General features: G+C 45.0%; 1 long non-coding RNA gene across 2 annotated transcripts; it reads right to left on the reverse strand.

Annotated features, from left to right (window-relative positions):
• Positions 1–29,518: 29,518 nt before the first annotated feature.
• Positions 29,519–49,017, reverse strand: LOC102549462 (uncharacterized). Of its 2 annotated transcripts, XR_005497993.2 has the most exons (4): positions 48,811–49,017; positions 45,535–45,742; positions 41,382–41,662; positions 29,519–35,630 (listed from the first exon to the last, which is right to left on the reverse strand). It is a non-coding gene; the product is annotated as an uncharacterized LOC102549462 (long non-coding RNA). The 2 variants fall into 2 exon arrangements; XR_350010.5 differs by lacking the exon at positions 45,535–45,742.
• Between the last annotated feature and the right edge of the window lie 23,072 nt (positions 49,018–72,089).

Genomic DNA, 72,089 nt, shown 5'->3' on the forward strand with positions numbered 1-72,089 from the left:
AGGTAGTTTAAGCTTAGAACCTGACAGAGGATAGCCTCAGTACGATGGCTTCGTGAGCACACTAGTGACTGAGTGTAGTCTCTCTGGGGATTGGTTTTGCATTTCCCACACATCTTACCCAGAGCATCACTGTGGAGTTCCTTCCCTGCTCATCAATATGGCACCTTTAGGAACACACTGTCAAGCACTGAAGCTGAGGCTGTGTGGAAGTGTCTCTCTATGTTTGCTCTTAGACTGTCTTCTGAGCTCTGATAATCAAATCCCTAATCGCCTTGGACTTGGGGACACCTAAGAGGACTGGGCTCAACCACCCACATCCAGGATGAGAGGGAAAGATACTTGTTCATCCCGGAAATGTAGCGACACCTCTGACAATTTTCCTCAGGGCAGAAGAAACTGCTTCTGTTTGCTCCCTGCCCTGTCTATCCATAACTGCCTATGGTGGCCTGGAAAAACAATGGCCTTGTGGTGGCTTTGCATGACTGAGGGATCTGTGGATTTTAGGGAATGGATTGCCTTTCTGTAATTTTTATTTGAAGTTGGATTTTATCCCTGGCATTTGTGCAGATCTCAGCCTTTGTGAGTGCCTGTGCCCAGGATTGTTTTGTAGCAGGGCTGTTTTCAAGAAGAAAGGCAACTCCAGACCGAGACCCATGCGCCCTCCAGCCAGCTTCTTTTACAGCTTCCTTGTGGAAAAAAAAGTAAAAATACTTTTTGAAAAGTTCATGAAACTGAATGTAAAAGCCTGAGATGACAGTGCCATGGACGTCCACTGAAGGTGCAGGGCTGGGGTTCGCCCAGCTGATCGCTAAATGTTTCAATTCTGGGCACAGTGGATGGACCCGTTAACCCTTCACCCTGCAGCAGGGGCTTCGCAAAGGGGAAGGTTGCTGGCCTCCTTTCTAGTCATCAGCTATTTGTGGTACCAGGAAGCTGCCCATGATGAGCCCAGATTCTGACAAAGGCTCGGACGTGAGCTGCTCTGCTCAGCATTCATGTTGCAGATAAAGAAGTGACAGTTAGGAGTCGGGGATTTGACTGATAGTGCTGTGGATTGGATCCAGCGAGCGACCTTTGCGAGTTTCCAGTCACATGACTGTCACAAACTGTTGTTATCAAAATATACAAATAAAAAAGGTATGTTGTCTTTTACCCCGATAGGTCCAGCACGGTGGTGCCCCAAGATATCTGCTAGATATCTTGGCGGAAACATATCCCAACCCCATGGCGGCCCATTGTCTCTTGCTGCTGCACACTTTCCTACACTCAAACCGTCACATAAAAGAACACACACACAATAATCTTAGATCCAATTGATAAGATATAATTGCCCACTTAAACATACAAAGCCCGGTACCATCCATCCCTTAGGAACATTGATAACAACCTGTAAATACACAGAGCAGAATCTTAACGTCACCTGCCATATTGTCCTGCCACGGCTTCTCTCCTTCTCCTATCTCCTGTCTCTCCTTTCTGTCTAGTCTCCTCCTCTTCCTTCAAACTTCTCTCCCGCCCATCCTTCCTTCTCCTCCAATGACAGGCCTCTTTCTATCCTGTACCTGCCCCTCACCTGTACTTTACAAATTCAATGGGGAGGTTCTGGTGAAGTCACCTGAGTTCTGAGTACTGACTAGTCTGCTGTCCTTGGGGCAGTGGAATTAGCATCAAAATACAGAAAACTCCAGGGCAAACCACAACAACAAACTATTGACTCCTTGGTTCTCCGGTTCCTTGTCTATGGCATAATTAGAGCTCTGTGCAGGGCACTTCCTGGGGATGTCATGGAGAGAAGGAGAGTGCTGCGTCCAAAGTGCAGAGCTCGGCTAGTGTGCTGAGAGAAGCTCGGAGGCTTTTAAGTGAGGATGCGAGCATAGGCAGGCAGAAGTGGGATTATGAGAGCCCAGCACAGGCATTGCTGTCTCCAGCACAGTTGCCTCCAGCCTCGGCTCCTGGGTTCTTTATCTCCACATCTTCTTCTCGTTATAAATCCCACCCTTTTGTGAGGCCACACCCTGATTAGCTCTCTATCCAAGGTCTCTACTTCCTCTGTGATGCAGTCTTTACTGAATGGTTATTCCTCTCCCTCTGTCCTTTCCTCCCTCTCTTCCTTCCCCCATCCTCTCTCCCTTCTCTCCTTCCCTCCATCTCTCCCTCCCTCCCATGCTGGAAATCAATCTCAGGACCTCAGGTAAGATAGACCTCACATTTGGCCAGAACCCCTAACCCTGGGATTCTTTTTAAAAGCTCATCTCTGATAACCTCAGCCGAGCCTTATCCTCCAGGCTGGGGCTCCATCACATGTGAGGTGAGTGGGCTCCAGGCCCGTGGGACTGCTTGTGTGTAGCTGTGGCTCTATGCCTGAGTTGTGACTCCACTGATAATGATGTGAATTCCGAGCTAGGCTACCTCTGGCTGCTGGCCTGTTTCTCTATCACCATGTGCTCATTTCGCTGCCATGTCTGTGACGGCCTCGTCCTGACAACAGTCAAGTTGTTATGACAGGGCCTAGGTGGCCCTACTTGCAGTGATCTCTATGGTCTGGCCCTTTTAGGTGGAAGGGCTGGGTCACTTCCTGAGCCTCACATGTCTCTGTCACTCTGTGCCTAATGTGGAGACTGCTCTTGGGACTAAGATGTCTTTTACCAACTTTCAGGTTAGGGAGTAGATGCTGTCCATCCCCCCATCCTGAAATGTAGACAGAGCAGAAGCACTCGGCATAGCATCCGACAAGGTTTGTACCCGGGGTATAGATGCTTTTCTGAGACCCATTTTAGCAATGGCCTTTATCTACTATGTTACTAATAATGTCATGTCACTAGTGAAATGTTCAGCTGTCCCTGGGTCCAGATGCTACAGCTGTGCACCAAGGGACAGGATGGAAATTAAACTAGGCATGGAGTTAAGCCTGGTACAGGCCAAGCAGGAGCACTCAGGGAGATCGGACACAGATAATAATGAAGACAACTTTAAATACTGAGAGAAATGCATAAAACATGGGGACGGACCCCAAGACTCCTATGAAATGAACCCCAGGGTTCCCTCTGGAGGTGTCCAACCACTTGACATTGCAATACATTAGTGGCCATAGTCTTGACTAGTCTGGGATGTGTGTGGTCTGTAGGTCTCAGCTTAGATATGGCCGTGAGCTCCTAAGTGCTGTAGGAATCCAAGATATGGAGAATGGTAGTGAAGTCATGAGGTCAGAGACAGAATGATGTTGGGCAAGGGGCTGGGTGCATTGTGCATGAAGGGAGAACCAGAAAACCATGCTGTCTGAGACACTTTTGGAATTTCATTGTCTGTCAGTTCGGGCTTGGTCCCCACTCTGCTCCTCCCCATTGTAACCTGGATGCCCACTCTGAGGATAGTGGCTGGTGTCCAGCTTCCAGGAGGCAATTAATTACTGAATGGGGCTGGCAGATTCAACACTTTAAAGTTAGCTTTGTGGCTGAGGAAGAAAATTATAGAGAAGACTAAAATAACTTTGGATAGAAAGAGGAATTCAGAGTAAGCAGGAACTGAAGCACGAGGGCTGGAAAATTAATGGAGGGTGAGGGGCAGGGGATGGAGAAGGGCGGAGGGAGAGAAAGACAGAGAGACAGAGACAGACAGACATACAGAGACAAAGAGACAGACAGAGAGAGAGAGAGAGAGAGAGAGAGAGAGAGAGAGAGAGAGAGAGAGAGAGAGACTTTACTACAGTTTACTACAGCCCAGGATTGACATTACCAAGGAGACAGACTCCAGGTCCCCTCTGTCCTACTGATCTCTGGGAGCATGGCGGTCTCTTTATGTCCCACAGTCTTAGCTTTCTGTGAAATTGGGTCATTTGGGGTATGGTAGACATGACACAAAATCCAGACACCACCGGGTCCAGACAAGCCAGTGCTTAATGATTGTAGTTTGTCTACATGTAACTGTTAGTGTCAAGTCTAATCTATCATTTGTCTATCTTTCTATTTATCATCTAGCATCCATTATTTATCAATCATCTATCTTTAGTGATCATCCATTTATCAGCAGTTTATCTATTATCTATCAATCGACCTATAACCTGTTATCTTTTTGTTTATCCATCTTTCATTTATATCTACATATTTATCATCTATTTATCTCTCATTTATACCTACATTATCTATCATCTACCTATCATCTATCTATATTCTTGTCTTATCTTTCTATCACCAGTTTGCCAATTTACCACCTAACATCATCCATTCTCTCTCCTGAGAAATACTGGCTTTGATTATTTTGTTTCAACAGGAAATTAAATGCAGTTTTTTCCCTGTGATTTGAAAATGTCCATTGCTTTTATAAATCAGTCCACATAGCTCAGTGTTAGGGACATTCTGTATTGTTTTGTTTTGTTTGGTTCTTTTTTTCAGAGCTGGGGACCGAACCCAGGGCCTTGCGCTTCCTAGGCAAGCGCTCTACCACTGAGCTAAATCCCCAACCCCGTTAGGGACATTCTAATTGCATGATTGAATTTTGACTCGTGGTAAGGCCTGAATACACTGAAGAGGAAACATGAAACACCCAACAAGTCACCAATACAAACCAAGAAAACAGTGGGCACACTCAAAAGAAAACAAAAACATTTAAATGTGGAAGGTACAGCATGTTTATGCCCTGGTGATGCTATGATGGGGGATGCTGTTAGGATAGGAAAACGCAGGTTGGTTGTTTGAGGGAGGGACTACTAGGCTCATTCCTCTGTTGCTCACTCAGGAACTGGGTGGAGTCATCCCACGTGGGAGAAGCAGAGAATCCTCTCAGGGAAGTTGGCCGTGGAAGGTGGGATGTGTGAATCCACCCAAAGTTCCTGCTGTGCCTGCCTTTGCTCACTGGTCCACCTGCCTCTATCGGTCCTCATTGGAATGCTTACTGATGTCACTTGCAGGTGTCACCATTGTCACAGCTTCAGATTTGTGTGGGAATTGGGTTGTCAGTGGGAGAAGCACAGACTTGGTCAGCCTTCAGCCTTCCACTTGGTTCTGCTGTGACCCCCAGATGAACCTGGGGCAGGTTCATTTCGGTTTGTCATCTGTTGAATGGAGACACACGTGTGGACCCTTTGGAGTCGTGGTGACTACTCAGTTCATCCTGTCCCTCAGTTCCCGGTGGGCACTCTTCCCCCATCTCCTGTCTCCTGTCCACAGCATGGGGGTTTGAGCTAGAACATGTGGTAGCAACAGTGTTTCCAGTTCAGTTGAAGTGAGAAGAGAATCTTGCATAGCAACCACTGGCCTGGGAGCACTTATTCATTCTCGGACTAAGGTCCTACCTCTGCAGTATGAACGCTTTTCTCCTTATCACCACGGATGGCTTTAGAAGCTCCTCCAGACTCTAGACCCTCTTGTCCCCTCTTTTTGACATGTTGTGATTGGCTTTCTTTTGCTTTTCAGGACATGGGAGTGCCTTAATGTCTCAGCGCCTAGGGAATCCTTTTTTTTTTTTTTAATTCTTTTTCCAACATAATTTTTTTTATTGATTAGTTGGGAATTTCACATCATCTTCCCCTATCATTCTCACTTTCCAGTCCTCCCTGGTCTGTTCCCCACCCTTGTGACTTCCTTCACCAGAAGAAGAACAAGAAGGAGGAGGGGGAGGAGGAGGAAGAGAAGGAGGAGGAAGGGGGAGAGGGAAGGGGAAGGGGAAGAGGGGGAAGAGGGGGAAGGGGGGAAGAGGAGGAAGAGAAAGGAGGAAGATGAGAAGAAGAGGGAGAAGAAGAAGGAGAAGGAGAAGAAGGAGGAGAAGGAGAAGGAGAAGGAGACAGAGAGGTCATCCAATTTGTGTTACTCATATTTACTGAAGAAGCATGGTCAAACTCCCAGTGGCCAGGCCCTTAAAGAAAATTGAGTTCTTCTCCACCCACACCCATCAGAAGCCATCAATTTTGGAGAGCTATACTTTGGGCATCCTTATCACAATTTGAAAGAGTTCTCTTCCATGACCTCCTGTCTAGGCTGTTACAAAATGTTACTTTTTGGCGGTCCTATTGTTAACAATGTAACCATTAGAGACCTTTAGAGAGCCAGTGGCAATAGTTGAAACATAATATCTTTTAAGACTCTGAAGAAAAAAACCTCCAGAATTTCTCTAGAGAAACAACATCAATTTACATCACTACATGGTTCTTGTGAAATTAAACTTGACTCAGTGTTACCAGCTCAGAGGTTTCCTCAAGGTTCTCATTTTGCTGAGCCGGCATGTTCTTCAGGAGAGATGCAGTCCTCTTAGTAACTATCAGACCATTCCCCCGTTTGAAGGTCACCTATAATTACCAGTCCTCAACCAAACAAGATCTTCTCTCCCTTTGTGCTGAAATAGCAGTTGATCCCAGACGCTAGTATAACATCCTATATATTGCTCTTTCCCGTCCACAGAACCGAACACCCTCTTCCTTTGCTTTTCAAAGAGGAGTATTTATCATTTACAGTGTATGCAGTAGCTGTGTGGATACTGAGGTAGAAGAAAACCTGACACTTGCTGAACTTTTTTAGAACCTAAGAGAAACACCAATTTGGGCTAGCACAATGTTTTCCTGTTGAATTTAAACTTTCTGCTTTGATGAGGAATCAGCTTTGCAAAGTCAGTTCAGACTCTGGCTCCCTGTTCTCAGAGCTACAGGGAGGCAGATAGCCCGGTGTGGGTCTCTCTCTCTCTCTCTCTCTCTCTCTCTCTCTCTCTCTCTCTCTCTCTCTCACACACACACACACACACACACACACACACACACACACACACACATTTTTATAGCATGCATATGGGAATTACACTGAGGGCCTGTGGGGTTTTGGGTACGAACAGCTGCAAGAAAGCTGATATCCTTTGGGCTGAGACTCATGCAGGTCCTGGGCCAACAGCTGCCTGGTGCTCTGTCTCTAACAGCACAGTGACTCCAGCCATCCTGGTCTAGTGCTCTGGAAAATGCTGGGCAGACAGAACAAATACTTTGGGGGAACAACTGCCTTGAAAGAATAGATTGTTCCACACCCCAGCTGTGAGGGCCATTTGTGAGAAAAGACTCCACACTAAGGCGAGGGGCAGAACAGCTGTTGCCACGGCTTAGATTTCCAACCAGAGCAAATTGTTGGCTCCGTGGCAGAATTTGGTTGTATGTGGACATATCAGCTGTTGACTTCCATAAGGAATGGCTTAGGATGCCAATTCAATTCCAGAGTCTCTTTGTCTTTGTCTCTGTTTCTGCCTCTGCCTCTCTGACCCACCCCTCTCGTGTGTGTGTGTGTGTGTGTGTGTGTGTGTGTGTGTGTGTGCACGTGCACATGAGTGTGGAGGCTGGAGCATGGCATTGGTTGGTTTCTCAGCCACTTTTCTACCAGCTTACTATGATTCTGAGAAAGTGTTTCCCACTGACCCTGGAGCTCAGCAGTTGGTTAGACTGGCCAGCAAGCTCCAGAATCCTGCTTCCCTAGTACCAGGGTTATCTATGACCACCATTAAGATCTGTTCTTCTAGGTGGATGCCAGGGATAGAACACAGGCCCCCCCTACTCATATGGCAAACATTGACCCTGTCAGTGATGATTTAATCCCATCTGAGGTGCCAGGGTGCAACTATCACATTGTTTTTAGTTCCATAGCCCTCAAGGTCAATGCATCCAGTCTCCTGCATCTAGCCAATTACTACCCATGGCAGGGAATACAATACTGAGTGGTGATAGTCTCTAAGAATGAGTTTTGTTAAAGGAAAGAATAGTGATCTATATCAGAAAGAAGTTCTTGAGGGGTTGGAAACAGGGCTTTGTTAGTTGCCCAGGCTAGTGGCCAGTTTGTGGGCTCAAGTGGTCCTCTTGCTTCAGTCTCTTCAGTAGCTGGGTTGGCAGGCCTGCACCAGCACCATGACAGCTGTTTCTTAGAGATCATCATCAGATGTGAAGGTGACTTTGTAAAATCAGAATAAAGAAGGCATTGCTTCCTCTGCTTTGAGAAACTGTGTAAGGATATGAAGAATCAGATACATGAAAGTACACATACATGCAAAAACACATGTGCATGTACATATGCATACACACATATGCATGCACATACACATAGCCAGACATGTACATGAACATATATGCCCATATACATATGCACATATGCACAACATATACACTCATCCATGTTCATAAACACACATGTACATATACACTTGCCCACATATGCACAAATATACACACACCATAGATCCCATACTGACTACATGTATACATACAAAAACACATGTATTCACACATAAATACACACACACTTGTACATGTGCACATACATAAACACATGCATACACATGCACACAAGCATATATACATGTTCATGCACATATATAAACATACACACTAGTACATGTACATACAGACTTTAATACAGAACACAATTCTTTGAGGACTACAGCATGGTCTCTGACTTACCCATCCAAGGCAACATTCAGTGTGACTAAAGGAAGACCACATTTAAGAGACAGGGCTAAAAATGAAGAAAAGTTAAGTGTTAGAAATAAAAGGGTAAATAAATTTAAACAAATGTGGTCCAGAGGCCATGATTTTATGCTGTATTTTGGAGCAACATCGTTAAACAAGGTGAGGCTGTGTGTGCTTCAGTAGCAGTGTGTGAAGAAGTCATGAGCGTTGGTAAAAAGTTACAGTACTCAGGGGAGTGCAGGGAGGGAGGATACATGCAAACATGGCAGAGAGTCCGGGAGCAACCGGACAAGGGGGAAGAATTCACTCTCTTAAAGCAGCACAGCTTCATCAAGTAAAAAAATCCACATATTTCCTAGGGCATAGATGATTAAGACAAATTGATGGTGTTCCTTAAGTATATCTGTTATCATCTAGCTATTGTCTGTCTGTCTGTCTATCTATTTTCTATCTGTATCTCTATCTTTCTCTCATCTACATATGTATCATCTATATATGTATCATGTATGTATGTATTAACTATCTATAAAACTGTGTATCTGTATCTGTCACTTACCTATGTATGTATAATCTATGTATGTATGTATCTATCAGGTATGTATATATGAATGTATATAAGTATGTATGAGCTATCTATCTATCTATCTATCTATCTATCTATCTATCTATCTATCTATCCATCCATCCATCCATCCATCCATCCATCCATCCATCCATCTATCTATCTATCTATCTATCTATCTATCTATCTATCTATCTATCTCAGCCAAGAAAATCACACTAATTTTGAAAAGTACCAGTCATTGGGAAATTCTTTGGTTATAATGAGCCACAGTAGGAGGTAAAAACAATACATACCTCTTATAAACGAAGAATAAAATATCATGATGTTAACAAACTAGTTTTCTTTGAGATTCTAACGAACAGAAAGGAGAAGAAGCACAGGGCCTCGGGAATAGAGATGATAATGGATGGAACAGGGTTCTAGACATGGTAAGTTGTCACAGCTGCGGGCGTGCTCACTGAAGGCGTAGAGGGAAAAGAAAGTATGCTGAATGTGACTCAAGACACAGAAGAATGACGAAAGAAGGAGGGGCGAGGAAGGAGAGGCACCTGGGGATTTAGAAGTGAGAACCAAGAGGCACATCTGGGAACAACCAGTGGGCAGGACAGATGCATCAGGCGATGATAACTGCACATGTGAAGCCAGATTCTGCCACTACTTTTCACTCTGTGTAGGATTGGAGATGCTAGAACAGAGATTTACCAAAAATGGACCCCAAATAATGAGATCGGATTAGGGGTGAAGTGCAGAAAGCCATTGAGAGCTACCTTTTTTGGGAAAACCCCAGGCCCAATGACATCACAAGGCTACAGATGCTGAGGGAACAAACACACAGTTCCAATTTTATTGGCCTATCCAGAGGGCAGAGAAGGAAAGGGATGGTTTCTAAATTTCATGAATTCAACATTGTCCTGCCAACTTTGACCAGACAGTGCACAGGTGGAAACCACAGGTGCAACATTTTTATATAAATATTAACAAAAACCTCAGCAGCTTTATAACAACACTGAAATAAGTGCTGCATGGAATTAGTTTTAGAAATTCAAAGATAGTTTGACATTAGAAGGGACTAGTAGTGTGTGCCTTTAATTCCAGTGCCTGAGAGACAGAGACAAATAGATCTCTGAGTTAAAGGCCAGCTCTGTTTTCATAGTGAGTTCCAGGCTAAGCCTACATGGAAAGAGTATCTCAAAAACAAAAGCAAACATTAAAAAAAAAGCCCAACAAACCATGTAACCAGCCCATCAACCAACTTATCCACCTATTCATACACCCACCCACCCACCAACTAACCAACTCGCCCACTCATCATACAACAAACCAAGTAATCCACCCACCAACCCACCCACCAACCAAACAACCCACCCACCAACCAAACAACCAACTAACCCACTCACCTACCAACCAACCAACCAACCAACCAAACAACCCACCCACCCACCCACCAACCAATGAAAAGCAAAACAAAACAAAACCCTCAAACCTCTCCCCCTCAACAACAACAACAAATTAGGAAGACTGAGGTAGCTTGTAACTCCAATAAATCACGAGAAGAAAGGTATTTGTTTATATCCAGTGAAGGAGGAATCCAGGGTTAATACCAATTCCACTTAGTGCTACTATCCCCAAAGGCAGCAAGCAGCTGCCAGCTATGTTCCTATCCAGTAAAAGCATGCATAGGTCAGCCTATGGCCACTGTGACTTTGCAGTGCTGCAGAGGGGCTGCACAAAAGTATTGAGCAAGGAGAAGGGGAAGGGAGGGAGAGGGCAAAGGAGGGAGAGAAGAGGACGGAGTGAAGATGTATTCTTTCGGAACTGATACAGTTGGTCAGAAAGTCAACAGAAAAAGTAGAGATAAGTTGATGGGTACAAAATTAGCAGGCATACATAAAAACCAACAACAAAACCAGCCAACGACAGGGACAAGGCTTCACTTGTAAGAGGACCTCAGAAGGATGAATGCATTTCTCACAAGAGCTGCACGTGTGCAGCACCAAGAACCAAGTCCAACCCAAAGGCACAAACTAAGCTTTGTACAAATGAAAACTTTAATATTGTCATTTTGGTTGTTTAGTCAATTTACACATTTCGTGAGGCTTCACAAAGATTCCAAAGTAATGAAGAGAAGATGATTTTTAAAATTTCTATGTGTGCCAGGCATATGTGAAATCTTGGGTTTGGTCCTGAGAACTACCACATATATATTATATAAATTATATAATGAAATGTGTATGTTGAAATGTGTATCTATGTACTAATGTATACATATAACATGGGATCTCATGAAAATAACTTAAATTTTAATTCATAAAGAGCTCCTATTCATTGATAAATGATATTGTAATGCTCAGTGTTAATTGGCAACTTGACAGAACGTAGAATTGCCTAAGGAACAAGCCTTATGAGGGATTATCTAGGGTAGATTCAATGTGGTGGGAAGACCTGCCCACTGTGAGTGGCACCATTCCCTAGGCTGGGATTCTGGACTGAATAGAAAGGGAAAAGTGAGACAGGAACATGCATTCCTTACATTGCTTTCTGAGTGTGGATGTTGTGTGACCTTCTTTGTCAAGCTTGTGTGCCCTAACTTCTCTGTCACACTGGACTGTACTCCCTTGTTGTGAGACAGAATATGCCTTTCCTTCCTTGATTTACTTTTGACAGTCTTGTTTCTTTTTGTCACAGCAACAGAAAAGCAACTAGGTCTCCCACCTATCCACAGTTTGTTGGCAAAGGAGCCTGAGATATGATATGTCCAGGGAAGACAGCATTCAAACGGTTCTGAAGGAAAGACACTTGACCTTTCTCCGAAGAAGAAATATTCAGATTAAATCTGAGATGGCATAACCTTTTCTATTGAAGTCTGTTGATGACCAAAACCTTGTCTCATGAAATTGTTATAGTGACATGGAGAGTTAGATAGGCACTAACCGATTTGGGGGAGTTTTTATCTTAACGACTTTTATGAAGAATAAGTGGGCAAAATTCTGGGGGGGGGTGGGAAGAGAGTGAGAGGGGGAGAGAGAGAGAGAGAGAGAGAGAGAGAGAGAGAGAGAGAGAGAGAGAGAGAAGATGCACGCTATCCTGTGAACTCATAGCTGACTTCTAGCCACTGCACCAGCTTATCATTGTGCTTTTTATGACAGTGGAGGAGGCTCCAGGTCCATAGTGGGAAAGCAGAGAACTAGTTAAATAAAGTATAAAGCATCATGGAAGGGAATAAAAATAAGCATCTGTTAAGAAGAAGGAAATACTGATAGGAAGTGATCTGCAAGAAATACTGTGCGAGACAGGCAGCAAGGCAGAGTGTTTACCTTATTGCCATCTGTGTAAGAAAATATTTATTAGGATCAGGAGCAACCAGAAATGATTCATGAAAAACTGGAAGCAACAGGGGTTTAGGAGTACAAGGAGCAAAGAAGAGGAGGAAACGGATGAGAAGGAAGAGGAAGAGGAGGAGGAGGAGGAAGAGGAAGAGGAGGAGGAGAAGAAGAAGACTCCCTTTCTTCTCCTCCCTTTTTCTCCCCTCCTTTCTGTCCCTCCTTCCTTCCCTCCCTCTGTCCCTCTCTCAAGTTTTCATTAAGTTAATCAGCATAGCTGTTTTCAGACCCAACACAGTCCTCAGAGTGTTGAAAGCACAGCTGGACTCTCACCCATCCCTCCTTTAACAATTCCCAGAATGCAGAATCCACACTGTTCAGCTGTCGTTATACAGTGGGATGCCCCCATTGTAAGGAAGGAGAATATTTGAAGATGCAACCATACAAACACAGCACAGCCAGAAGGTAACTATTCAAGGTGTCCTTTGTTTCTCTTTCCTGGGAGATGTGAGATTGGCTTGCTTGAGAGCGATGTGATGTGCACTTGGCTTTTGGGGTGCAGAGCAGCTGTGTAAAGTGTGTTTCCGCTGGCTGAGGGTGTATGTCCAGGCTTCAGCTGGCTCGGAGCATGCATCCATACCTTTCTACAAAGGCCCACTGCTCTGGGGTTCTGAGGTTCTGGGTCTCTAAGCTGCCTCTTTAAGCCTGATTTGTAGGTGTTGGTCATTCTTACTGTGCACCATCCGTGGGATAATGTTTAGATTTGACGAGGGCCTTGGCTGAATTTGTGTTGTTGCTGTTTAAACACAAAAATAATTACTTCTCTGGATGTTCATTAGCATCGGGGAAGGTTAATAGACTTTTTTCGGTCTCTCATACAGCTATTTAATGAACCAAACTGTATTTGGTACAGCTGTATCGGCTAATGATATACATTCCGTTTGTTCATTATGCAAATGATTATTTATTATAACCCCCTTGCCTATTCTCACCTCTCTTTCAATGTCAGGTGCTTAGATAACAACGGACATTTCACCCAGCCGAGAATTCCCATTGCTTCGATGAATGAGAGGACAATACTATGCTCTCTAGAAAACACTACCTGGTATTTCTCAGGACTCACAAAGGCACAGCTTGCAGACAGCAAATGTCAAAGCTAGCCTGGGCTACAAAGAGACCTAATCCCAAGAAAACAAACAAAAAAAGAACTTAGAACAAATATAAGAAGATGAAAAAAGGATATTTAAAGTCAGATAAAATTTTAGGTAAACACACCTTTAGGAGACCCACTCCACAAAAAATGTGGGAGAAATCTGTCTTGGTAAGTGAATGATGTTGAGGTGAATCTGGGTTCACATGAAGAAATAAGGAACACAAGGGTTTTATTAAAATATTTAAGTGAGGATATCACAGAATTTGCAACATGAGAAATAAAAGCGTATATTTAAAACTGGCATAAAACCAAGACAAAGCACTAGACGTGTACTAATTGTGAGTTTTGGGTTTTTTTCCATTCTCTGTGAAGTAGTAGGTTACTTGAGAGTAGATGGTTAAAAAAATAGAAAGAAAGAAAAAGATAACTATTGTAACTCCTAAAACAATCCTTGGAATAAAATAATTTTAGCTTAAAGAGAAAACACCATAGAGATAAAGATAGAAAGAGATAGATGGATAGATAGATAGATGATGGATAGATAGATAGATAGGTAGGTAGATAAATGTGACAATAGGAAATGAGTGGGAGATGACAATAGAACCCAGTTCTCTTGGTCATAGCTTGAGAAATTAAATGTTAATAGGCCATCACCTCTACCAAAGGCGGAGATTGGCCCTTGCCTACTGTGCACCAGGCTTGCCTAGTGTGCACATGGCCCTGGGTTTGATCTCTGTGTTGCAGAGTCAGGAACTCCAACCCAGCCCAACTGAAACCAAACCCAAACAGCATTCCAAGCTAAGCAAAAGAGGTTCACAAAGGGGACAGCTTGTCAGAAGGACTTAAAATGATAAATGGTTATGCCTTCAAACTCAAGCCTCAAAATGCATCATTGGAAAAATAAAATAACTACAAGAAAATCTCTAAAGCCACAATCATAGCAAAACAAGTCTCAATAGTTATTTCTCAAAGTTAATTGGACAAGTAGACAAAAAATGTATGGCAGATATGGAGATCACTGTCAACCAGCATGTTGTGGTTGGCACAGAGCACGCCATGCATACCGAGATGTCATGACCCTCCATATATGGCTTACTAAGTGGCTAACACTGTCACCACAATGAGGTGTGTACACAACTATCGAAAGGTTTATAAGAGTGATCACAGGACAGGAACATGGTTCAGCAGGTACAAGTGCTTGCTGTGTAAACCTCATGACCAAGTTTGGGTCCCTAGAACTCATGTAAAAGTCAGACAAAGGGCTGCATGTCTGCAATCCCAGCACTTGTGTGGTGAATGCAAGGTAGAGAAAAGAGAATCCTCCAGAAGCTCACAGCTCAGCCAGCCTGGAATGCATGGCATACCCACTGATACCAAGAGAACCTGTATCAGAAGGCAGGGATGGGTGCCTGAAGTAGTCCCCTGATCACTGTAAGTTCATGACAGTGCATGTGCTTCCACATGTGTTAACAGCTCACACACATACCTACACACATATACACACATACATACATACATACATACATACACACATATACACACATACATACATACATGTATACATACATACACACATACACTCACACAAACACATACAAATACACACAAACATACACCTACAGACACACACATACACAAACACACTAATAGACACATACACACAAATGCACACATGCACACAATACACCCACAGAAACACATGCAGATACACACACACACACACGCAACATATACACATACACACACGGAAATAAATTTTTTAAAAGAATAATCATACACAGTCTTGGTGACAATATGGAGAATGACGCAATGCCATGCTTGCCGGTGGGAAAGCAAAAATGATAGTTTACGAAGCACGAGCAATTTCTTAAGAAGATAAACTACAGCCATTACATCCAGCCACCTTTTCAAAGGCATTTGTCACACAGAACATGTGTTCAGTGTCAGCGTTACTATTAAACATAAAACACCTTATGCATCCTTCCATGTATGAGCAGTCATGATCACATTAGAGAACACTCAACCACAGAGTAGTGAACTGTTGAGACCCGCAGCGGAGACAGTCCCTCAGCACACCATGAGTGAGGCACTGGGCAAAAATTCTCTAGGATTCTTTTACTGTAAAACTCTGGACTTGAGGGCACAACACCTCAGTGGTTGGCTAAGGCAGACAGATGCAGAAGGGGGCAAGGAAAGGGTTAACAAGGACCACCAAGAAACCCTTCAGTTTGACCAGTACATCACACCACAGTGTATGCAGAGGGTAAAAAAGAGTTTTGTACCAGCTAAAATAGAAACTCCAGAATATCACGGCAAAAGGACCGATTGCATAAACCAACTTTACTGCACATGTATGTGCCATGATGTTTGAACTCTCAGGGAAAGCTCTGAATTGAATCACACCAGGTAGTGACTGTTGGCACCTTGGGAAATACATACATACATACATACACACACACATACATACATACACATACATATATACCATAGGAGAGACGGAGGCTGGCAAACAAACTGAACCCCCTCTTACAAGAAGGAGCCTCCACAACCAACCATTGACTGCATCGTGAGCTCATCGCTTTGGGACTTTATACTGTTAATGGAGAAGTTAAATTCCATGAAATGTCTTGATTAAAAAACGGCATGTTTCATTTTGTTTATACACTTGTGTGTGTGTACATGTGTGTGTGGGTGCACATGGATGTGCATGTGTGTGGAGGTCAGGTAACGTCCTTGATTGCTCTGCGTTTATATTTTTGAGACAACATCTATCACTGAGCCTGGAGCTCCCTAATTGGCTAGGCTGGCTGGCAGTAAACTCTAGGATTCTCTTGTCTCTGCCTGTCTAGGGAGTCTGGGATTGCGGGCTCACACCCAGTGTTCAGCTTTTCACCCGCACTTGATCAGCTAGTCATCCTCCTGGCTCCCATACTCTCTGGGATGTCCATCTTCAACTTTTCAGACCTAATATTAATTTTAATAATTCTCCTTTCACCACAATAATAGGAATCCTTTTGCCCCTACCTCCCCGGCCCCCCAAATAGTATTCACAACTTCTACTTATCATTTGTTTTACAAAGTCTCATTAAAACCTTAATGGCTTGACCAACATTTCATGGATCTTCAAACACATAAATCTTCTACGACGTTTCTTTTTTTAGGAGACTTGGGTTTCGGCTTGTGTTTTGCCCCTACAAAAGCAGTCCGATTTCATACAAATTGAAAAGACCTTCACACCGCCTTTGTCTCCAGTGAAAAATGAGTCCCATTTGATGGCTGACCTTCCAAACAACTGCAGCTTCCACAGAAATATACTGGCTCTGTCGGCCCACAGCTGTTACCTTCTAAGAATCATTACTCGTGTGCTCAGGGGAAAACGCGTAGAGCTGGTGAGGCCAGTGCTACGGAACTCTTGAAAATACAATAAAACAGAATGGATGTATATAAACCGTGAGTGAGGGCTTTGATTAGAAGCAGAGATGAGTATTTTTGTCCCAAAGACAGGCTGAGTGGTGTCAGCATTTGAGAAAATTGGCTGTTAACATTCTCGATTACGGGAGAGACTTAAAACGGATGTTGCTTTTCATGGCCCTATCTCGGAATAGATACAAATGTAAAAATTTCAAAACTAGTGAATTTACAAAAAAAGAAAAGAAAAGAAAGGGAAGTGTGGACGAGACTAGGCAGGGATGCTGGAGCAGGTGAGCCAGCATCTTTTGTCCACTTGAGGTCTGTTTTAGTAACTTTTCTCATTATCAATCCAAAGTTAATCTCAAACTAGCCACTGTGTGGTCTATTGTGGAATGTCTTGGGACACTAGGAAAAGAGTACAATTTCCCAACCCTGTGCTCCTCCTGACTGAGACCTGACAGAAACACTTCTCTCCCCTCACCTCTCATTCTGGGTGTTTGCAAAGTGCTCCCCCGACTACCGGGAATAGGGGTTGTATTTATTTCTGTTAGAGGCAGGGCATTTCCAGTTTGCTAGAAGGGGTGGGAGGAAGCTTCATTGACAGCCCATTTCTTGCTATCTATCTATTTATTTATTTATTTATTTATTTATTTATTTATTCATCTTTATTAGCTTGAGTATTTCTTATTTACATTTCAATTGTTATTCCCCTTCTCGGTTTCCAGGCCAACATCCCCCTCCCTTCCCCCTCCCCTTCTCTATGGGTGTTCCCCTCCCCATCCTCCTCCCATACTGCCCTCCCGCCAACAGTCACGATCACTGAGGGGTTCAGTCTTGGCAGGACCAAGGGCTTCCCCTTCCACTGGTGCTCTTACTAGGCTATTCATTGCTACCTATGAGGTTGGAGCCCAGGGTCAGTCCATGTATAGTCTTTAGGTAGTGGCTTAGTCCCTGGACCATTTCTTGCTTTTAGACAGTTCAATTGTATTGCATCGGTCACCTCCGGAAGTTTGGGCCAATGCTTTCTGTTTCGTTGCATTGAGAAATTTCAGTAACACCCTGGTGGTCTGAAATAAATCACAGTCCCCTTGGGCCCCTCTTTAGAGGGTCTGTCTTTGGGTCCACTCTTCCTTTCTTTCTTCCCAGCTTCCCTTCTGCTCCGCGGTGGACCGTTCGGGTGCTGCGTATTTGTTTTATTATTCAACTTCAAAGAGGATGAGTATGACGCAGAAAATTCAGATATTAAATTGCAAGTACCCTGGCAAGCAGCAGCCCCTGTAGAAAAGCATAGGCAAAGATGTAATTAAAGTCAATTAACATGAAATTGGGGTTTCTGGTCATTAATTGTGCACGGTCTGATTTAAGCTGCTGGAGCATCTTGGGTTTTTGCAGAAGAGATTAGATCTGTGGACGAAGGACGAAGGACGAAGGATGCTTTTGTCTTTGCAAGTGACTTTGCCTGGAATTTCTGTGCAAGTTGCATTTCAAATCAGGCGGTAGATGGAGGTCATACAGCTTTTGATAGAGTCATGGCTTTCCCCCTTCAAGACCACAGGACCCAGCTCTTTGCAGCTGCTCCTGGAAATAGATATGTTATATATTTGTTTGTTTGTTTGTTTATTGGTAACAATGGTCGTTGGAAAGAATTATTAAGTAATAATTAGAATCGTTAAATAGTAATTGGATATCATTGAAACTCTTTTCTATTTTTCTAGAACTTCTTCTTCCCTTTGGGCTGGGTGGCAACTGGGAGTAGCACCTGCTGTGATTGGCTGGTCCAGAAGCAGCCTGGCTCTGATTGGCTAGTTACAAGTTCATAGGTTCAGAAGTTGTCCTTGGGAGACCAAGAGTCCATTGTAGCTACATTCACACTTCACTGCTCCCTTGACCGCGACCATAGAAGCCTGTAGCAGCATCTTAGGTTGGTTCTGCATCTCGGGGTTGTAGAAGGCTGCTTCTAGAAATGTCCTGAAAGGAACTGAGCCCTAGCCTAGCTCTTCCACCTCCTCATGAGATAGCCCGGTCGGGAGGATTATCCATGAGCACCTAGGCTGTCTAAGGACAAATATGTAGAAGGTGACCAGAGCTGGCTTTTAGACGAGGTTCCCATGAAAGTTTACCCGATGGCTTGCTCCAACCACTTACTAAGAAGGGACAGCATGAGTCAGTCAGCAGGATTGAGGTTGTACCACTGGGAAGGCCTGCTGTGGGTTCAAGCCCCCCCCAGCCTCCTCGAGTGAGAAAGAGGGGGGGGGGAGGGGAGAGAGAGAGAGAGAGTGCAAACGCAGTAGGAACGTGAGAGCCATTGGGGTGGGTAGTGAGTTTGAATAGAGAGACACATACATGTCACCACCACCACCACCACCACCACCACCATCACTTTTCTCATCATCATTGTCATTATTATTAATAACAGGCATTATTTTCTATAACGTATTTGCCCATGAAACATTAAGATATTCTCAGTGTTGGCGAGAAAATCTTTGGCAATTTTTTCTTTCTGTGTGGTACTAGGGATTGAACCCAAGGCAGTTTAGATGCCTACTCTACCACTGAGCTACATCTGCAGACCTCTTGTTACTTTTTATTTTGAGACATGATCTCACTAAGTTCATGAGATTGGCCTTGAACTTAAAAACTTCTTGTCTTAGCCTCTCCAGTAACGGGGATTAAAGGCCCTTGCCACCCAGTCTGGCTATAATACTTTTTGATGGATGTGCCCCATTACATTTTATACTATGAGGTATGAAATTACTAAGTGTAAAAGCCCTCGCCATACTTTTATTAGTAGACCCGCTTATGTGACCTCAAAATTAATATCTAACCAGTAAAGGCCAGGAGGAAAAAAAAGGACTGAAAAGATGGCTACTCTTGAGATGGGGGTGTGTGGGAGGTCTTCCTCTATTCTAATGCTTTTCTTCTGTGTTTTGCTAATGTCATCTATCAGCGTGGTTTACGTTTACAATCAGGAGACTCTCCACTGTCCCCGTCCGTAACACCAGGCCTCTTCATTTTAAAGCTCAATTGAAAAGAGTGGTCAATTTAGAGATTAAAATGGATTCCAGCCATCAGGGACCTGTTAAGTCTTTTAAATAAATTATCCTCAGGATCCAAGCCAGGAAGAGAAGCAGAGGGAGCCCTAAAAGCAGTCGCTAGCATTTAGACACGAAGTTCACTGTGGTTAGCCGAGCTCGGTGCAGTTTCTCCTTCGTGTGACAAAGCCATGCCTTCTGCTCAAGGGCAGGGGAGGGCTGTGGAGCACGAGAGTTTGAAGGGGGTCAGCAGCTCTTCTCAGCAGCACCGCAGAACCTCTAGGGGTCTGTTTAAGGTGGCTCTGCTTGCCGCTTTATGTCTCTCCCCGCCCCCACTAACTTCTTGCTACCTTCTTGTTTAGACAACTGACGTCAGTTGGTTTTCAGTTTCTCAGACTTGATTTCTAGGTATCAGAGGCCAGGATCTGCCTGTCAAGTGTAACTGCCATAACCACTGCTCATTAAAGACTCCTAAAAGGCTCGTTTCCCATGTTGCCTGCTAAGACTTTGAGACATCTTGTGAGGACAGAAGCCATAGAGAATAGAATCAATGCTGACCTTTAGAAAAGCAGCTCTGAGGACCAGTGAGTGTTGGTGCCTGGGTACCACAGAGGTCATGTTTCCCTGAGCACATATGGAGGTAGGAGATCAATCTCGAGTGCTGGCTTCACCTTCCCCTTGAGAAGACAGAGTCTGCCTTGTTTGTTGCTATGAGCATCAAGACGACTGCCCACCAGGTTCAGGGATTCTCCTGTCTCTGCCTGGCACCCCCTGGCACCCCCAACAGCATCCCTGGGCTTGCAGGTGTGCACAGATGTGCTCAGCTCTACCTCCTCCTGGGGATCCAAGCTCTGCTCCTTACAACACTTGTTTGGCAAGGGCTTTGTCCACTGAGCCATCTTCTCAGCCTCTCCTGATGCCTTTTTAAAAGACCCAATTTTGTGGGTGGGAGGTTCTTTCCCAGGTTCATGTAAGGGCCTTGAGCCCATTAGACTTTCATAGCCTTTCCCGGGTGGTGATAAGTGAATCAGAAAGTATGGATTCGGTAGGTCAGAAAGTACAGGGAATTCAATTTGTCTTGTCTAGATTGTGAGATATGTGTAGAGAGTGACGGGCACGCACGGGAAGTCGTCAGTGGGGCAGGCAGGGAGTGTGGAGTGTCGTTTGCCTAGGAGTGTTTCCAGACTTCACTTAAACCAATCAAATCCTTCCCCTCTCGGTCTGTCTGATCCACAATGCCAGTGCGTCTCTCTGACCAGGAGCTAGTACCAAAGGACAAGGGGAACTTTGTCTGAGATTCTGCCCCTCTCTTCCTTCTCTGAAGGACACTGGCACCAGAGAAATGTAGCTTCAGGAGACAGCTGGGGACTTGTGGGCATGTCTTCTGTGCACAGAGGTTCTGCAAACTGAATTTTAATGGTAAATACTGAGATCTTTGAACCATTCTCGGTTCACTGAGTCTTGACGATGAATGCTCTAAGCTGCAGTCCTTAGTAGTAGAGTAGAACAAGTCACACTAGCTTTTAAACATACAGGTGTACACATAAACATATATAATATCTGTAGGAGATTGCTTCAGGGCCTTGAGGACACCAAGTCTATGGATGCTTAAGCCCATTGTGTAAAATGATTCAGAGTTTGTATAGAAGCTGCTCATACCCTCCTGTGTGTGTTAAGTAATCTCTAGGTGACATATGACACTAAATGTAAATGTATGCAAATAGTACTATAGGTACAGATCAGAGAAAATTGTATACAAGAATAAATTGTATGCCCAGATGGTTTTGTTTTTGTTTTTGTTTTTTTTTCAAGTAATTTTGAACTGAGATTAGTTGTGTCTTCTGATGCAGAATGCGCTCTTGTGCAAGGTTGATGACGGATAAAGCTACAGGAGTGGAGATTTATCCAGCCAAATAATGCTCCTCTCGAGTGCATACAGAAAAAGCAGCAGTTAATATCCGTGCTCTATGAGGAAGCGCTTCCCTGATGGGGCATAAGAGGGATTGTGGATGGACCCTGTAGGATGCAGCAAATTGCCCTGTGTGCTCCCTGGTGATTTGATGTGGATGCCATATGGTTAAAATTAGAAGGGCATCTGATAGCCAGTGGTGTGTTCATGTGTGTAGGTGTGTGTGTGTGTTGGGGGAGAAGAGTGGGATAGAGACAGACAGCTAATGAGACAGAGGAAGAGGAAAAGAGAAAGGGGGAGGGGAAGTGACTTAGGGTTTTATTGCTGTGAACAGATACCATGACCAAGGCAACTCTCCTAAGGACAATATTTAATTGGAGCTGACTTACAGGTTCAGAGGTTCAATCCATTATCATCCAAGTGGAAATATGGCAGCACCCAGGCAGGCATGGTGCTGCAGCAGATGAGAGTTCAGATCTTTATCTGAAGGCTGCTAGCAGATATTTGCTTCCAGGCAGCTAGGATGAGCATCTTAAAGCCCATGCTCACAGTGACACACCTACTCCAATAGGACCATTCTTTCTAATCCGGCCACTCCCTGGACTGAGCAAATACAAACTATCACAGGAAGAGGAGGAAGAGGTGGGAGGAGGAGGAGGAGCAGGAGGAGGAGGAGGAGAAGGAGGAAGAGGAAGAGGAGGAGCAAGAGGAGGAGGAGGAGGAGCAAGAGGAGGAGGAGCAGGAGGAGGAGGTGGAGGAGGAGGAGGAGCAGGAGGAGGAGGTGAAGGAGAAGCAAGAGGAGGAGGAGGAGGAGGAGGAGACACATGCTAGGATGACAGGTCTGTTCATGTGCACAAATGCGCACCTCCTCTGCTACCCTCCATAGTTAAACTCATCCTAAAGCTCAAATGGTAGAACAACCCATCGGATCCACCTCATTCTGCAGTTGGTGCCTGACAGATGTGGCCGCCATCTTTATCGCCACGTTATTGCTGTAAGGGCTTGACTGAGTGAACTCTCTGGGGTGGAGTGGACTTCACATGTCAGTCATTCAAAGACAACGACCTGTGTGGTTCTCCTGAGTTGCTGGAATTTGAACAAGAGAAAGGATTTTAAGTGGAAAACCCGAGGGCTGTGGCACCATTTAAGAGTGTGGATTCTGACATTTAGGTCCCTACTACAGGCTTAACATTCTCAATTATTGCTTTAGGGAAATGAAAATCTCTATAATAAGGGGTGATAGATTCAATAAAGTGTGCAAATTTTACCCAGTGTTTCAGAGAAGATCTTGCAGTTTATAATTTACATTTCCTTCTTTCTTTGCTCTGTGCTCCCTGAATAAAAGCAAAAGAGGGCATTGACATTTATTATTAAGAGGATCTTCCTATACACACACACACACACACACACACACACACACACACACACACACACACACGCACACACGCATGGGCACATACATGCATGGACACACACATACACACACATATACATATATACACACACTCAAGCATGTATATAAATGCACACACCTACACATGGCATGCACACATATGTATGAATGCTGTGGTAGTCTTAATAAGCATGTCCCCCACAGGCTTGTATGCTTGAATGCTTGGTCATTAGGGAGTGGAACTGTTTGAGAAAGTGTGAAAGTATGCCACTGGGGTGGGATTTGAGGTTTCAAAGCCAGCCACACACACCCCCACCTCTCTCTGTCTCTCTGTCTTTGTCTCTGTCTCTCAGTCTCTCTGTCTCCCTGTCTCTCTCTTTCTCTCTCTTTCTCTCTCTTTCCCCCCTTTCCCCCCCTCTCTGCCTGTGAATAGAGGACATAGCTCTCAGCTGCTGCTCTAGCACTGGCCTGTGTGCCGCCATTCTCCTTGCCAGGATGGTAATGAACTTAAACCTCTGAAGCTCTACGCAAGTTGCCCATTAAAGGTTCTATCTTACGTGGTGGTTTGAACAGAATTGGCCTTTATAGGATCACATATATGGATACTTGGTCTCTGGAGAGTGGTGCTGCTTGACTGAAATTAGGAGGTCTGCTCTTGTTGGAGAAAGTGAGTCACTGAGGGTGGGCTTTGGGGCCAGACTCAGTTTCTGTAACCCTTTCAGTCTCCCTCACTCCCTCTACATCTCTGTCTCTCTGTCTCTCTGTCTCTCTGTCTCTGTCTCTCTCTCTGTCTCTGTCTCTCTCTTTCTCCCTCTCTCTGTCTCTCTCTGTCTCCCTCTCTGTCTCTCTGTCTCTCTCTGTCTCTCTGTCTCTCTCTGTCTCTCTCTCTGTCTCTCTCTCTCTCTCTCTGTCTCTCTGTCTCTCTCTCTCTGTGTCTCTCTCTCTCTGTGCCCCCTTTCTGCTGCTTCATCAAGTTGTAGAACTCTCAGCTACTTCTCTACCTGCACACCAACATGCTTTCCACCATGATGACAATGGACTATACCTTTGAAGCTATAAGGCAGCTCTAGTTGAAAGTCTTATTTTATTTATAACACTTGCTGTGGTCATGGTGTCTCTTCACAGAAATAAAACAGTGACTAAGATACATGTACATACATAACACATACACGTACACATGCACCACACATATGAACACACACAAACACACACCACAGAAACACATACACTCACATACGTATACACACACAGATACACACTCTCACACATACATGCTCACACTCTCACATATACACACACTCATACACACACACACACACACACATACATGTTCTCTTTCTTCAGTCCTCACAGGCACTGTTAAACGAAGTCTCTTGTTCCGATAAATGAAGGCCAAGGGCTGTGTTTGGTCCATTCCTTGATCAAGTCCTATGAAGTAGACAGGGGGAAGGAGCAAGAATAATACTGTGGAGAATTCAGAAGTGTACTTTTAATGTAAAATTGAAGTGTGTTTCCAAGTTCGTGAAGGTCCACATGGAAGCCAGAGGACAACCCTGGCTGCCCTCCTCAGAAAGGTCGTGAGACGGGCTCTCACTGACGTAATGCTCATGAATTAGGTTGAACTGGCTAGTCATTCCATCCTGGGGAGCCTTCAGCCTCTCACCTTTGGGTGCTGGGGCTTCATGTGTCACCACACCCAGTTTTCTGTGCAGGTGCTGGGACTGAAGTCAGGTCCTCAAGCTTGGACAACAAGCACTTCACTGACTGCTCTCTCTCCAGCCCAAGGCCTGCAACTTCCTCTGGCAGGCAGGGCTAGAATCTAATTATTCAGACATCTAAACAAATTTTCTTTCTATTTGAGGCAGATGGGCATTATTGAAAGCATTTATTTAAAGATAATTAAAATACAATTTATTCTGGGGAATTAGGTTCCTCACATTTTCTATCAGGCTATGGACAAGGTCAATTCAGGTGCTGGGGGATTGGTGGCTAGTCATAGGAAGGCATGATTTGATAGCTTCTGTGGAGCCTCTCTGCCATCCTCAATGAATTCTTAGGGAAAAAACTCACCTTCTCTCTCTCTCTCTCTCTCTCTCTCTCTCTCTCTCTCTCTCTCTCTTTCTCTCTCTCTCTCTCTGTTTCTCTCTCTGTGTCTGTCTGTCTGTATCTGTCTATCTATCTACCTATCTCTATCTATCATCTGTCTGTCTATCTATCATCTATCAGTCTATCTATCTATCTATCTATCCATCCTGTATGTACATATGCACATATGAATGTATTATCTATCATATCTATCCATCTGTCCATTCTCTCTGTCTGTCTGTCTGTCTATCTATCTATCTATCTATCTATCTATCTATCTATCTATCTATCTATCATCTATCATGTATATATGTATGAGTTGCCTGTCTATGTATCTATCATTTATCATATATGTATGTATCACATCTGTCTGTCTATCATGTGTATGTATTGTCATCTACCTGTCCATCATGTATATGTGTATGTATGTATGTGTATATGTGTGTATGTATGTATGTATGCATCATTTGTTTGTCTGTGTGTCTGTCTGTCTATCCTTTATCCTGTGCCTTTCCATTCTGTTGGTTCTACTTCCCTGGGGAATCCTGGCTAATGCACAATGCTGTTATCAATGTTGACTGTATGACCGACCACTGTTGCCACATGTGTCTCCAGCACTCTTTCTCAAAGATTTCTTAGAAATGGAGTTCCCTCCAGTATGTCCTTGTGAGGGACTGCCAGACTTGTCTTCATGTTAGGGGAACTGATTGCTGCTCAGTGAGTCAGTTAAGAAATTGTAATAACTCATGCAGGCTCATGTGATGTGTGCTGTGGCACTACCAGTAATAGTGGGGTTGGCCAGAAAATCAATGGGAAAAAAAAAAACAACTTCAGGAGAACACTTAGCATTGAGTAAAGGTTTTCAAACAATCCTCCAGCACTTTGGAGACATCCATTTATTTTCATGGACATGCTGAGGATTTCAAAGGCATCTGAGAGTGTGACCTCAGACAAAATCTGATAACATTTTATTATTTTTATTTATTTTGTCGTTGGAAGAGGGAGTGAACATGTAGTGAGTGTTCCCTGGTTAGTCTGAACTGTGACATTTCTCTTTCTCTACAGAGTTGTGTCTATGTGACATCTCACCATGGCGTTAGGGCTGGTCTATCATATTTTCCAATGTTGCTTTGGGTGTCTTCAGGATTTCAGTATGTGAGGAGCTTATGTCCTCTGTGAGCACGGGTGTCACAGACAGAAGGGTGTGTTGCCTTCTTCTCGCTGCTAAAATGAATAAAATTACGTACAGTGTTCCCACAGATGCATAAAGACCTTTCTAGAAGTACAGGAAGTGTGTGTGTGTGTGTGTGTGTGTGTGTGTGTGTGTGTGTGTGTGTGTGTAAGGGAATGTGACTATGTACTGTATGTGTGGTATATGTGTGTGTGAGTGTGTGTATGAATGTGTGTAGTGCATGTATGGTATCTGTGTGTGAGTGTGATGTTCAACTATGTGTATTGTGTGTCCAGTATAGGCATATGTGAGTATGTGCTGTATGTGTGTGTTGTGTTTGTGTTAGTATGTGTGGCGTATGTGTGTGTATTCCTATGTGTGTTGTTTTGTGTTAGTATATGTAGGTTGTATGTGTGTGTGTGCAAGTATGTGTAGTATAAGTGTGTGAGTGTGGTGGCTATGTGAGTGTGTATGTCTGAGAGTGTGTGTGATGTGTGTGATTGTGTAAATGTGTGTGTGCATGTGCATGTGAGGTTTCCTGAACACGTGTGTACAGAGCCGGAGATCAATTTTGTGTCTCTCCTGCTGTTGCTTCTCACTTTGTCTTGGGACAGGGTCTCTCACTGGACTTAGGACTCACATATGGCTGGGGCTAGAGAGTCCCAGGGTATCCACCTGACTCTGCCTCATTCTCAACCTCAGCACTGAGGTTACCGGCTAGATCCCACACCCAGCCCTGTTCCCTGCCCTGGGATCTTATCATTTCACATCGGTGCAGGGGATCCGAACTCAGGTCCCCAGGCGCTTACATTGATCTCTTCACCTGTCATGCCGTCGTCGAGCTCGCTGCTTCCTTTCCCATGTGAGCCCTGAGTGTGCCTTTTCCAGGCCTCAGGGTATATCTGTGACCTCTCTGTCAAAGCTCATAACTGGCAGTTCCTCAGTAGCATTTACTAATTTCCCAACACGTTACTGAAGTTTCCAGACAGACTCTGTTGGATTCATCAGTTAGTCCAGAAACAAAGACCCCTATGCTCTGGGTGTGAGCAAGGCAGCCCTGAGAAAAGCTGTAAGTCAACACAGATTTGTAAGTGGGACTGTAGAATCCGTTTCCTGTTGTCACATTTAAAAAGGAACTCATTTAAAGTTCAGTTTATTATGGATTGAGAAGAGCTGGCAGAGCATTCAGGACAAATATTTTTGGGCTCAGAACATGTGTGAGGTCATTGTGCCCTCGCACGATTCCTCTGTGGAGATGGGGCCTGGTAACAGGATCCGGGAAGCTGGAGTCTGCTCCTGGAAGCGCCTCTGACTTGACTCATTCTTAATCCATTATCCAGGACATCTCTCCTTGGTTCTGCATTGCTCCTTCCTCTGGAAGATGTGGCTACACACTCTCGCTCTGACCTTCAAGCATCCTTCAGTCTCCAGTAGCCTCATGGCAACTTTCTGGAAGCCAGTGGAGGCAGTAAGGCCAGCCAACCAGGGCGTGAAGGAGCTAGAGGGGTCACTCTCTTGGCAGCTTGGCTTAGGATAGCTGCAGAGCTGGAAGGGGGGTGGGGGCGTTCACCGGCTCTGCCTTGACGGTTTGTATTGGGATGAGAAACTCTGAAACGCTTCCTGAATTTAGTTCTGGGGGATATGCCAAGTGAGTAATTGCATGATTTTTTAACAGCTAAGGACAGATGCATTTGAAAAGCTTTTATATTCTGCAAGAGTAATAATTTGTTTTGACTTTAAAAAAATTAGACATGGAGGGGAGAGGAGCTAGGGGAGTGAGGTAGCGAGCCACATAGGTCCTCTCTAGATGTGCCATCAGTGACAGAAATCTAGCACATGTGCTCATATTCCTGGGGCTGTCCAAATGGAGCATGGCCAGATTTCGTTTGACAAAGTCCTGTTTGCTAGGGATGACGTTTTGTGCCCATGACAGTAGTGAGGGGCCCCTCTGGAAACATCACACCGGGTCTGACATGGTAGAAACATGCACCTTCATTCCACGGTACACAATTAAAGACTCTGACAATGACTGGCCTCTGTGACATAAACCAAGTTTCCCAGTAAAAACAAAAGATGTCTGTGGAAGATTTCAGAATTCATCGTCATTTCAAGGAAGGAAGGAGGTCAGCAAATGCCTGTTCCATTAAAGTGAGCAATCTTATAATTCTTAAAAAAAAAAAAAAGAAAGAAAGAAAGAAAAAAGAAAAAAGAGGGAAATTGCTCATGGTTTCCAGATTGTCCTTCTGTTTAATCTGTTTATCTGAAGGAGAGATAAATACTATCTGTTCCCTATCTTGTCTGATAAGGAGTAGTGATTGAGCACAATCAGGGACTGAATTGTTCCTAAGGGTTATGGAGGGAGGGTCCATCTCAGTCTAGTCAATGCTCTGAACAACTACTGTAGAGTGAACACTGGAGCGTAGAGGTCAAAACAACACCTCCCCAGTTAAGTCTGACCAGCCTGTGAAGACATCCAGAAATCCCTGTCCTGCTCAGTTGGTCCTCTGAGGCAGGACCAAAACAGGGAGTGCTCCAGACCCCCTTCCTTTCCCGGAGCCTGTCACAGCTTGACAATGTACTAAGATGCAGGTCCTTTTTGGTGAAGAAGTATAGAGGTTCCCTTGCATGAGGATAACCTGACACTGGGACTGAGGGAGGGACAGTGCCAGCAGTCTATGAAGTCACTCTTGTCTTGTCTTGAAGCTTAGATGTTTAATGACAATGGCTGACTGTTGCTGATAGCTCACCATGTGTATGCACAGAAAACCCTTGCTACACATAACCACACGACAGTGGCCAAGCTGGTATGGTACACATCTGCCAGGATGCATGGGGACTCAGAGCCAGACTGACTGCATCCAAAGCCCAGTTCTATCACCTCATGTGCCATTAGTAACCTTAACCTCTTGCAGGCGTCACTCAAAAATGGAGACGTGAGACAGTTCTTATGAAGTTGGTAAGATGTAATTCAACAATAACTGAAAATTGTCAATTTACTGCCTGATATTAAGTATTAATTACACACACAAATGCACGCACGCACGCACGCACGCACGCACGCACGCACGCACGCACGCACGCACGCAGATAAGCATGAGTGTGGAGGTCCAAGTCTCATGTTGGGTGTCTTTCTCAATAGCCCTCTGTCTCATATTTTAAGACAGGATCTCCTTGAACTTGAAACTGAGATTGGCTAGTCTTGTTGGCCAGCAATCTCGGGGGCCCCCACCAGTCTCTGCTTCCCCAGTGCAGGGTTAAAGAAATCATGAACTCTTCGAGCTTTTATGTGGGTACTGGAATCCATATTCTCATACCCTTATGCTATGGGGCAAACTTGTGCCACTCTGTTCCTGTGCCAGCCTAGCCTAGACTGTGGGTGTGATGGGAGTAGGAGGAGCTTAGATAAGCTGAGCTGATCTAAATGTGCAGCTGCAGGAACTGACCCAGGCAGACATAGTTCTAAGCTCACGTTGTGCTCATTCATCTGTAACACTGTAGCTGTGGGGGATACCACCCCAGCATTGTAACACTGTAGCTGCAGAGATTACCCAGGCCCTGAGAAATTCCCTTTGTCTGAGAGCAGGTAGGTGTTTGTTGCTACAGATTGATTCACTTTTCCTGGGGCTAGAGTTACTTACAGTTTTAGGGGAGAGGTAGGCCTGGGAGCTGTTTCTGCAGACACCCGTCCATTTCTACAGGCAGTGTACCCTTTGCTTCCGTGGTGTATGTGTGATTTATGAGTCTGCAGTGCAATCAGCACTTGCTGGTTGACAAGACACAGTTCCATATCCTCCCAGATGCCACCATATCCTTAGGAACCAGGAGACCATGGCAGCATTTTGACTTTGCATGATGTACAAAGCAGGCAGGAAATATCAGTTTCCGTAGATGTGAATAGCCCTACTTCTGTGTAAAAGAGGCATCACGCATTGAAAGAATTTGTGTCTTTGTTTCTTCTGAGTGTGATGCTAGGAAACTGTGCCTTGCGCATGCTCAGCCTGTGTTCTGCTTCTGAGCCAGACCTTTTCCCAAGAGTACATTGTTAAAACCTCACTAGTGTAAGTTATGTGGGAATGATATTCTCCTGTGTGCATCTATGATTGTCCCTTAAAAGGGCATTTGCTATACCTCAGGGCATAGATACATCTAAGAAATCATACAAGTCACCGAGGTTGCTTTCCAGAGGGTTTCTATTGACTGGGTCAGCATGCAAGCAGCTGTCTTCCCCCACCCTGAACGCACTAAAAATATTTGTGTTCAGTGTCGGATACCTCTCTCTTTTTTTCTCTCTTTCTAAATTCCTAGAATTTGTTTAGCTTTTATTATTTTTATATTTTACTATAGTATAATAATACAAATACTAATAATATTTTATACTTTAGTATTTATTACTAATAATTTTTATTTCTTACATTACTAGGAACGGATACAAGCTCCACATCTGCAAGAACTCTACCACTGAGCTATATTCTGCAACACTTTATTAATTTTATTTTATGCGTATGCGTATGGGTGTCTTGTCTGAATATGTCTGTGCACCACATTTGGGCAGTGCCTATAGATGCCAGAAAAGAGAGTCAGCTTCCCCTAGAACTAGAATTACAGATGGTTGTGAACTGCTGTGTGAATGCTGGGAATCGAACCTGGGTTCTTAACCACTAAGCCATTGCCCCAGCCCCAATAAACCCTTTTCATTTATTGTGTTTTGACTTACACATATTAGTTATCACAATTATGGTTTCATTATGACATTTCCACACATGTGTTTAATGTTTTTCACATATACCTGGCTTGACTCCTCTCACATCTGCTGACCCCTTTTCCTAGCTCACGAATCTCCTTTATTGTTGTGTTTAACCCATCACCCAGGAGCCTGCTAGAAACCAACTCACAGTGGGTACAAAACCAAACAAAACCAGAATCATCAATTTAAAAAATGAGGTAGAATCTTACTGAGTATCCCAGACTGGTCTTGAGGTCACACTGTCATCTAGGCAGGCTTTGAACTTACAATCTTCCAGACTTCGCTTCCTGAGTATTCCGGGGGGACAAACTGGTGCCACGAGGCCCTCTAGGGCATTGGGAGAGATTTTCCTTAAAATTTGAACCCCACTGAGACAGGAAAATGAAAAGAAAGGTTTCAAAGTCACAGTCCCCAAAGATGGCTGTGGCCACGTTCTGATGTGGACTTCTCTGAGCCTTCACTCCCCCTGTAGAGTCCTGCACATATCTGTGCACATGTTAACATCTATGACACACTGGGATCATCTGCTCCTACTGTCCTGATGTTCATCTCCTCGTGCCGCTGCTTCTTTATGCTATGCGAAGTGATTTGTTTTACACTTCCATGGACAGAACGAGATAACACTCATTTCCATTATTTCTATGCACATCTGTGCAGGACAAACTTCTAATGGTTCCATCTATTAAATAAGCATTGTGATCATTATTAGGCAGGAATCTCTGAAAGAGCAGAACCAATAGGATGTATATAATAGAGTATGTGTCATGGAATATGCTTTTCTGTAAGTTTACCATTTAAAGCTTTTATATATTTGAATTAAGAGATAATTACAACACTTTCCCCTGTCTCATTTCTCCCCAGTCCTTCCCAAGAACTCTTCCCCCTCTCCAACTCCTTTCACCTCAAATTGATAACTCCCTTTTTTTATACAAACATACATATATATATATATATGTGTGTGTGTATGTGTGTATGTGTATATGTGCATACGTACATGTACACATACACGCACACATACACATGCACAAATATACATGCATCCTGCTGTGTCTATTTTTGTAGTTATTCATGTATGGTTTCAGGGCTGACCACTTTATATTAAGCAATGAATTAGGGGTCCTGACCCTGGAAATGGATACACAGAATATATTGTTTGTGTATTTTTAAAGGGGATTTATTTGATTGGCATATGAATGTGACTGAAAGCCAGGTAATCCAACAGTGACCTTCCACGTGCTGGAGAGAGAATCTAGCCACTATTTGCCCATCAGCTGGAATCCTCAGAACAAGGAGAGTCAATGAAGCAGTGTCATCCCAAACTGAAGACCCAGCGGCTTTCTCGTGAGTGGCTGGTGTGAGTCTCTCTGGAAGGGCTGGAGAAGGCCAAGTCTCAGGGCCATGGTGTACTCGCTGGGGAGGGATGAAGCTCATAGCACGCTGACTGACTTTCCCTTCCCCTTTCTGTCTGGATCCCACATTCAGGGCTGGTTTTCCCCTCTTGGTTGCTCTCCTGATGTCTCTCTTGAGTAGTGTCCTTACAAACACACCACCAGCGTGCTTGGCTGATGCCCTGGGCATCTCAGTCTAGATCACCATCACCATCACCGTCATCATTACCATCACCACAATTTCCAAATCGCGCTGAAAGGATCTGCGTTTCACTAGTTTTGTAGCCCAAAGTGCCCATTTCACTGCATTTGCATGTTGGGTATTATGGAAATTTTTATTCCCCTCCCCTCTGTTGGTGAAAAATATTCTTACTTTAATTTTCTTTCTTGCTTTCTTTTGAATGCCGAACTTCTTTTCTTCTTTCCTGTCAGAGCAGACTGTGGGTTAGAGCTGAGGATGCGTGGCTACAACTCTGTCTAAAACCAGGCCAAACTCCCTCTTCCCAGCTCGACATTCATCAGGACCTCTGTGGAAACAGTCCTCGGGCCCTTATTTTTCTCCTCCTGACAAATCCACAGGGCTCTGCCTGTCTCCATTGTGTGTGCAGACTGTCACATTTCCAGCTTGCTGATGAATTGTGCTGCTGGTACCTGACATCTCAGCGCTGCTGTGGCTGGTGACATCACTGCAGGGTGTCTGCACTCCCTCTGAAGTGACAGGCTTGCCTGCCCAGTCTCTTCTCCCAGCTTGAAGGGCTCAGAGGGATGGCCTGTGGGCAGAAAGTGTCAGGCCCTCTCCAGGAGGGGGTGAGGGCTACTGTGCACCAGGACTCCTAGGGTGAAGACCTGTTTGATAAGCAGCTGACATTGTGCAATGTCCCCTCCGAATCTTCTTCTTCAGAATGACATTGCCAATGCCCCTCTTAGGCTTTTGACTTAATGGCCTGCACTTTGGTGTCTGAGTCCTTGGAGCAGCTGATCCTGTACAGAGGCCACAGAGAAGGCAGTGTAGAATAGATTGGAAATAGGATGTGCTTCTCCCCACCCCTGACTAATTCCCTCTGTTCTACTAAAAAAAATTATATCTGCCAGTACGGTGCCAGTGATAAATCCGTTTCCTCCGACTCTCTTGTGTGTGAAGGGTTCCTACAGAATCCATTCTGTGTACGTACGTGGTGGGCTTGGTTTGTGTGCTTCTCTGTGCCTCATGGTGCTCTCTTGCAGTTTCTGCCCTAAGGAGCAGAGAGAGCCAGTGCTTAGTGGTCTGGTGGTTGAGCCCACCCCTTGCTGTGGAGGGAGTGACAGACAGCGGAACCTCAGGAGGACATCGTGGTAGGGACTGGCAGGGGGCCTCTGTTGCCCGTGACTGACAGGGTAGGGCCTGTCAGAGCCCCCAGCAGCATGAACCGCATACAGGTTTTGCTTTATTAGATTTCTGCCTCTTGAAAATACCAATTTCACTCCGTTTATTCTTGCCTGGTTTAGGAAGCCCACCGAACTGAAGTTACGGGGAATATTAAGGTGCATCCAAGGGAGAGCAAAAAAATGGTTTAGTAGGTAAAGACACTTCCTGAGATGTCTAAGGACCTAGGTTTGATTCCTGGGATGGGCAACAGTGTAAGGAGAAAATTGATTCCTGCAAGTCGTCCCCTGAGCGCCACACAGGCCTTTCTTCTCCAATAAAGAAATAAATGTAATTTTAAAAAGATGTAAAGATGCAGTCTTTATAGGAAAACTACTCATGGTAGTGCCTGCCCATGTGGTGGTGAGCACTGGGTTCAGGGCAGAGTGTGTACACCCTGTTCTGCACTGCTAACTTGGTGTTGGGATTGGGACAGGACTCGGCTGTTCCACTCCTTCAGGAGATGGGCTATGGTAGCACTCACATACTGAAGCCCTCTTACCTCCAGGAGTTCTGGGTGCTGGCAGCGTGCACCTACTATAAGCTCAGCTTACCCATTTTGCTAGACGTTAACATTTGAGATTCACCAGAGGGAAGGAACAACCTGTCCAAAATGGCAAAGTAATCAGTGACGGATGTGAAGCTCCATTCCATGTTGGCCTATGAGGAATCCATGCAGACTCGTGATCAAAAGAGACATCCAAGTCACGATGTTGAGGGATGACTTTGGCCCTTTGTAGCTGTCGTTGTGGGAGATGAACCATGTTTTCTGGGCTGCTGGGAGGCAAATGAAGGCAACAGGAGCTTTCACATGTTCAAGGCAGCTGCGATGGTTTGTCTCCTTGCTGATACACCGCTCACAAGTGTGTGGCTCCTCGATCTCTTCCCGTCACTATACATGTGGGCAAGAGGGGCTTGGTAGGGCATGGGCATTGAGTTCATTGATGTACTAGTGTGTCTGTATGGAGCAGGCTGACAGAAGGTGTGCCTTGAGGCCAGGGAAGACCAGGCTAACGTGGGGAGCTTTGGTTCCCAAGGCTGGGAAGTCACGTCCATCTTCAACCTCAGGAGTAGAAGAAGAAGCTGAACAGGGCAAAGAACTGGGAGCAGCTGACCACTGGAAGCTGGTTTCTCATCAACCTACATCCATATTTTTCCACTTTGTTCTGTTAATTGTTGGACATGCACAACCTTACAAACTGCAAAATGATTTTAGGTTAACATGGACTCAGAAAAACATTCCAGATGCCTTTTGGAGAACTAAAATGACTTATATTTGCAGAAAACACATTGACATAAATTTGTTCAATCAAAGGACTTTCCCCCTTAGAGGTAGTTAAGATTAACCACACCAAGAAAATGGCAGTGTTCCTGAGGCAAATGTAAATGGAAACATTCTAATCCAGAAGGCAAACTGACACTAACTGGTGCCTGCCATGTTCCAAACCCACACAGCTCACAGAAAAGTAGATGCCATTGTCTTGACTTGATAGATGAGGAAACGAAGGATTGGCCAGGAAGAACCAGAAGTGAAGAGGCTGGGATGGGGCTGGACAGAGGTGCTTAGCTGAGCCAAAGCCACAACATGGAAGGAAGTATCCTGAGCAATGTTTCTCAACCTGTGAGTCTCGACCCCTGTGGGATAAAACATCATTTCCATGAGCATCCCCAAAGACCACCAGGAAACACAGATATGTACATTATGATTCACAACAGTGTTTCGTGTAGCCTTAACTACACCATGTAAGCTCCTGGAACAGGCAGTTCTACCAGCCCTCACCTAGCTTCCCTCAAATCCACAGATAAAAGACCCACATACAGTTGTTCCTTTTCAACTTGCCTTTGGACACACTTGCTGGGCGCCACTCTCTCCCATCTGGAAAAGTGTGCCCTTAACAATATTCTTAGCTCCACACCTCCTACCAGCCCTAAACTTTAGTTGCTAAGATACATCTAGTCCCTTCTTAACATCCCTGACTACCTGCCTAGAGGAGCGGCTACAGGCCCTTGCTCCTCCGGAGACCTCACATGGCTGCTTGGTTCTCCTCTTTCCAAAGCATGGGGAACCTCGTCCCCCCCTCCACTTCCTTGCCTCAGTTTCCTTTTCCTCCAAGACCCAGAAGTCCCTCCTATTCCTTCCACCCAACAATTGGCCCATAGCTTCTTTATTGACAGATCAAGAACCAATTGGGGAACAGTACCTTAGCATCAGAACTGCCTCTACATTACAATAGCAAAGTCACAGTTATGAAGTAGCAGTGAAAATAATTTTATGACTGAGGGCCAGCACAACATGAGGAACGGCATTAAAGGATCGCAACATTAGGAAGGTTGAGAACTGCTGTTCTAGAAGTGATAGGAGAGGTTGACAGAGATGCCTGCCTTTTCTATACGTCGTGTAACATTTCTCTGTTTATTTTGTTAAAGAATATTTTGTGTGTGGGAGGGGGAGGGGGTGAGGTTCCAGCCCTGTATATAGTGATATTTGGAGGCTTTTGTAGGTAACTAGGCTTAGATGGGGTCCTGAGGACAGAGCCTCTTCACTGGGATGGGGAAGAGGAAGAGACAAAAATGTTTCCTCTCCACTTCTCTTCACCATGTGAAGATGGAGTTCCAAAGCTGCTGGTTAGGACCAGCTTTGGAAGGAGTGGGTAGGCCAATGTCATCACGGAAAAGCCATTTTGTGCTGTATGTGCAGTCTAGTCTATAGAACTCTGTTATAGAATGTTGAAGTGTGGGCTGGAAGGAGGCCTCTTAGGAAAGCGCTTGTCAAGTGAGCCCAAGGACACACACACACACACACACACACACACACACACACACACACACACACACACACGAGCAAAGATGAGCTGGCAAGGCAAATTCAAACATGTCTTCTTAAGGCCAGTCCTAGCCTTGTTGCTTGTCAGGGTCCCGGGGAGGTGCAGGCCGGTGCGGGACCTCTCCACCTGCTCACTTGTAATGAGACTTGCATCTGGCTTCTTTTCATGATGTTGCCTTTATTCACACTGTATTGATTCCTCTGCGTTTCAGTCTCATGGGGCTCGTTAGTTTCCAGGTTCTTTCAGACACCTTATTTTCTCTTTGCATGCTACTAATACTTCTCCCTGGGGGAGGGGGTATTGACCGTTCTGGACAAGCTGACAGGAAAGGGTAGGAACCAGGGCTGGGGAGATGGCTCCTTTGGTAAAGTGTTTGCTGCACAATCAAGGGGATCTAAGTTGAATGCCCAGAACTGGTGTCAAAAAACAGTGTGGTGGCACATGCTTGACCACCAAGCACCAGGAGGCAGAAACAGACTAGAGGTTGGGCCTTTGTAGCTGAATCAACAGGCTACATCTGTGAGGGATTTGATTAAAATATGCTGTATTTTCCTCTTAATATTATCCATGAAAATAATTAAAGGAACTTGCACCAAGTGATCCTATCTTATCCTATGCATGAAGGGTCATGAGGTGGAACATTTCACCGGCCCTCAACATCCTAGAATGCTGGCCTACAGACTTTCAGTAAGAGTCGTATGCTGAAAATGTTCATGTGAGAAGCTTGCTTGGCAATCTCCCCCCTCACTTGGTGACGTAACCACTGTGTGTTAGGAGCTGAATTAGCGTTGCTGAGATAGATGGTAAACCAGACTGCAGAGTGTATTTGGGAGTAGGTAAGTTGGCACCAGTGCTGTGAAAGACAGGGCTTCACAAGTTCATTAGAGTGGAGCCAAGTGGCTCAATTGCTACAGATTTGGGGGACAGATAATTCTTTGACGAGGTTCTACTGCCACTGAGTGATATGTAGCCATATGCCTGTCCTCTACACATTGACAGTGCATGACATCATCTCTGATATGATGTCTTCTCCAAGATGACATCATTTCTGTTATGACATCATCTCTGATATGACCGATGAGAATATGTCTAACGTCTTATGTGTCACCAGATCATGACGAGAGCCATTGAGAAGCAGAAAGAAGAGGTAGAGCTTTGGGGATTTCAGTCCTATAGTGGAACATGGCTGGGGGCTGTGAGACAGGAGCCAAGGAGTAGATACACGAACGTGGAGTTTGAGATGGGGTCACAGACATCCACGCAGAAAAAGAGTCTATTAGAAGCTAACTATGATGGCATTTATTGAGTAGTACCTTCTGTGAAAGCTCCTATAATTTTGTAATTACTCATCTTTTCAGATACAAACATTGAGGCTTGGAAGCACTTGGCGGCCTAAGCTTTGAATCTGGGACACGGGAGCTTGGGTCTCAGCACACAGTCACCACTTCACAGGTGGACCTGATCCGTTGCCACTATGCTTCCCATCGCCCTTGTTTTGTGTAAACCCCCAAAATCTAGAGTTAAGACTAACGTGTTGTCTTGTCCCTCAGGGGACAGAGATGGGGCAAAGCTCGTGGCAATGATTTTCCCAATTTATTTGTAGGATTTTCCTGGTACCCATGAGGCTTTGCTGCTGTCGTTTGTCTTGGTTTTTGTTTTTGCTTTCTTGTTATTTTTTGTTTGTTTTGGTGTTGAACTCCCCGGTTACAAACTCATATTCAGACAGGCAGACAAGTCTTCATGGTGACTGCCCATCACTCTCTTCTCAGGCTCTCACCAGCCTCCAGCAAGTCAGTGGGGCCACTCTGATTTGGTGATCCTGAGCACCTCTGGGCTTCCCCGGCTCTTCGCTTTCATCTGAAGGGCTTGTCGTTTGGCAGCTGCCGGACTCCCTCACCCCCACAGCTAATATGAACACAGCGCCTCTCAGTATAATCATCTCTTCCTGCCATTGCCTCGGCCTTTGGACTGACTGACAGCTCTCATTTCATTCGCCTGCTTGTTTCCCTTCCAGAATCTAAGCACAAAGGTGAAAAGCTGGATCTGATATTCTCTCTGCGTGTCATAGTTCGGTTCTGCAAATGGTACTGGCCTGTTTTTCAATGATGGTTGGGGCTTTTAAGGAGGGGAGACTAACCAGAGGAAGCTAGGTCATGGTGCACTACCCTGGACACGCCATCCCTTCCCTTTTCTTTTCACCTCTAGGCTGCTATCAAGGGCAGACTTTTTCTCTGTAACATGTTCCTATCATGGTGTTCATCCTTACTGTGCCCAATTAACCCCATTAGCCAGAGGAACAAGATTATACAGTCACAAACTTAACCTCAAGAACTACAAGCCCACATAAACCTTTCTTCTTTTTAAGTTGATTAGTTCGGGCCTTTTGTTTCAGTTATAAAATGCTGACTAATGCACAGTTGCAGGCTCAGAGACCTTAGAAGTGTACAGGATGCGTACTGTTCTATTTACAGTGGTTCTGCGTCAGTGAGTTAACTTCCTTATTGGACAAGTTGGTTCACTGAACTGAAATAGGAGGAGAAGAAAGAAGAGGAGGAAGAGGAGGAAGGGAAGAAGGATGAGGAGGAGGAAGGGGAGGAGGAAGAGCAGGAGGAGGATATAATAAATGGATGCCCAAAACTGACACCACTGTGACAACCAGTCAACCTCTTAAGTGCCCTGCTTGAGACACTGCCTTGCTCTCACCCACTGTTTCAGCCAACATGATCCTGGGAAGAACTGCAGTGCAGTGGTATGGCCTGGCTCTTTTTGAGTAGAGTGGTCATGGTCTACTAGATCCTATGAGACAGAGCTGTCCCGGCCAGAAAAGAATAATCACATTTGGGAGGGAAAAAGAAGTAATTACTGTGCATTGCTTAATATACCTAATAAGTGTTTAATAAAGGATGTAAAATTCCCAGCTTTTCACCTTTGTAAATGTCACTCAATCTATAACCTAATTACTTCAATTTTCCATTTAGAAAATTAATTCATTTTGAAGGCATGAAAAATCAGGGAGAAATTTTCCTCCCTGGCCAAAGGCTTAGAAACCCAGATGAGTTCAAAGACCTCCGGTTCTCCGAGGTCAAGAGCAGAGTTTACAAGTCAGCTAAATGGACTTCCATTTCCACCCCCAGCTTCTTGAGATTGGCCTGAAGAAAATCAATTAGAGCAGACACTGGATTCTCTGTTTTCACCACCCTCCCGCTCTGTCTGCTCATGCCTTCTTGCAATGGACCTGCTCGATGCTGGGAGCTCTCAGCAGCAGCATTGAACTTGACAGTGTTTGAGGAAGGAAAGGAGAATCTAAATGAATTGTGTCAGGGACCCGCAGCATGCTGTGTGGTTGTCTGGGCATCCCTGTATATTCTTTCTTGTTTGACTCTCATCCCTTTGTTGAGGGAAGAGAGGAACGGATGGATAGCAGTTGCGTTGATATTGTCTAACAGTTAATAAAGACTTAATACGCTCCAAATGTGGTGTGAAATGTTTTGCATAAATTATTTCATTTAATTCCTGGGAGTCTGTGAGGTAAGTATGGTAATTATATCATTAACCCTCTCTTCTAGGTAAAAAAAAAAATGACTGTTTAGCCTAGGAGGGAAATGGCCTGTGTGTAAACCCTGCAGCTTGAGGACAATGTGGGATTAAAAATGGTTTGTTACTCGTTTAAATAGATCAGATTGGAGAATTTCCCGAAACTCCCTTAAGAGCTTATGGATCACAAATACTCCATCTCGATGAAGCTCATCTTCTTTGTGCTACCGAGGGATGCTTCATTTAGTGCCATGATAATTCGAGGACGCAAAATTATGATTGACTAAAAGGCATCCACCATGTGCAATGTCCACACCCATGTAAACAGGGCTGAGGTTGTGTAGCCGGGTCTTTCACGTCAGATCCTTCACTAGCAGATTTGGCCTCACTCAAATTTTCTACTAAACACAGTTCTGTCCTTCACAGGGAAGCTCTCGAACATTAAAGGTGTCACAGTGACCTCTGCGGTCCACACCTAGAGCCAGGAACTGTAGGGAATGTTTGCAAACCGAGCTTCCTGAGGTGCAGAGGCCCCCGACTTGCACTGAGGAGATGGAAGGCTGGGAAGCAGAAAGAGGACTCAGCCCAGCAGGGTCCAAACACCCGGGAAAGAAGGCCTTGCCCCTTGAGACACACCTGCATCGAACCCATAGATCTGTCGTGTCCAGAACATGCCTTTAAGGTGTGACATTAGAGCCTCTTGAAACAGATTTACAGGGAGAAACCACATCACTGTGGGCTGATGTGGCTTTATCAGACCTTGGCAGGCTCCTTGGGGAACCCAACACACCAACTACTAATTACAAGTTTTCTTTGCATGAAGCACTTTAATACATCCTTGGCCTTTTGTTCTCTTCCACCGAGTGAGAACGATTACTGTGAATAACACTTGCTTTTCTCTTCTCTCTCTCTCTCTCTCTCTCTCTCTCTCTCTCTCTCCCTCCCTCCCTCCCTCCCTCCCTCCTCCCCTCCCTCTCCCTCCCAACAGTCGATGTATAGTTGGACCTCTGCCTTGACATTAGCTTACCTTTGCTACTGCTCTGTGCTTAGGGAAGTCCCTCTCTTGATCATAGTAGGTCCTCAATCCAAGGCTATCTTGGAAGGAATGACAGGGATGTATGACCATGTCTGCATGTTCCCAGCTAAGAGAGAAAGTGATGCCTTTCTCTACACAGACAGTAGGTAGGGTGGTGCTTGAACTGAGGAATGGAGGTCACAACTGTCGCATGCAGACATCTCAGGCAGCAGGCTGCAGCTGACCTGAAAGCACTTGGTGGGACTTGACTGTAGAATGTGATGTTCAGAACTCTAGGGTGAAACAGATGGAAATAGGAAGGGTTTCCTCTCAACCTTGAGATAACAACTTTAAATATACATAGATACTAGTAGAGTATTACATAAATAAATAAATAAATAAATAAATAAATAAATAATAAATATACTTTCCTTAAAAATAGAATTCTGAGGGGACATATAATCCCATCCTACATATTTCTTTACTGTTATGAGAAGACACCATGGCCAAGGCAGCTTATAAAAGACAGCAATTTGAGGATCACTTACAGTTTCAGAGGATGATGCCATGACCATCATGGTGGGAATAATAGTGAATGAATGGCAGGCATACTGCTGGAGAAGTAGCTGATGAGAACTTTATATCTTGATTCACACACACACACACACACACACACACACACACAGAGGGGGGGGGGTTGGGTCTGGTCTGGGCCTGGTGTGAGCTTTTGAAATCTCAAAGCCCAGCCCCAAGGCCACACCTCCATCAGCAAGGCCACACCTCCTAATTCTTCCCAACTCACTGGTGGACTAAGCATTCAAATATATGAGCCTATGGGGGCCATTCTCATTCAAACAAACATGGTTTCTGAAACCTAGAAATTGTGGGTGGGAGAAAAGTGGGATTTCCTCTTTGATTGTACTGACCTGAGAAGACCTTGCATGAGGCTAGACCCTGAAGGTTGGGGATGAGGTCTGGGGGAACTGAGATTGCCAACAGCCAGTGCTGTCTTTGCTTTTGTTTGGGTTTCTAGAGCTGTTCTGGTGATGTTCTCTAGCAGCACATAAATGAGAGAATGCAGAAAGCAGTCTGGAAACATGGCAGATGGCCTTGTCAAGTTAGAAAAGTGTTATTTCCGGAGATGAAGCTTTATCTCAATATGTATCAGTTACACTATGGGTCAGATGTATGTTCAACCATTATAAATTGTAGCATTTCAACTCACCAAAAATAATTGTAACATTTTTGTTTATTAGGGTTGTAGGTCTTCCAGGAGTGGTGTCTTCCCCGGAGGGTGGTTCATGGTAATGCCAAGAAATTGGTTTTGTGTTTTGCATTGAGAAACTGGGTGAACTCCTAGGTGGATGTATGCCTTTAGAGTAACAGTTTTTGAAAATGGGACCTTTTTTTCCTGTTTCTAGGTTGCATTTTAGTTATCTATACTTTAAAAAACATTTTATGGTGAGATCTCTTTTGCTTAAAAAATACCCAGCACGTGTGTTTGTGTGTGTTCATGTGCATATAGGAAGGCATATGTCACAGTGCTGACATGGAGGTGGACCCCACGGTTGTTGGCCTCTGACTTCCTCCTCATCTGAGACAAGGTCTCTTGTTTGGGCTGCGGCCCCAGGTCTAGCTGTCCAGTGACCTTCTGAGGGTTGGGCCATCTCCACCTCCCATCTGTGGGAGCAAGTAGTGGAGATTTTGTTGCACATGAACACATCCTGGCTTATGTGGGTCCTGGGGGAGTCCAAATTCAAGTCCTCATGCTTGGATATCATGTGCTTATCAACTGAGCTGTCTCCCAGCCTTGGGGACTTAGCTTTTTTTAAAGAATAATATAAATGATGAAATATGCGATATGGATTTTAATCCATTCCTAAACTTACGGCACATTGTGATGTGTAAGTGTTTACCACAAAGGGGAGGAGACCTGAGGCCCTTGGTAAGGGAGAGTGGCTCTGAGACTGTGACAGAGACTGTCCACACACAACATTTAGAGAGTGCTTGAGATGAATCAGGACTATGGAGACTTGCAGCAGTCTGATGGCTCAGGTCTCTGATTTCCAGGGTTGGAGATTTCTCACTTTTATGTGATTAACTCCATGCATAGGAAACGGTTCACAGGCACATGGTGTCTGATCTTGCAATGTGACTATTCATATTGATTGATTTAAAAGTAATAGATTTTACTAATGATATTTAGTAATAATGTATATTTATTAGTTTCTATTGTTAACTGAACACATCTGAGAAGAGGAACCTGTGGCCACGTCTGTGGGGGATTGTCCTGACTGATTAATCTAGAAAGGCCAGACCCAGTGGGCGGAACCATCTCTAAGCGGGTGGGCCTGGGCTGTGTAAGCGAGGTAGGGGAGGTAGCTAAGCTAGAGAGCCAGCCAGTAGGAGAGCAAGCAAGTGGCACTCCTGCACTCTTCCAGGTTGTGATTTTGCTTGTGTTCCTACCCTTACTTCCCTCAGTGAAAGGCTGTGATCCGAAGTGACTTGGAAAGTGTAAGTCAAATAGCCCCCTCCTCTCCTTAGTTTTGGTCATGTGTTTATCACGGCAACGGAAAACAAACCAGGGCACAGAGTAATGATAGAGTATCCAAGGTATCCAAGGAACAAAGGGTGCAGCTGCAGAATATGGAACAGGGAGGGATGATCCGGGGTAGCTGATGTGTTTCTTTATGAGAGAGGTTCCCGAGTTCCCTGTGTGTGTGGTGTGGACAAGAAGAGTCTTGAAAGCATCAGGAAAGGACCTCACTGGTGGCAGCACCCCAAGGGGGAGCCACCTGTGGGGAGGCTGAGGCACCTCTATGGAGCTTCTAGAAGAGGATGACTAAGGCAGAGAAACACTGCTTCCCAGGTGAAAAAAGTCAGCCTCGCTTTGGGCTGAGGTCGAGGAATTTACCAGGAAATAGGTCTTCCAGCTGACAGAGGGCTGAGTCTTACTGGGCTTTTTAATGAGTTACATTATATTTGTGTATAAAATGGATTTCTCAGATCTAACTCAGGGGGTCAGGCTTGGCAGCAAGTGAATTACCCCCAAGCCAGTTCACCAACCCTATTGACAATAACCAAATCCTAAAATTCCATTGGTTCAAGACCATTGAATTAACAATACAGCCAGTGCACTCAGCAGATGGTCTTCTATGTGGGGACTAGGGAATCTAAATATATTCTCTTCTTGACTCCACTGCCTTCTGTGTGTAACTCTTGAACACCATCCTTTATTAAGAAATAGTGGACATTCAGAGAGCATAGAGGGGCTGGCCCTAGGCCTTCTTGACTCCACTGCCTTCTGTGTGTAGCTCTTGAACACCATCCTTTATTAAGAAATAGTGGACATTCAGAGAGCATAGAGGGGCTGAACTACTAGGCCCTACTAGACGTGCATTGCAACTTGGTGTTTACGTGGGTCCCCCAAGAGCAGGAGTGGGGCTATCCCTGACTCTTTTGCCTGACTGTGGATCCTGTTTCCCTAACTGGGCTTCCTTGTCTGACCTTAGGGGGAGAGGATGCGCCTAGTCCTTCAGTGACTTGATGTGACAGGGTGGGGTGGCAACCCAGAAGGGCCTCCCGGTTATCAGAAGAGAAAGGAGATGATGAGAGGGGCTGTGTAAGTGAGTGACTGGGAGGAGAAAGTGGACTACAATCAGGATATAAGGTGAATAAATAAACAAATTAGTGGGAAAAATGGTGGAATACTCTTGTGCTGGAGGAGTAGGGAAATGAGGCCAGGTATTCACTTTCCAGTATCATGGGAAGGAAGAACACATCTTTGTTGGGCACTGGGTGTTTCTCCCATTGTAGATTTTCTTAGGCTTTGTTGTCCTTAAAGGGCCAGGATATTCTGACACTATGGACTTAATGGTTTGTTTTTCCCTTGCAGGATCTTGAAGAATATCCATTCTAATTAATTAATTAATCATCAGCTAATTAATTGTCAATTAACCAATTATTTAATTAACTAATTAATTAACTGTGTGTGTGTGTGTGTGTGTGTGTGTGTGTGTGTGTGTGTGTACAAGGCATGCTTGTAGAGATCAAATGGCAGGTTGTGGGCGTAAGGTGTCTCCTTCTACCCTGTAACTCCCACGATTGGAACTCATGTTGCGCATCTGGAAGGCAAGTACTTACCCGCTGTGCTGCAAGTACTTACCCGCTGTGCTGCCTTTGCTGGCCTGTGACTAACCTTCTTGGAGAACTGGCTGTGTCCCCTCTGAATGGTCCAAGTGTGGGGCTCAACCCTTCCCAGCCTCCACTGGCCCGCCACGCACAGCAGCTCTTGGAGCTCTGCTGAGGCACTGGGAAAGTGTGCTTCTTCACTTTGTAGGTAGCATTCATATTACAAATGCCACTGAGGATGCCTGTGACATGTAGTGATGTGGTATCATTAGAGAGAGACTGCTCTCAGGCAACTTTAAACATCAAATTGGGTTAGAGGTATTCACCGGGAATGCTGCATGCTGGGAAATCCCATAGCCTCATCTAGAAAAATCTCGAATATTGCATGGTGGCGACAGTTGCCGTGGCTTTTCAATAACTTAGAGATGTGCTCACCAGGGTCTTGATTTCGCCTGTAAAATTTAGAACTCTGAACGAGGGCGGCTGGTTCTAGTTAATAGCACACCATGACTCCGTAAGCACCTTTAGTTCTTCAGCAGTTGTGTTGGTGAGAACTAAAAATCCCCTTTTTCAGGCCCCAGGGGACAAACTGCTTCCATGCCCTCTGCAGCTGCCGTTTAGAAGCTGTCTCTGTTCTTCGTTCACAGATGTTTCTTGCATCTGTGAGGCCAGCCTCAGCAGGCACACCTCCCACGACTGGTTCTACCAATGCTCTAACCCACTCTCTCCTCCCCGTCTTCTGTTTTGAGGGCTCCGTGTTCACATTAATGTTCCAGAATCACTAAGATTAATTTTTCTATGTCTAAACTAACTGATTACCAAACTTAGATTTTCTGTGCCCTTCACGTCACCATGTCAGGAAGCCTTTCAAACACTCATGGAATTTGGATGCTTGATGTGGAGCTCTTTTGGGGGGGGGGGATTGAATAATTTTGCTGCGAGTCATTGTTATTAAAATTTTAAAGCCCTTTGTATCCAGATTTATATTTTCCATATTTTACTTTTCCTTTTAGAGAGATTTCTTAATATAGAAATCTTTTGAAGCAGATTTTCTGATGCCTAATCCCGCTTTTACTCCAGAGTAACTATTTTAGGCATACTGGACCGGAATAGAGATGATGTTGTATATTTACCAGTAGCTATTAAAAGACGATAATAATGCACATTATCATTTATCTTTCTCCTCCACAGAGGCCCCAACATCACTAGAAAATATGCCATGGTAGACAGCCAAGACAAACCCTCACTGAACGTGCAAGCAGGGAGGTAGCTATTACCACAGATCAAACCCGAAAAGATTCTTCATTAACGCTCTGCTGTATGAAGAATATGCCTAAGGAAAAGAACAGCATTGTCACAGAGCTTGCTGTGTGGAAGTACACAGTGTCCTCTTGGCACCTGAATTCACATCACACTTGATAGCTTCAGATGATTTAAGGGATATTCTGAGGGAGCCTTCCCAAGCTCACTGGTAGAACGGGTCCTGGAGAGGTCATGGGTCATGAGGTTGTCTGTGTTGGCCTGGTTCACCCTCTTTCTCTCTGCAGTCTTTCACGTCTCCCAAAAGGGACTCTTGTCAAGCTCCGTGCCGGTGAATAGGAGGAAGGACAGTCTCCCAGCACTGAACGTCTCAGGTCATGGTCCAGCTTGACTCCTGATCCCTGCATCCTTCCCCTGCATAGCATCTTCTTCACGCAGGTGCCAGCTGATGGACCCCAGGGAGTTCATTTAGCCTGGCCTAGCTGGGAGGCCTGAAGGACAAGGACTTGGAGAAATAAGGAGAAATTCCATTTAGCCAGCAGCACAATGTGTGTCCAGGCACAATGGCCTTTTTCCACAGGCGGATTCTGTTGGCCTGTGGCTTTGCCGTGTGAGAGGAGAAAGGCCGGCAAAAGCTGCAGAAAGAGAAAGGCGGGCCGGCGGTAGCAATCGATGATCTCTTTTGTGCTGCCTGACATTTGAGGGGCTTGTTATCGGGATTGCTGGCTGCTTTATCTAAATGTATCTCCTTGGCTGCCAGGCAAGGCTGATAGGTAGGATGTGTGATGGCCCTGGGAGATATGGTTCCAGCTGCTGTCACATGAGAGAGACAGCCTGTCTCACCCCCACCCCCACCTTGTTTCAGGGCCTGACAGGGACAGAGTGGCTGGGAAGGTATGTGGCTCCGTCCTCTCTCAGATGTGGTTTTCTTGTTCTTGTGGGCTGAGGGAAACTGTCAAATAGAAAACCCAGTGCTATGCCAGCCCCCACTGACCCCCAAAATAACAAGGTCCAAGTCAGAGGCAACGCAGGTCTACCAAGGAGCAAGTAGGAAGGGGGCAGAGAGCTTAAGGTATTTACATTGAGGCCATCCCAGTGTCTGCTGGCTCCCACACCATTCAGAGCTTCTCTCTACTACACAGACCCTAGCTAGATCCTTCTGGAAAAGCTGAAGCCAATTGATTTGGTGGAGCCTCTGAGTTTTTTCCAAGTCTGACCTCTCTTTAAGCAGAACATGCAAGCCCAGCTACCCAGTGCAGTGGTTCTCATCCTGTGGGTCATGACCCCCTTGGAGGTCACATATCAGATATCCTGCATATCAGGTATCTACATTACCATTGATAACAACAGTAGTATTGCAGTTCTGAAGTAGCAACAAAAATAATTTTATGGTTGGGGTCCCCACAACATGAAGAACTGTATTAAATGGTCAAAGCCTTAGGAAGGTTGAGAACCAGTGACCTAGCATGGTACCTAACAGCCCACAGATGCGCAACACTTTGTCCTCCACCAAATACACTCAGTCTTGTAATTAAATCTGTCATAGGACTGAGGAAGGGTCTGAGGGATAGCTGGTCCACCATGGGGTAGACAGATCACCCACAGCTCTTTGTCAAGGTGACTCAAAAACCACCAAACCCCCAAAACAATAACTTTAATGAGGATATTGAGAAATTGGATCCTTTGCACAGTGTTGGTGGAATGTGAAATATACGGTAGTCACTGTGGGAAAACTGAGGAGTTCCGCACTGTTGAAAATAGATTCACTGGGCTGGGGAAAATGCTGTTGCAAGGCTAGTATAAGGACCTGAATTCAATCTCAGAACCCACATAAACACCAAACACCAAACACCAAACACCAAACACCAAACACCAAACACCAAACCAAACCAAACCAAACCAAACCAAACCAAACCATGAAGTCATGCACTAATAAATCTGGTGCTGAGAAGGCTCCCTGTGACTCCCAGTCCAGTCAGTCACACCCACTCAGCAGCCCCACCCACTCGGCAAGAACCTGGTGGCTAAGGTATCTGAGTCTCTTTCTTACCTACTTATCTGATGAAAAAGATCTTATAGGAGGCTCCCAGTTTGAGGAGCTGTGGTCCATCATAGTGTAGAGTCATGATGGTAGGGGCTCCAAGTGTCTGGTCACACCACGTCCACAGTCAGAAAACTGAAGACGAGACTGAGGTATCAAACCTCATGTCTGTCCTCAGTGACCTACCCTTGGACGAAGACTCTGCCTCCTAAAGGCTCCAACAACATTCCAAACTAGGAGTGACCAAATGTGCTAGCCTGTGGAGGACACTTCACAGTGTAACCACAACGGGCTGAATATTCCTTATCCAAGATCCTTAAGAGCAGAATGTTTTAGATTTTTTTAACATTATTTTTGGATGTGGAAATGTTTGGACATTTATTATGTAGTTTCTTGGGGAAGGAACCCAAGTCTAAACATGGAAGTCGTTTTTGTTTTTTATCTTCTGTTTTGTATCATGTGTATAAGTATCTTATCTCTGTGGCCTGAAAGAATTTTTCATATTTTCAATAATTTGGGACAAGAGACAGGATTTCATGATATAGAATTTTTTTTCACTTCTGCTTTCTAGTTTGGAGCATTCTGGAAATTTTGGATTCCAGATGTTCATCCTGCACTAGGATTCTTTAAGGCAGATGCTTGAGTCTCTGCTCACCAACTGGCTACATTAGAGGCCTTCCCTCTTCATGACATGAATGAACTGTGTCTGGGCCTAACCAAGTACACTCCCCCTTCTCTAGACCCAGCATTCAGATACCTCTTTCCTGCATTTCAAATATATTTCCTGGACTGGGGATATCAGTCATTTGAGTATTTGCTTAGAGTGTTTGAAACTCTGGTTAAAATTTCCAGCACCATAAAAATCAAACATGCTGATGCCTACCTGTGGTCACACACTTGGAAGATCATATGTTCATGGTCATCCTTGACTTCACGGAGAGTTCAAGGTCAGATTGAGATGCATAAGACCCTATGTTGATAGGTAGATGGATAGATAGATAAATAGATGATAAATGATAGATAGTTAGATGATAGCTGATAATAGTAGATAGGTGATAGATAAAATAGATAAATGATAGATAGATCAATGGTAGATAGATGATTGATAGTAGATAAGTAGATGATGGATAGTAGATAGGTGATAGATAAATGATAGATGATAGATAAAAGACAGTAGATAGATGATAGATAGATAAGTAGGTAGATTCTTCTATCACCTGTCTATAAACTCTTACATGGCATAGGCTGTCACAAAAGAGGGAATGGGAAGCATCAGGAGCTAGCCTGTGCTACAGAAACACTGCCTGGCATGTGTCAGGTGAATGACAAGGCTGTTAACAAATGTGAGTCTCCTGGACATTAGCCCCAATTTCCCTTTGTAAGTCAATCCCACCTCTCTTTCAGAGACATGATGAGGGACCCGCTCAGCGAGTGAAGTCAGTTGCTGAGTGACTGTGAGGACCTGAGTTCAATCCCTGGGGCTTGCAGAGAGAAGCGGCTCCTGACAACTGCCCTCTGACCTCCTCCACACACACACACCTTCCCCCACCACTAACTAAATGAGAGACCTAAGATTTACCTATGTTTCCTACATGTTTTGGGGATCCTCACTGGCTCACATAGGCTGTGACAGTGGGTCCATCAGAATGGACACTACAGGGAGACATCAAGTGTGGTTTTTGCATAATCTGGGTTTTTGCTGAGATGTTTCAGAGACACGTGACGTAACAAACAGTACTAAATTTCTGTCATTCGTAGACAGAGCAGTGCTCAGTGTCTCAGCTCTCTATGGCTACAGAGAATTCCTGGACAAATGTGATAATTAATTAGTTCTGTGCTTCTAGCTCTGGATGACTGCCTCCCATTAGAAGCTGAAGGGGCCCCTGCATGCGTGGCTTCGTTCCCTGGTGCTTGGGGCGGCTTTATGAAGAAAAGCAACTTCAGTGTAATTATGAGACAATAAACAAACAAACAAACAAACAAACAAACAATCCGGATCTTGTCATGTGACTTCGTTTATTTAGGTTGCTGTTTCCTTCCTTAGACTCTTTAAGTAGAATAGTTAGGGTGCTGGGCTGTTACTGAAATGAGAAAATAACACCCCAAGATCGTTATTGGCAACAGGATCCTGAAAGGAGGGAGTAAAATAAAAACAAAGTCCTTTTAAAGTACAGGTGGCATTTTAGAAGGTGCCGCTGCACTTTGTTCTCTGGTAATTTGGTTTTTCGGGTGGCTGTGAGATCTGATTTACCTCAGGGTTACTGTCTGTGCTGTTCTGTTATTGCTAATGTTATGCCGGGGACGAGCGGAGCGTGAAAGGCCATCTTTGTTCTCGGGGCAGCAATGATTTCTGTGTCCTTAAAGTGGAAGGAAAACAGGGGCCATTCCTGGTTTGTTTCCTGAATGTTCAAATGATAAAATAAATGATGTAGAGACAGCACAAAGGTGTGTGGTTTTTTTTTTTTTTTTTTTTTTTTTTTTTTTTTTTTGGTTCTTTTTTCCAGAGCTGGGGACCGAACCCAGGGCCTTACGATTCCTAGGCAAGCGCTCTACCACTGAGCTAAATCCCCAACTGGTGTGTGTTCTGTAGAGATGAAGGCTGGACTGTGCTGGTTCGGTCCCCTCCTCTGGTGGGGGTTGGTCCTCTGCAGAGAATTCACCTCCTTGTTTTGCCCCATTTGAGTCCGTTGTGGGGTGTCTATGACTGGAGTCCCTTTCTTCCCCGTCACCCTTCTCAGGCACACTGGCATACACCGGAGGTCCCTGCGTCACTTCTGTTATGATTTCTGTGTCAGCAAAAAAGGCACCTTTGGAGGTCTGCACCCTAAGGGCATGTGCATCATTTTAGCTGACTCCTTTGCATTGTTGTAGCATGTGCTGTCCCAAAGCAGGGCAAACCACCTTGCGACACTGTATAGGTGGAGCTTGTAACATCTCCATTTCTTCCTCCCCTCTCCCACTCATCCCCGCTATAGTAATATCATGGAGATTTGGACGTTTATCTCAAATCCTTTCCTAAGGCCATAGCATCATTCACTGGGACAACCTTAATGAGCTGGTAATTAGTCATTCATGGGGACATACATAATGGGCCGGCTGTCTGGTGGGAAGAGGTAAAGAGGGAGGGGGGAAAGAAACGTCAGACTCTGGGAGAGGCAGGAAGGCGGGGGTACCTCAGGGATCCCTGAGAGAGCTTTTTGTCAACAAAATGGATCAGCCTTGCAAGCAGTAAAACTTTCAAATGACCTTCATGTCAAAATATTAGGCGGCTTTTTTCCGCCAGATAGCAGTTTAATAAACATAAAAAGCCCACATATCATTCAGAGTGTGGCAAAGTTTGCGTCAAAAATGTAGCGCTCCCTTTTTAAAGAAAGAATAATGTTTCTCCATGCGGTGGAGGAAATGACACTCCGTGTCAGGCTCGTGTGGCTGGAGAATAGGTATTTACGGCAGCTACAGGAGCTCGCTAGCCTTTTCTGCTAGGAAACGCTGAACTGTGAATGAGGCCGAATCAGCAGACATAAGAGGCGCGGATCTTACAGACAAGTTCATTTCTTCCATTCGGCAAAGATACCCATTGGTTTCAGGAAAGTTGCAAATACTCAGGGACATTGAGGTGAAATGCACAGCCAGAGGTGGAGGTTTCTTGAAGTTAACTCAGCGGGCCTGGGGGAGGGAGTCTTCAAAACTACGGACGCATAATTTTTTTTCGTTGCTGAAATAATTTCTTCTCAAGGTTAAACTTCAGGGGGGAAGACAGGACCAAGGTTTGAATTTAAACTGTCTAAATAGCAGGGAATGTAAATAAACACACCCCAAAGAATTCATAGTTTCTCTTCTGTCTGAGCTCCCTTATCAGAGGAACAGTGGCTCAGCGACTAAGAACTGATAAGGCCTGGATCAGGTGCTGGCAGAAATGCAAAGTGGAAATGCCAGTCTGGGGAACCGAGACACAGCACTGACGAGTGGGTGACAGAAATCCAGAACAGCTAACACACGGTCCCCATAATTGCTTGTTGGCGTCCGCTAGTGCGGTGGTCACCAGGCAATAAAAATAATGTACATTAAGAGTGTTTTGTCACTTTTGAAAAAACATAGGACAGACATCAAGTTTGGAAGTTGCTGCTAGAATCAAAAGGGGACACCGCTTTCATTTCGAGGACATAAGTCAGAATAAGCTTGCTTTGTGCTGTCCTCTTTTTACCTCTGGATCAAGATAAATTCTTCCCCATGCCTGGGATTTCAATGAGCCCAGTGTACTGCTACATAAGGCTGTCCCTCAATCTCAAAGTCTCCCTCTGCTGCTTGGAGGACTGGGGTGGGCGTGGCTCTGCTTTCCACAAGTTCCCGAGTGATACCATTCTGTTGGTCCCCTGACAGAAGTGCTTGTGTTTGTGGTCAGTTTAAGGGTTTGTTTCACAGCGCCAGGGACTCAGACGCTGTTTGCTTTCTGGATTCTGGCTACTGGACAGGTGTGGCTAGGAGCTGGTGGGAGGCGGTCAGCTGACTGTTCACAATATCACAACATGAGCATAGATTCTTCAGGATGACCTTGAAGGATTCGTTGGGTGGGTGGGTGTGTGCTCAAGCGTGAGGGGCAGAGGACAATGCTTGTTATCATCCCCCCAGGCAGACTTTGAGGTAGGGTTCCACTGGCCGGGACTAGTCAGAATTGTTTCTCTCCACCTCTTCAGCACCGGAAGCATGTGCCGCGCTGCCTAATTTTATTTTAAATGGGTTCTAGGAACCAAACTCACGTAGGTCCTTGTACTTTTAGACAAGCACTTTGATAGTTGAACCCTCTCGCCTGCCAAGTTTTGCTTATTAAAGGATGTAATACAATCAGATCTTATCTATTGTCTATTTCTAGATTTTAAACAAGGAAGGTCTGTTTCTTTGATGTTCGAGGTAAGGCTCTTTAAAATAGAAAACAACTCAGTATCCGATCTTAGAAACAGAGAGGCGCTTCTCCATAGCTTGGGCTGGCATTGAAGTTGGGATCAGGCTAGGGCTTCGTTGGGTGGAGAAACGTTACAGGATTCCATCTAAGACTAGAGCTCCCCTGGGAACATGTGACCAATAAAAGGGACCATAAAGATCTTAGATTTGGGGGCGGGGGTACTTAACCTGAAAGCTAGTCTATCTCATAATGCTATCTGTGGCTTGAATTCTCTTAGGACACCCATTTCCCACTGAGCAATCCCACACTCTTAGCTGCCTACATGCTACACATCTGGGGCCAGAGCAACCGAGTGTCTCTAGCAGCTAGTGGGATCTATTTTTAGAGACCAAAGGAGTCTCGGTAGCTCTGGACGCTTTGGAGCCATGTTCAGGCCAGCTCACAGGGAGAATGTCATGGGGCTCTGTGTGCTTGTGTGTAATGGAGTGAGTGGCTCTCTCAGGCATCATTCCAGCATCACCCACAGCATCCTGTGTGTGACCTTCCCCACAGCTCACAGCCCCATGACTCAACTCCTTCACTGATGAGCAAAGACGTTTTAATAAAGTGAAGTCACCCTCTGTAATTAAACATTCAGCCCACCTCTTTTCAAGTTTGGCCAAGGATCCTAGAAGGCCCTCTTTGCTTAAAAACAAACAGTGGACTTGCCCACGGCATGTGATTTTTGTTGGCTTGGTGCTAAAACTGGACGAGTCAGCTTGTGCATCCCTGAAAAACAATACACACGCGTGTTCTGAGGTATGAGAGGAGAGCTTTCTCTCTAAGGCACTAAGGGGAGGTCAGCTTCAATTACTTTGTATTTTGCTGTATTTACTTGCAGATCTGAGAGCTGTCTGTACATTGGGCTATTTAGGTCACCCTCTGTCCTGAAAAGGGATTAGAGTCTAGACCTAAGAAACTCCAGGAAGCTGGGAGAGTCTTAAACAAATTCAAGGGAAGATGTAACCCTTTAAAAGAACGCATTCTTTCTAGCCATGACTCTTTATACAAGGCGACCTCTATTCTGGGTGGGCCAATGGCATCTGCCCTGTCTGATCATTGACTGCCCCATGTCAGAGAGACCTCACAGCCAGTCCCAGTTGTTGCCCTGAACTGTCCTTGATCATGGTTTTGATTACTGAACACAGGGCTTTACTGGCTCCCTCATCAGAGGCTGAAGACAACATGGCTGTCAAAATGAGCAGCAGTGTTTTGACCGGACCCATTCCTATTTGGTTGAGATGGCGGTAACTCTAGGTCCATTGCCAGGAGGGACAGGCAGGATAATTAGTCCGGGCCGGGCGTGGGAGTGGGAAGGAGAGTGGGGATCATTGTTAAAAGTTGGTAAACTGGGCTACTCCTGGTTCATTAATAGATTATCGATATATGTTCTAGGCTCGTCAGCAACCAACACCCATAATCTGACCACTCCTACCATTTGCTTAACATTATGTAAAATTACAGGTGCTTTACCAAAGTCAATAAATAAAGGGAATAAAGTCAAAGTAAAACTCGGCACAAGAACATATGGTTAGGCATTTTTCACCCTTGGCCATACTTGGTGCAGCTGTCAACATTTTTGCTTTAATGAGGTCAGAGTTTGGTTCCAAGGAAATGCTTTTCTGTGGTTCTCATGATGGCTTGGGTTGATGCCGCTGTACGCAGTTATCCCCAGATCCCAAGTTGGGGGGGGGGGGTTGAGTTCAATCCTTTACACGTACCTGTGGGCTCTAAGGAAATGACTTGGACACTCTCCATGAGTGCTTCAGTTTTCTCAGACATTGAGTAAAGTCACATATAGCCGGTTCAGAAAATGTCTGGGGACAGCTGGGGGCTGTGGCAGTGAGAAAGGTGTTAAATGTGATTCTCTCGGCCTTGTTTCTGTTCGGCTTTTTCTTGTTTACTTAATTTTCTTTTCATTGTTTCTCACCATAAGCTCAGGGGGCAGCAGGCCTCGATGGTCTTCCCATCATGACTCTGTGGAGCTCAGGATTCAAGCTCCCCTCTCCTTTAAAGGTTCCGCTGGTGAAAAACAACCCCCCAAGTTCCAAGTCAGAGATGTCTGAGTTCAGTCCCTGAGCTCAAATATGATGTGTCCTTCACTCATGGCAAGAACAAGCTGCCCAGTAGGACACAGTGGTGGGGATCAGACATGGACTGGTCCATGGGGCTCTGTGTGCACAGGCAGTTTCAGGGTTGAGCATTCCTCCAACAGGATCCACTGATTCAGCCCCCGGTGAGGGGTGAGCATCCTTCCAATAGGATCCAGTGAAAATAAAGAGGGTAATTTGCTAGCCAAAAAGTGTGCTGTTTGTCTCCTGTTATGGATTCCATGTTGTCATGTAGGCAATGCAAGTCTTTTAAATGACCAGCAGGTCTCAGCCAAAGGCAGATGGAAAAAAAGGACTTTAAACTCCATATAGAAAAGCCAAAGGGTAATAACCGGGTACCGGCTACCTCCATGAGCTTGGAACAGCCTACGCTGTGACGCTGGTGTGCTCGGGGCTGGTGGTGCCTGCCTCCTTTTTTGTTTTCATTATTATTATTTTTATTATTTCTAGTCTCCAATAAGAGAGCTTATACTTAATGGTTAAGTCATATTTCATCCTTTTTTCTTTTTCTTTTGGTTTGGAGAGGGGAAGTTCCATTTATTAGCATGTTTTTTGTTTTGTTTTGTTTTTGTTTTTGTTTTTTTGAGCAGGGTCTCTCGTTGCTCAGTCTGGCCTTGAACTCTCTGTGCATCCAAGGATGGCCTTGAACTTCTGGTTCTTGTGTCTTACCTCTGGAATAATGGTATTACATGCTCCTCCACGCTCAGTTTATGCCGGGCTGGGGATTGAACCCAGGCTTTGTGCAGATGAGGCAAGCCTAGACCCCTTTCCATACCATTTCCTCACACGTTTAACTACAATTGTCTCCTTTAAAAGCCCAGCTTTTTGAAGAAGGAGCTCGAGTGCCACTGGGACGCTGATGGGGACTTCCTGGATGCTGTTGTGATGCTGAGATTCTCCAAGTGGAGGAGTCCCTGACTTTTCACATGTGGACAAGAACCAGTTACAGTAAAGGAGTAAGTTAATGCAAAAACTTTTGGTCATACTTGTATACAAGCATGCATCATGAGTGTGAGTGTGCGTGTTTATGTGTGTGCATGTATGTGTTCATGTGTGTGCATGTATGTGTTCATGTTTATGTCCATGTGTGCATGAATGCATGCCTGTACACGTGTGTGCCTGTGTGAATGTGCATGTGTACAAACATGTAAGCATTTGTGTGTGCACATATGTATGTATGTGCATATATATGCATGTGTGCATTCAGTGTATGTGCATGTGTGTGGGCATTTATTTGAGTGTGTACATGTTTGTCATTTGTATGCATGTGTGTGTATGTGTGCAGTCAGTGTGTGTATGTGTGTGTGTGCCTGTGTGTATTGTTTCCACTGTATCTTTTGGGGTGAATCTTATCTTTCTGTTCCTTGGTCTTGATAGCATATCATATAGACTATTTGATGGATCTTCTGCAAAAGGAACTGAGTCATTTGGGGTGAGAAGCATGTCAGTTCCTTGGGTATGAGCCCCGCCCTTCCATGGCACTGGCACCAAGGAGTTGCAGTGGTCCACATCTCTCCATCATAGCCCATCACAGTTCTGTCCCCTCCCAAGCTATCTGTGTTTACAACTGAGAAAACGAGGGAAATGGAATGAAGTGTGGCCACCTTCCTCAGGCTGGAGATGGTCTCACATAGCCCTGTAGAAAAGTTGTTTTGGGGTGTAGTTTGGGGCTGGGCCCTTTTCTGCTTTGGGACTTACACGTGAGTGCTGTGCTTTTCTGCAGGGGATAAAAAGGGGCACATTTGCTTTCTGTGTTTGTTAACTTTCCTATTGCTCTAACAGAATACCAGCAAAGGCAACACTAGGAAGCATTTATTTTGCTCCACAGTTTGAAGGCACTGTCCAGAGAGGTACATGCAACAGTGCCGGGGAAAACACTGTAAGTGTTTAGTAAATATCGTGAATGCTTGTCTGCTCCAGTGAAAGATGGCAGGTGAACAGGCCCCTCTCTTCTGAAGCCCCTGTGTTGTGAGGGCTCATCTCCTGTTTGTTTCCAGCTAAAATGTAAAAGAAAGAAAGATCGGGAAGAAAGGAGGAGAAAAATATTAGAACAAGAGAAAGATGATGAGAACAGAGCAGAGAGGAAGCAAAAGGGAAGTGAGGAGGAAGTCATAGGAAAAGGGAGGAAGGGTAGAGGAAGGAAGGGCAGAGGTGGAGAAGAGCCTCTACACAGCTGCCTTGGCAAAGCAGAATGGCGACCGCCTCTGGGAGCCCAGCTGTCCTGGGCTCACTCATCAGGCCTGTCAGGGAATTAATTATTTTCTACTCTGACACATACTCTTGTATGCCCCCAGGGCTCTCCCGAGACGGGGGCGGGGGGGGGGCCCACCCAGATCTCCTTGACAGGGAAGACTGACTGACTGCAGGTGATAGGCTTGAGGATACTCAGCGTCAGAAGTTAATTAGCCAAGGCAAAGGGGGTGGGGTGGCAGGTGGGGGTTGAATAGTGAAAACTTCTTCACTGTTTCTTTGGCATTACTCCCTTGGGCCTTTTCTGGAGCTATGGGGTACTTGGTACAGTGGAAACGGTACCCAGTGGAGCTAAGCTGGGCACAAGGTTGGTCTGAGAAGTCACGTAGCTTCTTGTGGTTGTGTCTCCATTGGGTGGGCTCATTGTGGTCTGGTGGCCACAGCCCCCTTGTGGGGGCAGCTTGGCGAGTGTGACTTGGAAAAAGGAACACAGGGATAGATCTATGATGATCTGCATGACTTTGAGGAACTTGCCCAGAGAAAGGGGGTGAGAGACACTCTCTGGAGTAAAGAGACTTTGGGTGCAAGACAAACCTGTTTTTTTTAACCTGTCTTACAGCCTTCACACCTGGCATGTTTTGCACCTGAGGTAAACTGGTTGGTGTTCCAAAGGCCTTTCTGTCCATGTAGCTAGGGTTTTGCCCCAGTAGTCTCTCTGCTGACAGCATATCATGTTTATAGATACTGGGCACTACTGCATAGAGACAAGGTACTGGAGATCGAGTTGCCATTCCAAGCATCCTGAGACTCCCCCAGCCCTGAACCTCCGGGCAGTCTCTATTATTCTGTTCCCCAAGTGCACAGAAGCTAGCAACCAAACAAATAGAATGGAAATCTACAACATTGTTTGAAGGGGTTTGAAGTTGAGGTAGAAAGGTAGTATGAAGAAAAGATGGCTGTCTTAGGGTTTTACTGCTGTGAGCAGACACCATGACCAAGACAACTCTTAGAAGGACAACATTTAATTGGGACTGGCTTCGAGGTTCAGAGGTTCAATCCATTATCATCAAGGCAGAAACATGGCAGCATTCAGGCAGGCATGGTGCAGGAGGAGCTAAGAGTTTTACATCTTCATCTGAAGGCTGCTAGTGGAAGACTAACATCTAGGTAGCTAGGATGAGGGTCTTAAAGCCCACACCCACAGTGATACACTTCCTCCAACAAGGCCACACCTACTCCAACAGGGCCACACCTTCTAATAGTGCCACTCCCATAGGGCTGAGCACATACAAACCATCACGATGGCCTTGTAGGGTTGAAAGGGAAACCATGTAGATTACAGGGCCATGGAGGTGTTTGTCTCTCAGGAAGAGAACACCCCACTTCCATCCCATGTGAAGGCGGTATTCAAAGATGGACAGACCTCTAGAGGGAGATGGTCACTGGCCAGAGACAGAGGCTGGGCAAATTGTTGGGACACAGCAAAACAAACCTGGGAACTAGAGGAATGAAATCCCCAATGGCTTGAAAAAATTGCCCTCAGATAAATAATAAAAAATCATTTGGCCACTTGGTCATTGAGAAGAAAACAGCTCGATGCCCAGGAAATCATACCAACCGTGCAGAGCCACAAATGAACTACATAATGTATTAATGTGTCACATGAGAAGGAAAAAAAAAAAACCACAGAGGAGACAGTGCAAGAATATAAATAAAACCACATTAAAAGTGAGCCCGTGCCATCTGGTCAGTTAACATCTCCTGGCCAACAAGAAAACTCATTTGTAAGTTAACAACATTTTAAATTTCACTGCTTTCTTCTCTGTTATGAGCTATGTCAAGGTGTGAATGGAGCTCTGGCTAAGCATTGATTTCCGTGTCCATGTTGAATATAAATACATTTTAAAAAGAATTTGCAGGGAGGCATGTGTATTGAATTTTTAAATGGGGTCTGACAGACACTCCCCACCCCCCCACCCCCCCCAGGAAACAGTGCATTCTTAGGGGACAGTGCTCACTTGGTTCAACTGGATGTCAGACGCTGAACTGGAATGAACTGGAATGAACTGGCCTGGACTGGACTCGTTGTGCTCAACTGTGGTTCCTGTCTCTGAAGAACATGTTTTTTCATCTTTATTGTTATTAGGAATCAAAACAATGTGATTATAGCTCCCATAATTGCATTTATGGGGCCGGAATCCTGTTCACATGTGGTTGAAGGGAAGAGGCCTCAACTACGAGGCTTCACTTCCGTCCTTTATAGAAACCAGAGCTTGCTTGAAGAACTGAGGACATTTCCCCTGTTAAACGTTGTCAGCTTTATCTGGGGGCTGGTGTCTGTTTGTGCAGCTCAGTAAGTCTCCACAATTCCCTGTTTCCCATTTAGAGGATAGCAAAAGGCACATGGCTGAGTTCAGTCGCTGTGGGCTTAGGACCAGAGTTGAGCAGTCAGCTAGGGCTTTCTGGCTGCTCTTCTGGGCTCCCATTTTGACCTTCGTCCTGTTTCCAGATAGACTCTGATGTGAATCCAGTAGGAAAATGCTTGGTGCTCAGGGCTCTGGATAATGTACCCTTGGAACTCTGTCACAATACACTGAGGTGACATTCTGTCTTGGGAATTGGTGGTTCTTTTATACCAGTTGCTTTATTGATGACTTCTGACATTGAACATACTATGCTATGATTATGCCTTGGTAGTTTATCTACAGCACAGCAATGGCATTTTATAGCCCTTTGCCATTGAGCAATACACATTCTCTGGGCACTTTAAACCTTGATGAGGCAGCCGAGGCAGGCTTTCTCCTTCGGAAGATTATTTACAGCAGTTCAGAACATAATAAATTCGGAGTGGATTCTACATCACATCATTTTGTAGCGTGTGAGGTGGAAATTCCTTTTTAACTTGCAGCAGGGATGCTGGAATACTTGGTTTAAATATGTTCCTCAAAAACCCATGTGTTGAAACCCCCCAAACTGTATTTAATGACACTTAGAGGAGGGAATTTGGGGGGCTATGAGGTAGGTTATAAGCGTGGGGCTCCCCATATTGCCTTAATGGCTTGGTAAGCAGAGAGCGTCACGCAACGAGATGTTCCGGCTGTGACTCCCCCAGTGAGGCTGTCTGCAATGTTTCAGTGCAATATGAAGAACCTCACTAGAAGTCTGGCTGATGCTGGGGCTGTGCTAGCCTTCAGAAGCTAAGTTAACCTCTCCCTCTCTCCCTCCCTGTTTCTCTCCCTTTCCCTCTCCCTCTCCTTACCTCTTCCCTCCATCTCCCTCCTCTCTCTTCCTCTCCCTGTCCCTCCTATTCTCTCTCTTTCTGTGTGTGTGTGTGTGTGTGTGTGTATGTGCATGTATGTGTGTATGTGCATGTGTATATGTGTGTGTATGTATATATGTGTGTATGTGTATGTATGTGTGTATATGTGTGTGTATGTGTGTGTATGTGTATGTATGTGATGTATGTGTGTGTATATGTGTGTATGTGTGTGTATGTATGTGTATGTATATATGTGTGTATGTGTATGTATGTGTGTGTATATGTGTGTGTATGTGTGTGTGTATATGTGTGTGTGTATGTGTGTGTTCATTTATCTTCATGTACAGGTGCAAATGTTCATATGTGAAATCCAGGGGTAAGTCTCCACTTCTTTGAGACAGAGTCTCTCAGTAAGCATGGAACTTACAGATTTGACTCGAACACTGTCCAGCAGGCCCCAGGGATCTTTCCATCTCCTAAAGGCTGGAGCTATAGTCATGGAACACAGTGCCTAGCTTTTAACAGGGCTGCTAGGGATTGAACTTAGGTCCTCACACATGTACAAGAAATACTTTACTGATCTACCCTCCTCCCCACACCCCCTTGCCTTAACATCCATTCTTCACAAATTACCCCATCTTGGGTATTTTGTTATAACAAAAGAAGTTGGACTACTACAGGTAAACTTCAGCTAGGTTTCAAATTGTCTTGGGCATGGGGAATCATTCCTATCTCAAGGTTGTCACCTATGGGAAGGTGACAAGAGGGTTCTGTGAACTGCTTAGGTGTTTATCGGCAAGTGATGGCCTTTCCTCTCTTCATATTCTCAAAGGCTGGTTGTAGTGAGTGCAGGGCAGGAGATGGCCACTGGGCCTGTGTCAGGTACCCTTCCCAGCCCCCTGATAGGTTCCTAGTATGCTCACGCTTCAGACCTGTAGGTCTGAAGTTGAAATGGGGGGAAAAGAGTTGTTTTGGTTTCAAATTAAGATTCAGAACTGCTTATTGGATGACGCTCGGATGCCACTGAAAGGAACTGGAGCTGGAGTTTACATAGAGGTGGAGATTACGCCATCTTGGAGTGCTCATCCTGTGTCTGCGTGATACAGGGTGACAGCAGGCATCCCGACCACTGACACCATGCTCAGCCAATCACCAGGAGATAGCTTGGGAAGCCTGCCCAACAACACACATGCTTTCCTGTGGGCTTTGGCGTATATCCCCTTATGACTGTTATTCATAAGGTCAAGCATTTTTGTACCTGGCCAAAATTCATGGACTTTTCTTTTTGAGGAGCCAGATATAGAGCTCTATATTCTTGTAAATATGTATTGTGTGCACATGTTACTATACCCACTCATAACACAGTTGATATACATATATGCACACAGACACAGACACACACATATATGTGCTTATATGGATGGGTTTTTAAGACAAAAATCCTGGTCTTGTCACATTTAAACTATTTTTGTCAAAGGGTGTAAATAAATAAATCATTAAACTGCCCTCTAAAGGCTTTTCTTTGGATGAAACTGTCACTTAGGTCATCACCTTGGTAATTCTCCAGGCCTGTTTTCTTGATAGCTGGAGCCACCATATATATCCTTGGAATAGAACCCGAGTCCCACACATACATTACAGAGATAAGTACCCCAATGTGGCTGAGGGCTAAAGGGGGCACACTGATACCCAAACCTGTGATCAAAACCTATATTGGTCAAGATGGGGGGAAGGAATGGGGCACACACTGAATGGCCCTTTGGTTTTGTATCAAATAGGACGCTAACGTTTTGTTCAAGATAAGAAGATGCTTCCTAATGACGGGCAACCAACATTCTGTCATGCGTCTCATGTCCCTAGAAGAGGGAACGATTCACAGTAATATTCGTTCTGCTGTAACGTCAACAGCAAGAAAGAAGACTCTGAAATGTTCTATTTGCCCAAGAAATATCCTGGAAGTTTTGTTTAGCTGACTAAAGAGAAAATGTTGTTAATAACTAAGGGAAGAGTACTAAGGAATGCTTAAGGAAGGCTTAGGTTAGCTGCTTGGGGCCCAGCAAAATAGCAATTAGGTTTCTAGAATGAAGGGATTAAAGGGAACATAAATGAAAAGCAGAAGGGAATGAACTCCGTTCTAATCTCTAAAAATGGCTTAAATAAAATGTTCATTATGGGAAGAGTTTATGAGGCAGCCAGGAGCTGCAAGGATTAGGACTCAGGGATTTAAAAGCCAGGGAAGCACCTATTGACAAGGGGGACAGAATACTGTGTCCTGTTCCTGTCCCTGCTACCTTTCTAGCTGGGTCATAGGAATATTATTTGAAACCAGGATACTCTTCCATTTTGTTAGCAGTATTAATTAAAGTTTTTGCCAACTGATACATTCTTGGAAACATTCCCCTACAAAAATATATACAACGATGTCACTCATGTTTGTTTTTCAAAGTCCCTTTGTATTAGAAAATTGCACCTAAGGAGTGTCCTGCAAGATGATTCCCAAATAGTCACGGCAACGTGGGTCCGGAAACTGAATGAATAAGCAAATGAAACTCTAATCTTGACTGAAGGCATTTCCATAATCGACGCTCCCACAGCCTGCTGTGAATGATGGGCCGGAGAGCTGAGGGATTTAACTTGAAAAGATTCTGACACTTATGATTTATGGCCCTGTTCCTCCCTGAGCCAGTCCTGGTATCTACTCTGCACAGAACATGACCAGGGCAACAGGGAGTCGAAACCTCATTTAAGTGTACGGAAGCCTCAACAGGGCAGTGCTCCAGGACCAACGGAGCCCTTAATGGATCCCTGAGGCAGAGGCTGGGATGAGGAGGCCACCTGGGAGACTCTCAGGACCAGTTGAAGGGATAGCTCCTGCAGATCTCATTGTGTGAATAAACTCTGAGAAAGGCGAGCTGGCTGGCTGGCCACTTTGCTTTCCCTGTATAGATGCTCCTCATTTTTGGTACTACTCTTGGTTCTCATCCCTCCACAGTGGCCTGCCATTGGGTGTGCTAAGCACTCTTGCTAGGAGCCAAAGCACCCGAAGCCCATTTGCCATCTCCTAAACCAAAATCCTCAGATCTGCCTGTGTTGCTACTTAGCTGGCCCATCGAGCCCTCAGCTGTCTTCCTCCAGCTGTGCCCCTCTGACCAAGGCTCACACACAGCCAAGGGCTTTGACTTCTACAACTTGAATTCAGCTTGAAGATCTGCTGCAGTGGTTACCTCAACCCTCAGGGGTGACACGAGTCCCCTGTGGATTCCTGTCTCTGCTTCCTATGGGCCATTCTAAGTCATCTGTGTGGCTACCTCCTCTCCCCAAGGCCCATCACTCTGCCCAATTCCTTCTGAGACTCTGCTTAAGTTTCTACTTGGCAAGAACACACTAGGGGTGTGTTTGGGGGCATACACTAGCCCCAAAAGCAGCCTTGGGACTGGTGACGCTTCAACCGCCTATAGAAAATTAAGGTCAAAGAAACAATAAAAGAATTAGACAAGTGCACTGTTTGACTCTGTTGGACATTGATCGTTTGGAATAGGAGTCCATGATGGTCAAGTTCACCTCAGTATGGTCCCAAAGAAAGGGGCTTTAGTTTGGTTCATGAATCAGGGTTGCCTGGGGGAAGATAAGGCGGGTAAAGAGAAGCTAATAAAGTACTAGTCAGCACCTATGCAGGTATCAGAGTCCACACGAAAGTCCGCTGCTGAAAACTGATTATTTTATTAACCAAGTGCTGTGAACCAGAACTTTAAAGGTTCAGATTAATGAGTTTTCTTTGAATTAATGGCTATACTCTATCCCACTTGTTCACACAAGTATCTCAGATGTAAATGCACTCTTAAACCACAGTGAAATTTTTACTCTAGTAAAGAGTACATCTTTGCAATGCATTTACCATGTCTCCTCAAGGTTAGACATATTGCCCAGCCGGGAGGGCTTGCTGGGAGAGACTCAGCGAAGCATCTTTTCCTGGGCCTAGTTTCCCAGATTCTCTTTTTATCTGCTGGGCTCCTGGAGGGCAGCTGGACACACAGCATAGTCTCGGCTTCTCCTGACTCCTGTATCCTAGTGCCTTAGCAAAGACAACTGATACACAGGGAACTTCATGCATCAGAGCAGGTTTTCCTTCTCCAACCAGGAGAGGCATCTGGGGCTAACCTGGGTAGGGGGATGCGCTGCAGAATAAAGTCAGCAGTGAGCCTGTGAGACCGTGGAAAGCCAGAGAGGAAGCAGGGCGGTGTCGAAGACTCTTCACCCACCCCGCACCAAGGTCCCCTCCTCAGAAGAAGCTGGCACCGTTAGACAAGTGTTCTAGATACTGTCACAGGGATTCCTGTCCTCCGTATGAGCCCTGGAGTCTCTCAGAAGGAATTGGACAGAGTAACAGACCTTAGGAACAGAGAAGTGGCAATACAGATGACGCAGAATGGTCCACAGGGGACAGAGACGCGAGTCTATGTGGGACTCATGAAAGGTAGCCACTGTAGCAGATCTTCAAGACCGAATTCCAGTTGTAGAAGTCGAAGCCCTGGGCTGTGTGTGAGCCTTGGACAGAGGAGCACAGCTGGCGGAAGACAGCTGAGGCCTCAGTGAGCAGGTTAAACTATACAAACACAGAAGTAAGGCGCTAAGACATTCTCCAGACGCGCTAGTTCTGCAGGTCTGGGTGTGCGCCAAGATGCACAGGTCCAGGTGTGAGCAGTGATGTACACCCTTGAATTTGCACAGTATCCTATGGGGCTGGGAGTGTGCAGTGCTCTTAGAAGTGACTAATGTCAAGTAGTCTCAAATAGACTCTTCCCATCTTTTAGGGTGAACTTTGTCTCCCAGGTAATATGTCAGTATCTTACTCCCTCCTACTTCCAAATGAGACATTTCCGTTACCTAGCCTTTACAGTGCTGATGAGGCTATAAGGGAATGGTGGCAGACAGGGCTTTGTGCTCGAGTTCATCAGTGAGTCATCTGGAATAACGGCTGTTCTTAGGAAGCTGGGAAGACGGTGTAAGGAGGGGTTGCAGACAGACTTCCCCGGAAGATGAAAGCAGACATCTGATGATGCTCATGGTGAAACCTTAGGAACTGGGGGGTCCATAGCAGACCTTTGCATGTTTTAGAAGGACCTGATCCTATCCACCCTGGTCTTGGCTTCCAAACTACAGAATCTATCTGTATTGTTGGTGATAACTCACTTATGGTACTTTGTTACATCCGCCACAGGGAAATAATATAATTCTATTTTCCATTTTTTTTTCTGGATAGACTACTAAGCTAGGACTTTAAATTAACTTCTATTCTAAGCTTAGTAATAGTTTTTTTAATTTTTTTGTAATTTGTACTTGTATACAAGTTGTTGTCAAGTTAGACAATGAAGATTGCCCATAACAACTGGAATATAAAAACTCCTACCTTGAGTTCCTGCCCCAGCTTCCCCCAGTGGCAGACTGTGACAAACCTTTTCCTCTCCAAGTTGTATTTGGTGGGAATGCTTTATTGTAGACAGTAAGCAAATGAGGACATACACCTCCTATGACTTAGCTTCTACTAGGCACCACATTGTTCAACCACTTCACAGTGTCACATGGGCACCTCTCTCCTCTGCTTAGCACTTCTTCAGATCTCAGTGTTTCATCTAACAAATCATCCTGTGGTGGTTTGAGTAGGTGTGGCCCCCAAAGATTCATGTGTTTGAATGCTTGGCCTTAGGGAGTGGCACTATTAGGAAATCTGGCCTTGGTAGTGGGTGTAGCCTTGTTGGAGGAAGTGTGTCACTGTGGGGGTGGGGCTTTGAGATCTCCTATGCTCATGTTCTACCCAGTGTGACACAGTCTGTCCTTGCTGCCCATGAGTCAAGATATAGAACTCTCAGTTCCATCCCAGCACCATGTGAGCCTGCATGCTGCCATGCTTCCTGCCATGACAATAATGGACTGGGCCTCTGGAACTGTAAGCTGCCCCAATGAAATGCTTGCCTTTGTAAGAGTTGCCTTGGTCATGGTGTCTCTTCACAGTAATAAAACGCAAACTAAGCTACATGCCATGTAAATCAGTCTGCTCTCTACCCTCTTGGACGTACATGTTCCTTGAAGGAGTCGTGGTACAATGTTACTCTGTGTCCAACCTGTGGTTGGCTTAACAGATTAAAGCACTGTTACTAGAAATCTGGGGGCTTGTGACACAGACCAGTTGGTAGAGCGATTGCCTAGCATGCTCGCAGCCCTGGATTTAATCATTGGTGCTGCACAAATCGTATATCTTAGCATATGGCTGCAATGTCAGCCCTGGGGGAGTTGAAGGCAGGAGGATCAGGAGTTCAAGGTCTTCCTCTGCTACATTGAGGATTTGAGACCAACCTGGGGCACACGAGATCCAGAGTTAAACAGCAGGAAACCAAACAAAGTAAGTCTGATTGCCTAATGTGTCAAAGAGTGGCCCAAGAAGTGGAGTCACTGAGAAGGTGGGCATAGCTTGCTAAAACTATCTCCACTCTTCTGTGTTCTCTGCCCTCGTAATAGCTTTCTCCTCACGTCTTTTACTCTATCAGGCAGGATGGTGCTGGAGATTCATCTTTACATGTGATTTCCTCTCTGGGATAACTCAATTATTCTGCCTTCTGGTCCTTCATTTCCTATTAATGGGCCTGCTTGAACTTCTTGTGGGGTTTCCTCTCAGTGTACGCCTTTGATTTATTGGCACTGTGTAAGTTCCTGCCTCACACTAAATTCTTCTTACCGATTCTATCTTATGTCCTTTTCCCCATAACTTTGTTCCCACCAATAAACGTTGACATTTGTTAACTACCAAGTCTCCTAAAGCTGAGCCGCAATCCCTGGCACCCATTAATCAGTCAGACTTCCGGATGAGGCTCGCTCCTCCACTCTTAATCTTTACCACAGGACTATGGTTCTCATTTCAATTTTAGCCTTTAGGTTCCAGTGAGCTTGATTTGACGTATCTTGATCAGCCAGTGATGTGTTGCTCTTGCTATGTGCTGAGGGATGTCGTAGCAGGCAGCCTGGCACTTGGACTTGATTTGCATATCATGGAAATTTTCACTTTTTTTCTCTTCAGACATTAAAGTAGGGAGGAGTGACACACACTATCTGCCTATTCTCCACTCTGGTGTTTAGATAAGTGGATGGTTTTCCTTCTGTGTCCCAGAAGTCAGATGCTTCCCAGCCTTGAGCACTGCTTCCCCATGGGAGTTAAGGAGAAAGATGCCCCTCCCCAGGACAGTTTCTCCATGTCCTAACTATACTGCTCCATCTTCAAATATCTGACGCTCCTCACAACCAAGGCCAACCTCATGCTCCCCAGAATGAAGTGTCCTAGAGTTGAAATCATCAAAGTATGACAAATATCCGTATGTTCTTATCTTCCTACAACGCCAGTGAACCAATCCACACTGTACCTGTCAATCATGAACCTACCTGTGTACACTTCCTGTTTGTCATCTGAACCTGGGGACTTGTGAGAACTGTACTTGTGAATGTCCACCATCAACCAAAGCTCGCTGAAAGCTGCTATCCATCAGTCGGAAAGTCAGACAGAAGGCAGTTCTCAGGGCAGGAAGCTTGACAAAGAACTGCTCAGGAAACAGGTAGCGGGACATTAGCACCGAACCTGTATTCTGCGGTAGCTTCATCTCCACAGCCCTTTAACTGTTAGGTCCAGCTGTCCTGGTTGTCTAGATACCATGCATGAGTAGCTGAGAGATAGCCTATTATCCCATACTAGGATAAGGCTATGAATTCTGGTTGTACCATCTATAAATTTGTAGATGTTACTCATACTTCTTCATGCCAAAATGTCCTGTCCTATAAAATGGGACTAACAATTTAATTATTATATGGAATTATATCAACATTAATTGTGTTAGCTCAAATAATGGGCTAATAGCAATGTCTGTTGCTCAAGAAATGGTAGTTAATTGTACTGAAATATAAGGTAACTATCGAAGCAAAACCTACTGTGATCTGGTGAGGCTCATGCATGAGCGTTTCGGAGGCAACAGTTGGTAGATGACATACATGCCAGACGCCTTGGCATGCATAGTGTTGCTTAATAAACCGGAGGGTGACCCTGATGAGTGTCTCTGGATGCTGAGATTGCTTTCTGGAGCTCTCAGAACTGTGATGAAGTGTTTATTGATGATAGACATGTCGGGGGGGGGTGGCTATTGATGTTGACTCGTGGTTTCAGAGATTTGATACTTGGCTGTCTCTGTTGATCCTGAGCCATGGTGAAGTAGATCATCATGCCTAGCTCACTCCACGTCTTTAGCTCTTCATCTTCATCCCTGTCCCTTGTGGCCAAGACTTGAGTTCCTGCTATGGGTTGGCTAAGAAGTGGCCCTCAAAGGCTCCTGTGTTGAAGGCTGCCTTCTCAATACAGCAGTGTTCAGAGGCGGGCTGTGGGGCAATGATGGGCTCCTGGAGGCTTTGACCTCACGATGGGTCAAAACAATGATGGACTCATAACTTTAGGCTCTGAGAGTAAGCCAGTGAAAATTTGAAGGTGAAGCCTGGTTGCGGGAAGGAGTTGCTAGAAGAATGCCATCAGGGAGTACAGCTGGCTCGCTTCATCCTGTCTCTGCCTCTCTGCCTCCTGTCACCTCACTGTAAGGTGAGCCATCTTGCTATTATGTATCCTTCCAGCATGAGGCAGGAAGATTACTATAATGGTTTGAGGTCATCTTAGGTTACAGGGCAAGACGCCATTTCAATCAAAACAAAACCTAAAATCGTGCACAACAAAAATCACCACCAAAACATGTTCTGATCCATAAAACAGCAGCGTTCTACAAGGTAGTACCAGTCAAAAGCTTCGTTCCATGTGCCTGAGCTCCCCCTGCACATAGCTTCTGGACCCCACATGTGGGACTCATGATGGATTTGACAGTAGCAAAAGGTTTCTGAACAGGCAGAATGACCTGTTCAGAATGAGTCCACGAATGAGTCCAAAATTAAATGAAGAATCTGAAGGGTTTCCAGTAGCGTGTACCCGTGTCTCGGTGTGACTGAGGAGAGCTGTGGCCCTAAGCATAGCATGCTCACTCTACACTGTGTACGCCTCCATGCCACCCCGCATCTACGAGCAATGCCTGAGGCTCCTCGGCTCAGTTTCAGGGCTCTGGTGCTTATGCACATGCACAGTCCTCTGCTCTGACAGAACCACAATGGCTTAATTTCAGAATATGTACTTTTCAAGTTTCCCTATGGCCGCTGCTTAGCATGTATGTTTCTGCTATGTCTTGGGACTGTACTATAGAGAATGCTTGATTTTCAAAGGTCTTGTTTGAGTTGACAACTTGAGTTTCACAAAAGTATTTTTCATTAAGTTTTGGCTTGGGATTAGGGTAGGATATCTAAGAATTTCTGAAATTTTGTTAAACATACTTGTATCACCTCATTTTGTGCATTTATTTAAAAAAAAGTCCTCTCAATATTAACAAATATAAAATCCAGACATCAGTCAACTCTGAAAACCTTGAAGGTGCTACACATCCTGCACATCCAACATTTAGATCACAGTTAATAACTTATATAAAATAAACAAGCAGATCCATCCCTGAATATGCAAATTAGCCCCATCTACAAAAGTAACAGTAAATAATATATATAAATATATATATATATATACATACCAAAGAATTATTTTAAAACAAGTGTCTTTATGACTTACTGTCAATAAACATCTTATTTATGTATCTGTTTTACATATGTATATGCCCAAAGTTAGGTAAACATTTCTAGATAAAAGTGCTTTAAGAACCTTGCTCCCAACAGGAAGTACTGGGGTGCCATCTGCCTAATCACCAACAGCTATTGGATGGCTAGAGACTTATCATTCTGGGCCATGTGACTATGAAGGCCTGAAGTCCCCTAACCTGCCATCTGTGAGCTGGAGAACCAGGATTTTCAAAGGTGACCTGTAACAGAGCAGGAAGTCTGAGAACTGAGACACAGGAAGCTGTGGTGTAAATACTTGAGTCCTAAGTTTAGGAACCAAAGCCCCAGTGCCACGGGACTGAGAGGATGGCTGTCAGCTTGAGAGGGGGATTCACCTTCTGCCTTTCTGTTCTATCTGGACTCTACTGGACCTAGGGGGACACACCGGGCTTGGGGGAGAAGTATTCTTTACCAGCTCCACAATGGAAATGCTGTCTTTTTCAGAAATACCGTATGATATACCTTGAAATGATTCAATACTTACTATGTGGATATTTCTTAGTCCAATCAAGCTTGATTTAAAAATTAACCATTATACCAAGGGACATATTGGGGGAGGACAAGGGGAGAAGACAGAAGAGGTTTCTAGAGGGAAGGCTGTGGAGTAGGCCAATGGAGTACTCATGGCAGAGACATAACACTAGGATGAGCTGTGTCTAAAGCAGGATTTACTGTGTCCTACTTCTGTAGGGGAAGGTAGGATTTTTGCAGTGGGAGCCTGGAAAAGTCAAGAAACCTCCGCCAGCCCATGGTGTCTGTGTGGACAAGGACCTCACCAGCAGTTTGGACTCAGGTCAAACACAATATAAATAGGCAGGGCTCCTGGCAGGCTTGGAGGGCAGTCTGAGGCAAGAACCTTCCAGACACCCTTGAGATATTAATACCTGAAGCTTGTATTGATATTAATATACAGGCCCCAGAGTCCCGTGACAGATCACTCAGGCAGGAACACTTGACAGTTATATTGCTTTATTCAACTCCTTGTCCATACCAGAGATATATACCCTGGAATTCCATTTATAAACGCCAAGGCCAGATGAAAGAGTTGTGGGCCACTTCA

The sequence above is a fragment of the Rattus norvegicus genome, chromosome 1 (assembly GCF_036323735.1).
Source record: "Rattus norvegicus strain BN/NHsdMcwi chromosome 1, GRCr8, whole genome shotgun sequence".
In the NCBI taxonomy this organism is placed as follows: Eukaryota; Metazoa; Chordata; class Mammalia; order Rodentia; family Muridae; genus Rattus; species Rattus norvegicus.